The sequence below is a fragment of the Helianthus annuus genome, chromosome 14 (assembly GCF_002127325.2).
Source record: "Helianthus annuus cultivar XRQ/B chromosome 14, HanXRQr2.0-SUNRISE, whole genome shotgun sequence".
Taxonomy (NCBI): Eukaryota; Viridiplantae; Streptophyta; class Magnoliopsida; order Asterales; family Asteraceae; genus Helianthus; species Helianthus annuus.
The window spans coordinates 165,748,329-165,817,761 of NC_035446.2; the positions used below are offsets into that span (position 1 = coordinate 165,748,329).

At 39.1% G+C, this 69,433-nt stretch overlaps 10 protein-coding genes across 19 annotated transcripts in view; 9 read left to right on the forward strand and 1 right to left on the reverse strand.

The window, feature by feature from the left end:
* The first annotated feature begins 10,851 nt into the window (after window positions 1–10,851).
* On the forward strand, window positions 10,852–13,990 carry LOC110904791 (UDP-glycosyltransferase 76B1-like). The gene is made up of 2 exons (XM_022150653.2): window positions 10,852–11,425; window positions 13,032–13,990. The coding sequence occupies exons 1-2, from the start codon at window positions 10,921–10,923 to the stop codon at window positions 13,901–13,903; spliced, it is 1,377 nt and encodes a 458-aa protein (XP_022006345.1). The 5' UTR covers window positions 10,852–10,920; the 3' UTR covers window positions 13,904–13,990.
* Window positions 13,991–14,151: 161 nt separating this feature from the next.
* LOC110904788 (UDP-glycosyltransferase 76G1) lies at window positions 14,152–24,825 on the forward strand. Of its 4 annotated transcripts, none has more exons than XM_035983505.1 (4): window positions 14,152–14,472; window positions 20,425–20,695; window positions 20,916–21,423; window positions 23,683–24,825. In XM_035983505.1, exons 2-4 carry the CDS (start codon window positions 20,687–20,689, stop codon window positions 24,552–24,554), a joined length of 1,389 nt encoding a protein of 462 aa, XP_035839398.1. In that variant the 5' UTR covers window positions 14,152–14,472; window positions 20,425–20,686; the 3' UTR covers window positions 24,555–24,825. The 4 variants fall into 4 exon arrangements, with proteins under 4 accessions (XP_035839398.1, XP_035839396.1, XP_035839399.1 ...); XM_035983503.1 differs by having other exon boundaries at window positions 23,680–24,824; XM_035983506.1 differs by having other exon boundaries at window positions 20,988–21,423; window positions 23,680–24,824.
* On the forward strand, window positions 15,009–18,033 carry LOC118479238 (UDP-glycosyltransferase 76G1-like). The gene is made up of 2 exons (XM_022150647.2): window positions 15,009–15,659; window positions 16,988–18,033. Exons 1-2 carry the CDS (start codon window positions 15,155–15,157, stop codon window positions 17,860–17,862), a joined length of 1,380 nt encoding a protein of 459 aa, XP_022006339.1. The 5' UTR covers window positions 15,009–15,154; the 3' UTR covers window positions 17,863–18,033.
* Window positions 24,826–29,467: 4,642 nt separating the features above from the next.
* LOC118486601 (UDP-glycosyltransferase 76B1-like) lies at window positions 29,468–30,016 on the forward strand. The gene has a single exon (XM_035983158.1). The coding sequence runs from the start codon at window positions 29,468–29,470 to the stop codon at window positions 30,014–30,016; it is 549 nt and encodes a 182-aa protein (XP_035839051.1).
* Window positions 30,017–31,927: 1,911 nt separating this feature from the next.
* Window positions 31,928–37,961, forward strand: LOC110904789 (UDP-glycosyltransferase 76G1-like). 2 transcript variants are annotated; one of them, XM_035983507.1, is made up of 3 exons: window positions 31,928–33,055; window positions 34,371–35,167; window positions 37,808–37,961. In XM_035983507.1, the coding sequence occupies exons 1-3, from the start codon at window positions 32,551–32,553 to the stop codon at window positions 37,817–37,819; spliced, it is 1,314 nt and encodes a 437-aa protein (XP_035839400.1). In that variant the 5' UTR covers window positions 31,928–32,550; the 3' UTR covers window positions 37,820–37,961. The 2 variants fall into 2 exon arrangements, with proteins under 2 accessions (XP_035839400.1, XP_022006341.1); XM_022150649.2 differs by lacking the exon at window positions 37,808–37,961 and having other exon boundaries at window positions 34,371–35,416.
* LOC110904790 (UDP-glycosyltransferase 76B1) lies at window positions 37,935–43,490 on the forward strand. 3 transcript variants are annotated; one of them, XM_035983509.1, is made up of 3 exons: window positions 37,935–38,078; window positions 38,299–38,806; window positions 41,718–43,490. In XM_035983509.1, the coding sequence occupies exons 1-3, from the start codon at window positions 38,070–38,072 to the stop codon at window positions 42,548–42,550; spliced, it is 1,350 nt and encodes a 449-aa protein (XP_035839402.1). In that variant the 5' UTR covers window positions 37,935–38,069; the 3' UTR covers window positions 42,551–43,490. The 3 variants fall into 3 exon arrangements, with proteins under 3 accessions (XP_035839402.1, XP_035839403.1, XP_035839401.1); XM_035983510.1 differs by having other exon boundaries at window positions 38,371–38,806; window positions 41,715–43,490; XM_035983508.1 differs by having other exon boundaries at window positions 41,715–43,489.
* Window positions 43,491–50,164: 6,674 nt separating this feature from the next.
* On the reverse strand, window positions 50,165–51,395 carry LOC110907777 (serine/threonine-protein phosphatase 7 long form homolog). The gene is made up of 2 exons (XM_022152710.1): window positions 50,527–51,395; window positions 50,165–50,429 (listed from the first exon to the last, which is right to left on the reverse strand). Exons 1-2 carry the CDS (start codon window positions 51,393–51,395, stop codon window positions 50,165–50,167), a joined length of 1,134 nt encoding a protein of 377 aa, XP_022008402.1.
* A 584-nt stretch (window positions 51,396–51,979) lies between these two features.
* Window positions 51,980–55,096, forward strand: LOC110904786 (UDP-glycosyltransferase 76B1). Its single transcript, XM_022150643.2, has 2 exons — window positions 51,980–52,793; window positions 54,111–55,096. The coding sequence occupies exons 1-2, from the start codon at window positions 52,289–52,291 to the stop codon at window positions 54,983–54,985; spliced, it is 1,380 nt and encodes a 459-aa protein (XP_022006335.1). The 5' UTR covers window positions 51,980–52,288; the 3' UTR covers window positions 54,986–55,096.
* A 7,392-nt stretch (window positions 55,097–62,488) lies between these two features.
* On the forward strand, window positions 62,489–65,394 carry LOC110904785. Of its 4 annotated transcripts, XM_035983511.1 has the most exons (3): window positions 62,530–62,818; window positions 63,330–63,488; window positions 64,337–64,868. In XM_035983511.1, exons 1-3 carry the CDS (start codon window positions 62,791–62,793, stop codon window positions 64,540–64,542), a joined length of 393 nt encoding a protein of 130 aa, XP_035839404.1. In that variant the 5' UTR covers window positions 62,530–62,790; the 3' UTR covers window positions 64,543–64,868. The 4 variants fall into 4 exon arrangements, 1 of the variants encoding a protein (XP_035839404.1); XR_004879802.1 differs by lacking the exon at window positions 64,337–64,868 and adding an exon at window positions 64,889–65,394 and having other exon boundaries at window positions 62,489–63,488; XR_004879803.1 differs by having other exon boundaries at window positions 62,538–62,818; window positions 63,277–64,868.
* A 2,955-nt stretch (window positions 65,395–68,349) lies between these two features.
* The window catches only part of LOC110904784 (UDP-glycosyltransferase 76B1-like), a 1,524-nt gene continuing 440 nt past the window's right edge, over window positions 68,350–69,433 (forward strand). Inside the window, exon 1 of the mRNA XM_022150642.2 lies at window positions 68,350–69,433. This exon is cut by the window's right edge and continues 440 nt beyond it. Coding sequence (XP_022006334.1) covers window positions 68,409–69,433 — 1,025 coding nt within the window. The 5' untranslated portion in view covers window positions 68,350–68,408.

The following is a 69,433-nucleotide window of genomic DNA, read 5'->3' on the forward strand; positions in this document are numbered from 1 at the left end:
CATTTTTGAAATTCGTCGGCAGCGAAGTTGGTGCCGTTATCGGTGACAATGCACATTGGGAATCCGAAACGGCAGATGATGTGTTCCCAAATGAATTTTCTTGTTATCATAGCAGTGGTTGAGGCGAGTGGTTTTGCTTCTACCCATTTGGTGAAGTAATCAACCGCCACTATGATAAATTTAACCGCACCTGGAGCGTCAGGGAAAGGTCCCACAACGTCAATTGCCCATTTCTGAAAGGGCCATGCGGTTGTGACGGGGACTAAGTTGTTTTTTGGCCGCAAGGTTTTTGGAGCATGACGTTGACAGTCGATGCACTTGCGCAACTCTTTGACGGCGTCCAGGTGCATGCCGGGCCAGTAATACCCGGCATTCATGATTTTGGCCACTACCATGCGTGGTCCAGCGTGTATGCCACATATGCCCTCGTGTATCTCTCGGATGAGGTATGTGGCGTCCTGGGGGTTGACGCATCGTAGTAGTGGCCCGAGGTATGACTTGCGGTATAAGATACCGTCTCCCATCTGATAATGGCACGCTTTGTATTGTAGTTTGCGTGCTTCTGATTTGCTTTCGGGAGTCACACCGGATTGTAGATATGCGATAATAGGTGTCATCCATGATGTTGAACCGTATTGAATGACGTTGACTTGGCGCAGGGGTACCGAAGGATTTTGCAGGATTTCGATGCGTATCTCCTTTGCCAAGTGTTGGAAGCTGGTAGATGCAAGTTTTGATAGTGCATCTGCGGACTTGTTTTCGCTTCGATTAATATGGCGAATATTGAATGAAGCGAATTTGGATTTTAGTTGCAGGACTTGTTCGAGGTAGAGGATCATGATATCCCCTTTTGCGGCATAGTCGCCGCGTACTTGGCCTGCAACTAACAGAGAGTCGACGTGGGCTTCCAGATGTTGCACGCCGATTTTTATTGCTAAACGTAGCCCCGCTAACAGAGCCTCATATTCTGCCTCGTTGTTTGTGCTTTTGAATTCGAGGCGGATTGCATATGTAAGTTCTTGGCCGTCGGGGCTGACGAGTCGCAGACCTGCACCCGCCCCTTCGTCGTTGGAGGCACCATCTGTGAAGAGTGCCCATGTCGAGGAGGGCGGCGTTGGTGCAGGAGTTTGTGCTTCTTCGCATTCTTGGATGCGATTCACCGGTACTTCGGCGGCGAAATCAGCTAAGATCTGGCCTTTGATCGCGGGGCGCGGTTTATAATGTATCGTGTGTGCGCCCAGCTCGATGGCCCATTTCGCTAATCGCCCAGAGATGTCGGGTTTGGAGAGGATCGGACCGATCCTGTAATTGGTTAGCACTGTGATGACGTGGTTTACGAAGTAGCGTCGCAACCGTCTTGAAGCGTGCACTAGTGCTAGCACCAATTTTTCCATTATTGAGTACCTCGTCTCTGGGTCGTTGAGCATCTTGCTGATGTAATAGATAGGTGTTTGAACCCCCTTCCGCTCCACAATCAGTACCGCACCCACCGCGTTGTCCGCGGCGGATAGGTATAGTATGAGTGGCTCATCCTTGCGTGGTGCGGTTAAAGTTGGGAGTTGTATTAAACACTCCTTCATTTCCCGGAAGGCCTGTTCAGCCTCTGCGGTCCACTGGAATTGTTCTTTCTTTGAACAGCTCCGCAGTGTCTTGATGAACGGATAAGACTTAGCTGCGTGGTTGGCTAAGAATCTGTTGAGTGCCGCTAGCCTGCCGGCTAGCCGTTGCATATCCTTCATCGATGAAGGCGATGGCATGCGCTCGATCGCCTGGACCTTCTCCGGGTTTACCTTGAATCCATCTTTAGTCACGATGAACCCAAGGAATTTGCCTTCTTCCATTCCAAACGAGCATTTCCCTGGATTGAGCTTTATGTTAACGCTTCGCAGAGTTTGGAATGTTCTTTCGATATCTGTGAGCATGGTATCTTCTTCCATGCTCATGACGACCAGGTCGTCCATGTAGATTTCGACACTTTTGCTTATTTGGCCGCGGAAAGTGTCGTTCATCAACTTTTGGTAGGTTGAGCCCGCGTTGCGCAACCCAAACGGCATTTTTGTATAGCAGTAATTTCCGGTGGGAGTCCGGAATGCCGTTTTGTCTTCATCCTCGATTGCCATTTGTACTTGATGGTATCCTTTGTAGCAATCGAGGAAACACTTCCACCTGAATGGTGCGAGATTATCGACCTTTTCGTCGATTTCTGGAAGCGCGTAACAATCCTTGGGGCAGGCTTTGTTAAGGTCTTTGTAATCGACGCACATGCGCCAGCCCCCGGACGGTTTTTCTACCATGACTGGGTTGGACAACCAAGTCTGGTATTTAACTTCCCGCAGGATGCCTGCGGAGAGCAGTTCTTCGATCTGCTCTTGCATCGCCTGATTTTTAGCTGACCCAAGGTGGCGTTGGCCTTGGATCACTGGCTTGATACCTGGCATGGTATTCAAGTGATGTTGCGCAATATCACGTGGGACCCCGGTCATGTCTGCGGGTGTCCACGCGAAGATGTCTTGGTTCCTGAAGAGGAGCTGCTTCAGTTGCGCTTTGGTGGTCGGGGACAAGGCGTGACCCAACGTGACCTTTTGTTCTGGGTATCTCGCGTTGAGAACCCATTTTTCTGGCTGGTCATTGGGGGTGGGCCTTGCGACCTTGGTCGGACGTACTTCGTCCGACATCATGACGTCCCTGCGGGCATAGATTATCGCGACCCCCGATTCGGTTGGGAAACCAACCGCAGAGTGGGGGACCGACGTAATCATATTGAAATCTCCTTGGGATTCTCTCCCGAGGAGTACGTCATATTTGGAGGTGTGAGGTAAAACCATGAAGTTTACCTCTTCTGTCCTTGTGCGGTTTCCGCTGGAAAGACGCACAGGAAAAGTAATCTGGCCTAGGGGAAAGACAGTTTCCCCTGCGAACCCGGTTAACGGGTAATCTACTGCTTGCAACCGATCTTTGTCCTCCTGGTCGAACTGGTTGAAGCATTGTTCGTAGATTATATCGGATGTACTGCCCGGGTCGATGAATAGACGCTCGGTGCAGTAGTGTGCTAGTTGGCCTGAAATGACGACGGCGCGCCTGTCGCGCGGTCCGCCTCGGACTTTTGGAAAGACGACTTGCTCGTCCTTCCAGTCACATTCCGGCCTTCTTGCCGCTTTTCGCGGCCTGCCCTTGCCTCCGTGGATCATGTGGGTGGAAGCCACGTGCATGGTTCGCTTCCCGGAGGAGGTACCTTCGCCGTGAGGGGTAATGCGCTTGGTGGGTTTTTGCCCACCTGGCAAAAGATGTTGCAGTTTCCCCTCCTTCAAGGCGCGCTCAATCTCCAGTCGGAGACTGATGCAGCTGTTGGTGGTGTGGCCCGAGTCCTTGTGGTACTCACAGTAGAGTGTGAGGTCCTGATTTTTCTTGGACTTCATTGGTTGGGCCGGTCGCAAGAACTGTGGGTCCGCAAGGAGGACCTCACTTGGCGACATCGTGATCTCGGTCCAGTTGCGGTCCCGAGATTCTTTCTTGGACGCCCGATTGTCTCGGGCGGGGTTGTAGTTCTTTGGGTCGAACGTGTTGGTTTGCGGGAAGTATGGTTTGGAAATATCGCGATTTCCAACGTCCCGGTTGCGTTTATTGTTACGCTTGGACCCTTGTTGGGATGTTTCGGCTTGGGGTTTTGCCTTTGCCACATGCGGTTCGAGTGACCGCTGTGTCTGGGCGTATTTCTTGACCGCAGTCATGACATCTTCCCATTTTTTGGGCAAGCCCTCCTTGCCAGAGATGGTCATGATCATCTCTCTGTCTTTGACGGCCCGGATGAAGTGGTTTCGTGCCATCTGGTCTGCCACGTCACCTATCTCCAGGCACTCTTTATTATAACGGACGACGAATGCTTCGAGCGATTCGTCGTTCCTTCGCCAGATGTTCATGACGTCACACGAGTCTCGTTCGTGGCGTCGCTGCTGGCAAAAATGTGCGAGGAACTTGCTGCGCAAGTCCTCGAATGAATCCAGTGATCCCACTGGCAAAGAATCGAACCATGCCCTGGCCAGGCCCGTAAGGGTCTGGGGGAAAAAATTGCACCAAGTGGGTTCATCCCACTGGCCGTTGATGCCCGCGCCCATGAAGACGTTCATGTGGTCGTCCGGGTCGGTCGAACCATTGTATTTCCCAACGTTGAATGGGAATTTTGTCGTGGTGACATGGGCGTTGGCAATCCGCGTGCCGAACTTGGAATTTTCGGCCGCTGCCTTTGGCCTGTATGGTTCGTTTGCAGGGCGCTTTGCCGCCCTAAGGTATGTGTTGCGGGGGTGACTGGGAGGAACATAGTTGCGTCCTCCCGGTCTGCTACTGGTGTCGTGTGAATCACCGCGGTAGCTATGGTCGTCAGGGTCGGTATGACCGTACCCTTCGGTGTATGGTTGTGGGCCCAATCGGCTCTGAATGCCGGGGCCGCGTCTGGAGGTTGATCGCCTCCTGTCCTCGCCATGGGGGCCAAGGCGGGTGTGTACCGGTCCTCTGGTGTGGGACCCGTATGAGGAATCATCCTCGTTGAGGGTGTGGACCGAACAGTAAGACGATCCCCGTTCTTCACGCCGGCTTCTTGAAGCCGGGCGTGAATGGATCCTGCCGTCGTATTGTAAAATACGCTCAACAGGTGTGTGCGGTGCTGGGGGAAGCCCAGCTCGTATATTCGCTTCAGTACAAGCGCGGTTGTATGCTGCAGTCAGCGTAGCTGCCTGCTGCTCGTACCAGGCATGAATGGTCGTGCCTGGTGGGATCACAGATGGGAACTGTGATAAGTCATGTCCGAACATAAAGGAGGGGCTCCTTTGTGTGGACGTGCCAATGTGTCCGGGTTGGGAGGTCGAGGCATTGACCCCTACCGGGTTTGGATTTGGAGGATTTTGGTTATCCGCAGTATTGTTTTGGTGATCAGTCATGATCGTGAGAGAGGAAAAAGGGATGGATTAGAAAATGCTAAGAGTAGCGGTGGGCGCCAATGATGAAACAATGGTTAACCTGGCAGGGTTAACTCACAACTCTCTCACTACTACTACTATCTTACTTTGCTTCCCAAGCAAACTACTGATTCTCACGCCGGAGAGTGGTAACAAGGAGCACCCCCACCCCATCCTCCTTGTTACGAGTCACGGCTTGTTTCCTTGTGCAGGAGATCAACCACCGGTGATCCAGCCAGCGATCCTCGAGAGGAAGGGATTAACCCTTCTTGACGAGACCAGTGAGTTAACCCTGCCAGGTTAACCATTGTTTCATCAGGCTTGTTTTCAAATCAAAATAAGTGAGTATCTCACAGTTTATACGGTCAAACAGATGATAATCGGTATACTCACCGGTAAGATGAACCCTCGTGCATACCTTGATACGGGAATGTGTCGTGATGTGGATGAACACCGGTCGGTAAGTATAAATCATACCTTAACGTATCCCCTCGCCATGATTACATCTGATAAGTTGAGCTTAAGTGGACAACAATACCGATAATTGTTATAGGATGCTTATCTTAATGTTAACTAACTGAACAACAAGAGTGTTTTGGCATGACCGTACACTGATATGATTCTCTTACCCTCGAAACTCGCAAAAAGAATGTTTGTATATATTTATTTATTTACTGCTTAACTTTTATTGCTTTCTTTTAAACAGTTTCGTCGTTTGGTGCATATCAGCACGACATTAGCGGTGATGTCGTTTGATAACACTCAAAGGATTTTAAATTGTTGTCCTTTAATTTCAAAAATACCAAAAAGATTTTAGGCGTGTTTTAATATAAACTTTATAAAAGCCAAAAAGATTTTATTTCTTCTTTATTTTCGATCGTACGATGTTGGAGCTCGAGTCTTCGTTACCTGAAACCTGAACGAAAACCGAACTGACTAAATCTTCATAAACGGTCGAAATTTGCATGCTTGAAAGTTAAAGACTTAAAATTGACAAATTTATTCAACTTTCAAACTGTCGGACGGTGTTTGATTGTGACATGGTCATTCGTGTGTCATTTGTTTATACTATATTCCAAGCAGTTGTTCTCATTATGCGTTTAGATTTCTTGCATGTGCAGATTCTAAAGGCAAGGAGAACATGGTCGATGACAAGATTTGGAATGAAGACACGACGAGAAGGCGCTCAAAAGATGAAAATGATCGAGTAGCCGCTGACCATCATCAACTCCACAAGGATCTTACTTCATAAAGATCAAGTCATTCACGAGCAGCTCAAGGGGGAGCTTATGTTAAGGGGGAGTTTGTCAACACACTTCCCACATGATACGGGTAGTTTGTTGATACACTCTCTGCTTTCAAGACGTGAAGACTTTGAAGATCCTCCGACAATGAAGACTTGAAAGGACATCAGAGTTTTGGGAACTCGAAGACCAAAGACCGTCGAAGTTCGAGACGAGTCTACAACTATAGAAGATAAAGACAAAGCTACAGCCAAGGGGGAGTTTGTTGGTGCACTTGTGTCTGTACTTTGTCTGTATTCGGTCTGTATGTAAACGATGTCCTAAGTTAGTCTGTAAGTTGACCAAGTCAACTATCCTCCTAGTTTGACTTGGCCAATAAGTTGTAATATGTTTGTCTGTATCGAAGGATAGCCTCGAAGGATACTGTTGATCCTTCGAGGTGATCGAAAGATAGGCTTCGAACGATAGACCTCGAAAGGTGATCTTTCGAGGTCCTTGCTGATCCTTCGAAAGCACTATATCCGAAAGATGATCCTTCGGACCATCTATCGGATCCTTCGACCAGACATCATAGGCTGGGTATATATATACCCATGCAGTGTAGTGTGAAACAGGGATGCACACTTAGAGAGACAGACAAGAGTGGAGAGCATTCTGTCCGAAACATTCACACACACACTTTGAGAGTTTGCAAACTGATTGTAAACATTGTGCTTGTAACTGGAACCTTCATACGTATTAATACAGTGGTGTTAATCGGTGAATTCTTGTGTGTTTGTTTCTCTACTTGCATCATTCCGGTTTGCCTACTAGCTTGGATTCCGCACTTGCTAGTGGGTTAGTATAACAAGGTTTAGGTTCGTAATCCTCCGCGAAAAGGGACCTACAGTTAGTGACCTGCTTCTTAATCTGTTAATGTGTATTTTGTGTTTCTGGTCATGATACAAGCTTAATGTTGCATTGAATTTTTGGTCAACTTCTTTATCACTGATTTATTTAAAAGTTATATTGTAAGCCATTAGCACTCTCAGACCATGGGTAATGAGTATCATAGACGCGTGAATGAGTTTGAGAACATCCTCAAATCCCTTTATATGAAGAAATTCAAAATCTTCCCAATATGTGATTGGAATTCAATCATAATTATTGGAATCTTTGACTACTCAATGCCGCATCCACCACCAACCCCTACCCCCAATCTTTGACCAGAACTGATTACATAATATAATCACTATAGTTTAGACCATGTGTAGTGGTAATGTGAAGTACGAGCGTGTTCTTGTCACTTCAAGCCCCAAAACGCCGTGTACACCGCCCCTGTGGGCTTGATTCGTCCAAAATTTCGAATGGTGTGTTTGTAGAAACACCCGGATGATTTTTTTAGCCAATAGAATTGTTTGTTTTTGTTTTATTTTCTAAAAAATAACAATAATTGGCTAATCATTGTTGGGACATTATACTACTACATCTCTTTTTAACTTTAAGCCCCATAATGTCCCTTTGCTGGTTAGGACGCTACTTGTCGAACAATGCCCAAAGAAAGGGCTTGAACTTCAAGCCCCACTAGACATGGTCTTAGGCCACACAGGGTGGTACGTTATACTCGATCCATCACGCGTGAAACAATCACGCTACACCGCCGTCGGTTAATCTATCACGCGTGAAGTTTGTAATGCGTTGAATGTTTCACGCGTTGAACTTTTGATAATTTCGAACGTTTGATTTTTTTGACCGTTTTAAAACGGTAACAATCTTTAAAAAAAAAACCCTTTCAACCATTTATCTATTTATATCTCCATTTTAAACAATTTTACACACACCAATCTACATCTTTTAAACCCATTTCACACAATTTTTAAATCTTTCCCAAATGGAATTCCCTATGGATTCGACGTTTCCGATGTCTAGCGACAGCGATACCGAGTCGTTTTCCGACAACGAGACGCTAAAGTATTTTGTGTCGGTGTATAACGAGCTTGATGCCGAGTCGTCCCTCCCAAAGAAGAAGATGGTCGACCGTGATCGTATACGTGCCAACGAAGTTTTGATGAACGATTATTTTGTGGAAAATCCGCTCTACAATGCCGAAACCTTTAGAGATCGGTTTCGTTTACCCAAAGAATTATTTTTAAAGATTGTTGGAGACATCGAAGCAAGCAAGGAATGGTTTCAAGAAGGTTACGATGCGAGGGGCAAAGCAAGTTTCACGCCGATACAAAAATGCACGTCCGCCATTCGCCAACTAGCGACATGTAACCCTCCCGATCAATATGATGAATACCTAGCTATGTCGGAAAGAACTTCACGTGAATGTTTGCAATTTTTTTGCAACGCGGTCATTAAGTTGTATGCTAAAGAGTTTTTATGTAAACCGACGAGCCACGACATCTCACGTATTTACGCCGCACACGAGGCTAGATGGCATTTTCCCGGGATGCTCGGTAGCATCGATTGTACACATATCGAGTGGAAAAATTGTCCAAGAGAGTTGCGAGGGGCGTATGTTAGGGGAGACACCAAAAGACCAACTATCATACTAGAAGCGGTGGCGTCGAATGATTTATGGATTTGGCATTCGTATTTCGGTGTTCCAGGTTCAAACAACGACATTAATGTGTTGCACATGTCGCCGTTGTTCCAAAGCGTAACGGATGGTACCGCACCTTCCTCTCCTTTCTATGTTAACGGTCGACATTACAGACGAGGCTTTTATCTTGTGGATGGTATCTACCCATCTTGGTCTGTTTTTGTGAAAGCTCCCTCATTTCCTGTCGAGGCTAAAGAAAAGGTGTTCAAAACATTGCAAGAATCGGCAAGAAAAGATGTTGAGAGGGCATTTGGTGTTTTAAAGGGTAGATGGGGTATACTACACCGACCGGTTCGTGCGACGAGCAAGAAATCAGTACATAGCATAGTGTATGCATGTATCATATTAAACAATATGCTGATCAAAGAAGACAGACGTGCAATATCCCCGGATTGGGTGCCGGATCCTCCTACACAAGTTCAAGTTCCACAAGATATCCATCTACAATTGCGTAACGAAGAAACTCATTTTCGGTTAAGATTCGATTTAATCGAACTAGTAGGTTCTCTAGGTTTGGAGTTTGATTATTCGGACGAGGAGTAGGTTTTTTTTTTTTAAGTTGTATGTTTCTAGTATGTTAAATTGAAGTAGTATGTTTTAAATTTAATAAAATTTTTAATTTTAGTGTGTTATTGTTAATTTCTAATTTAAAATAAAAAATTAAAAAAATTAGTGAAATTTATAATTTTGTTTTAAAATAAAATTAAAAAATTCTAATTTTAAAATGAAAATTAAAAAATTTGGGAGTGATAGAATTTCATCACTAGTGATACCACCCCGCCTACATTTCTATCACTAGTAATAGAATATTGGGTAATGACATGACATGATTTGATTGGATAGTGGGAGTGATAGAAACTATCACTAGTGAACCACTCCTCCTCCCCTTAGACCATGTTTAGTGGTAAATTGTTATAATGCCCCCACCATGGGGCATTATCCGACACGTGTCATCCCAGTCAGCATGGGGTGTTATTGCAAAAGTGGCGTAGTGGGAATAATGCCTTATAATGCCCCTTCCAATCATTAAAAAAAATTAAAAAGGCAAATGGTTGTTGATTGATTGGCTAGTCAAAAAAGCAAACTGTCTCATTGCCACATGCAAAAATCCCATTGGCCACCTTTTGTTTGCATTTGACCACTTTGGCGTTTTAAAAAAAACGCCGGCTTGCAAAATGGAACAAAATAACGCCGGATCACGCCCTGTGTAGTGGGGGAGGGGCGTTTTGGGGCATTTTTTTTCAATTTTTTTTAAATCACGCCCCACTACGGATGGTCTTATAGTTTTTCTTCTTCTTTTTTGAAGGACTAAGAAGTAACTTATACATTCCAAAACAATCTATTAATACATAGATTTTAGACAACGAAAATTAAAGGTTAAACATCTTAATTCATAGTCTGCATAAATCCATTTTCTTCTTTTGCAATCATTAAACATACCAAAAACATAAGCATTGCCAGTTGTTTGCTCAACTAGGTTTTATAGTAGTTGTGCTATTAAAGAAAGAAAAATACGAAAGGCTATTTATCCCCATCTTTTCATAACCTATCCCCGACCCATTTTTTGCCCCTCATAACAATCGTTTCTAGGTCCCTGACTGCGGCCCCGTTTAGCCTATTTATCTAAATCATTTATCTTACATATTTTACATTGAAGGTGGCAAATACAGTGGCATGTGACGAAACTACAGAAGCAGTGGTCATGTGGCGCGTTCGGTGACTACATGGGACTATATGAAGAGAGAAGCAGTAAAGGAGACCCAGAGGGAGGGCCGGGGGGGGGGGGGGGGGGGGGGGGGAGAGAGAGAGATTCGGTTTAAAGCGGATGTCACAAGACTCGCAGAGGTGCAACAGGACTTTCGGCATGCGCTAAGTGCTAGCGTTAAAAAAAGGGAGACCCAACAGTAGGGGTGGGGGCCTGATGATGCTGGTAACTGTCTACATCATGTATATTAGTCATTGCATATTCTTTTCTTGACATGCATAGAGCAGCCATGCTATGTGTTCGGTTATCAAATTCAATTTGGATACTAGGACTTTCACATGTTACTAATAGTCCATGAAGGGACAAAATAAAGAATTTAAATTAGCATGTTTGAAAGCAATTCATTAAGCCTTCACGCTTTGAACTTTGCAGAACATGGAGACTCTTGGAAGCGTAAGCACTATCCGGAGCCGGAGAATAATATTGTTTCCGCTACCTTTTCAGGGTCATATCAATCCCATGCTTCAGCTAGCAAACATTCTTCACACCCGCGGTTTCAAAATTACCATTATACACGCTGAATACAACTCTCCTAATCCTTCCAACTATCCTCACTTCACCTTTAAGCCCATTAAGGACCACCTTTCCAAAGTTGCTCATGAGTATCCTACGAACCGAGACGGTACCTATTTTGTTAGGTACTTAAACAAAAGCTGTGTAGATCCATTTACGGATTGTCTGGCTGGGTTGTTGGCAGAACCCGGTGAAGAACGGGTTGCTTGTGTAATCACAGATGCGTGTTTCTACTTCACGCAGGCGGTGGCGGATGATATGAAGCTACCTCGGATAGTGCTCCGGACTAGTAGTCTCGGTTGCAACCTTGCTTATGAGGCTTTACCCTTTTACTCTAAAACGGGTAGTTTTTACCTTACAAAACAAGGTCAGTCAAATAATACTTTCCAAGTCATTCCACAAATCACTTAAAAACTGAAAATTATGAAAAATAGACATGTAATTTGACCTACGTTTTACAAAAAAAAAAAAAAAAAAAAAAAAAAAAAAAAAGATATCGACTTTGAAACATTTTAAAAGGGAAATGATCAAACTAGGCATTCTTTTTAAGAATTTCAAATTTATTTCAACCAATCATAAAGCGACTCCTAAGTCTAAGCCGGTGGCTATCTTGATTGATTTGGAAAAAGACAAAAAAAATCGTCTATTTTGGAAAAGTTAAAGTCAAAACATCTATTTGTACCAAGTTAGACATTCAAAACCAACCAAGTAACGCCGAATAAGCACCAACCAGCACAATTAAGAATGAAAAATTCAAAAAGACCACAAAAGAGCCAATCAAATCCATTTCTATGTAAAAGACCCGGCTAAATTTTATCCGGCGGCTAGGAGTTGGTCTCTGCCTTTTGACATTGGCTAAGGCTTAGCCTGCTTTTACACACCTTGCGTTTTGAATGGCTCACTTGTGGTCCCCCAATATGTACTTTACGTTGAGTTTCCATGTTTCCGCTACTACGTAATTCAAAACCAACCTATTAGGTAACACTAAACATGTATACTTTCCTAAATGCTTGATCGATGTTTCATATATAGAACTAGAAACTCGTGTATTACACGGTTTGAATAAATATAATTTTATATATTAAATAATAAAAAGTTATATTTTTATAAACCTCGTATATTGTACGTGTTAAATAAATGTATTATATATCAAATAATAAAAACCAGTTATATCTTTAAAAACCATGTGTATTACACAGATTAAATAAATGTAATTTTGTATACTAAATACTAAAAACGTCGTATCTTTAAAAACCTCGTGTATAATCGGGTTGAATAAATCTACCAAATAATAAAAATATTACATCCTTAAAAACCTCGTATATTACACGTGTTGAATAGATCTAAAAAAGAGTTATATCTTTAAAAACCATGTGTATTACACATATTAAATAAATGTAATTTTGTATATTAAATACTAAAAACGCCGTATCTTAAAAAAAACCCATGTATAGTCGGGTTGAAAAATCTACCAAATAATAAAAAAATTGTATCCATAAAAACCCCGTGTATTACACGTGTTGAATAAATCTAATTTTACATAGCAAATGATAAAAAGTTATATCTTTAAAAACTTCATGTATTACACGTGTTATATAAATGTAACTTTGTATAATGAATAATAAAAAAAGTAATATTTTTAAAAACCCCACGTTTTTACCAGTTGAATAAATATAATTTTGTATACTAATTAATAAAAAGAAGTTATATTTTTAATAAATTAAGATAACATTTAATATTAATTTATTATTTATATATTTAATATAAGATAAGTAGGAAAAAGAGGTATCTGTTTTAAAAATATATTAAATTAACAATTTAGATTTGATGATAATATTTTATTAAAGTATGATAAGATTTAATATTAATTTATTATTTATTTATTTAGTTAGTTAATATAAGATAAATATAGATTTGAGGATGACTTCTATGAATGACACGTGTCCAAAACTTGGTTTCTTTTATTAAAGTAGATAGATTTGAAGTATCAGTGCCGGAATATCCACTATTGAAATTTAAAGATATCGCAAAGATCGCAATCAACCCACAAGGTATGGGGGACTTAGCCACCAACATGCTTAACCAGATGAAGGCATCATCAGGGATTATATGGAACACCTTCAAAGAACTTGAAGAATCTGATCTAGAAACTCTCTCCCGAGATTTTCAAGTTCCAAGCTTCACTTTAGGTCCATTCCACAAGTATTTCCCAGCGTCTTCGAGCAGCCTGATTGAACAAGACCGAACTATTCTCTCATGGCTAGACAAACAACCTCCCAAGTCAGTAGTGTATGCTAGTTTTGGAAGCGTTGCACAAATAAACGAGTCAGAATTTCAAGAAGTGGCGCATGGGTTGGCTAATATCGGTTTGCCATTTTTGTGGGTGGTTCGACCAGGGATGGTTGTTGGTTCAGAATGGTTGGAGTCGTTGCCTGAAAATTTCCTAGAAAGAATGGGCGATAGGGGACGGATAGTGAAATGGTCTCCTCAACAAGACGTACTAGCTCATCCGGCAACAGGGTGTTTTTGGACTCATAATGGATGGAATTCAACATTGGAAAGCATATGCGAAGGTGTTCCCATGATTTGTTCCCCATGTTTGGGCGACCAACCAATAAATGCAAGATATGTGACTGAGGTTTGGAAGATTGGCGTTTTTTTAGAAGATGGGTTTGAAAGGGTGGGAATCGAGATGGCGATTAAACGAGTAATGATGGGTAAAGAAGGAGAAGAAATGCGTAAGAGAATAAGTTGTTTTAAGGAGAAGGTAAACCTCTCCCTTGCCGAAGGTGGCTCTTCTTGCCAGTCATTAAACAACTTAGTTGATTATATTTCATCCTTTTGACTTGCGGAAATCAATTATAGTTAATTCTTTAGTATATTTATTCTGAAAAAAAAAACACAAAAACTGATACATGTATGCAATATTTTTCTTTTTCATGTAATAAATGGAGAGACCTGTGAATTAGACTTTATCTTCAAAAGTGATATCAATCTTAAATAAAACATCTAGCAATTTCCTTCTGAATCTGTTAATGTGTTTCTGGTCGTGATAAAAGCTTAAGCTTGATGTTGCACTCAAGTCTTGGTCAAATTTACCATACTAATTTAAAAAAAAAATCCAAATAGAATTTAAGTACACATCCAATCGATATGTACATACAATCAACCCAAGAACATGCCCAATATGTTGAGATGTTGCTGAAAACACATGTCAACTTTTAGCCTCCTATTATTTGCATCCAGTCAACATTTGGTACGTTATTTAATTCAGATATCACACATTGGTCAGAGAAATTTTTTATTCAACAGGATCACTACTATGGACCATAGTTGTCAAAGGCGCAAGGCGCAAAGGATGAGCCTTGGGCTTCAATGCAAGACGCTTAGGGTGGAGGGAGTGGTCACCAAATGGTGAGTGTTTAACTTATTTTCTAACCAATAATGTCATGTCATGTCAAGTCCCTACTCCACTCCCCATTTTGCACTCAATCACTATCAATGGTCAAACACATGAAGAGTGGTAAACAATATAAGAAAAATTGTGATTGGTTGAAAGGGGTGGAGCCCACTATTAACCCTCTCTCTCCCACCTCTCTCTTCTTCACCGAGTCGATGAATACTCACCGCCCACACCACCTCTCTCCTCTTCCCCGATCCAACAGAGGGGGTGGGGTGGGGGCCTGGTGATGCTTGTTATCGTCTACATCATGTATGTAACATATTCCTATTTTGACATGCATACGGAAAATACTAATGAATAAAAAAACGAGCTGCTATGCTATGTGTTCGGTTCAGTGGTGGACCCAGAAATTATTTGCTGAGAGCGCGAATGAGGTGTTCAACCATATTTTCAAAGGGTGCGGTCGGGTTTTGTGCCTAAAATATACACTAAATTTTTTTTTCAAGGGGTGCGGCGGCCCACCCTGGCCAAAGGGTAGGTCCGCCCTGGCTCGGTTATCAATGATTCTTGGACTTGCACATGTTACCTACCAGTGGTCCATGAAGGGACGCAATAATGAATGAAATTTAGCATGTGTACAAGCAATTCATTAGGCCTACATTTTTATTGCACTGGCTTTGAACTTTGTAGAACATGGAGACTCTTGGAAGCGTTAGCACTCTCCGGAGCCGGAGAATAATATTGTTTCCGCTACCTTTTCAGGGTCATATCAATCCCATGCTTCAGCTAGCAAACATTCTTCACACCCGCGGTTTCAAAATTACCATTATACACGCTGAATACAACTCTCCTAATCCTTCTAACTATCCTCACTTCGCCTTTAAGCCCATCAAGGACCGCTTTTCTGAGATCGCTGACCAGTTGGCTACGAACCGAGACGGTACCTATTTTGCTAGGTACTTAAACAAAAGCTGTGTAGATTCGTTTATTGATTGTCTAGCTGAGTTGTTGGCAGAACCCGGTGAAGAACGGGTTGCTTGTGTAATCACAGATGCGTGTTTCTACTTCACGCAGGCGGTGGCAGATGACTTGAAGCTACCTCGGATAGTGCTCCGGACTAGCGGTCTCGGTTGCACCCTTGCCTGTGACGCTTTACCCTTTTGCTCTAAAAAAGCTTGCTTTTACCTTACCAAACAAGGTCAGTCAAATACTTTCGTATCATTCTATTATCTGACAAAGCACTTTTATGGGGTAGGGGTGGTTATCACTCATCACTAATTTATCATTCTCAACTTCCAATCAAGTTCCGCCACGTCATCGAGCTTTATTCCATCACTCACAACCTTTTAGAGTGGAAATGCTGATCACTCACCCAACCCTGAAAACCCAACAAAGCAATTAAATAAAACATGAAACAAGACCCAAATATAACGCGTTGTTTTTATAATGGGAATTAACTTCCACGCGTTGAATTATAGGGGTGGCGGTGGTGTTTTGCATATGTTCACGCGTGTTCAAATTCCATCACGTACAAACTTAGCACCACCCCGGGTGGCCTTACCTCTACCCGTAGGAATAGAGAGGCTGCTTCCAGTGAAACCCCCGGCTCGATTGTAGTTTTGCATCAAGTCTTAGACATAAGCAATTGAGACAAATGCCGATCAGTGCATGTACCCCTTGTCTTTCAGCTATCAACGTCACCACATGATGCATGATTAACCATCCGCCTCTTTTAACGTTATTTTTACGAAATTTGTAAAATTACGCTAGAATTAGTGCACTTTCACTTTTGCCCCCCGAACGTCCACACATATATACATTATATGCGCATACCGCAAGCGGGACCGTGACAAAACACTTTTATAAAAGGGAAAATTATGAAAGGGAAAATTATAAAAATAGACATTACATTGACGTATCTTTAAAAAGAAAGATATTAACTTTTAAGCATTTTAAATAGACATTCAAAAAAACCAAAAGTTCCAAGGGTCCACGGAAAGTACCAATCATATCAGTACATCTGTAAAAGATCGGCTAAAATTGATCCGACAGCTAAGACCGTGGGGCTTGGGTTGGGGCTTGGGTTGGGGCTTGGGTTGGGCATTGGTTGACACGTGGAATGGGAAAAAAAAACTCACGCCCATGGGGTATGGTGGGGCTTGGGTTGGGGGCATGAGTTGACACATGGCCATTGAGAGCCCGCCATGTCACCTTGCTAGCCCGCCCCACGCCCGGCTTCAATCCCACGCCAAAGGGGGCCACGCCCAAACTCAAGCCCCAACCCAAGCCCCCCGGGGTGGTGGCTTGGGCGTTTTCCCCCAACCCACACCCCAACCCAAGCCCCATACCACATGGCCTAAGGCTTGGTCCCTACTTTTACACATGTTGCATTTGATTGGTTCACTTGTGGTCCCCGGAAACCTGTTTTTCGTGTCTGCTAATTCCAAATCAACCAATTGGGTAACGCTAAACCTGTTTTCGTGTTTACCATGTATACCTTCCAAAATGTTGGATCTATGTTTCCAGATTCAGATTATGAAGCATCAGTGCCAGAATTTCCACTTTTGAAATTTAAAGACATCACAAATATCACAATCAACCCACAAGGTATGGGGGACTTAACCTCCAACATTCTTAACCAGATGAGGGCATCATCAGGGATTATATGGAACACATTCAAAGAACTCGAAGAATCTGATCTAGAAACTCTCTCCCAAGATTTTCAAGTTCCGAGCTTCACTTTAGGTCCATTCCACAAGTATTTCCCAGCATCTGGGAGTAGCTTGATCGAACAAGACCGCACTATTCTCTCATGGCTAGACAAACAACCACCCAAGTCAGTAGTATATGTTAGTTTTGGAAGCGTTGCACATATAACCAAGTCAGAATTTCAAGAAGTGGCGCATGGGTTGGCTAATATGGGTTTGCCATTTTTGTGGGTGGTTCGACCAGGGATGGTTGTTGGTTCAGAATGGTTGGAGGCATTGCCCGAAAAATTCCTAGAAAGAATGGGCGAGAGGGGACGCATAGTGAAATGGTCTCCTCAACAAGAAGTACTAGCTCATCCGGCAACAGGGTGTTTTTGGACTCATAATGGATGGAATTCAACATTAGAGAGCATATGTGAAGGTGTTCCCATGATTTGTTCCCCATGTTTGGCCGACCAACCAATAAATGCAAGATATGTGAGTGACGTTTGGAAGATTGGCGTATTGTTGGAAGATGGGTTTGAAAGGGTTGGAATCAAGATGGCGATTAAACGTGTAATGATGGATAAAGAAGGAGAAGAAATGCGTGAGAGAGTAAGTTCTCTTAAGGAGAAGGTAAACCTCTCCCTCACTGAAGGTGGCTCTTCTTGTCAGTCTTTAAACAACTTAGTTGATTATATTTCGTCGTTCTGACTACAAAAATATAAGTTACAACACTCCATATATGCAGGAAAAATTCACAAAGAACTGGTTATATCAAGTAATCCTTTTCTTTTTCATTTAATGGAGAGAGCTGTAACGAGAGACCTGTATCTTCAAATGATTTCAATTTCAAATAAAAGACCTCTAGTGACTTGCTTCTTACTTTGTTAGGCGCCCCCTTAATTAATTTGTTGGGCGCCCCCTTAAGGAGGGGGCTATATTGCCTTCTTCCAATAAAGGCCACAATATGGAATGGAGCCCCTTCCATCCTTACCTAATTTTTTTTTAGTTTTTTTTATATTTGTAACATTTTAATAAATAAATAAAAAACATTTAAATAAAATAAAAGTATAGAACATAAGATTTAAATAACTAAAAATCAAAAATAAAAACACATAACGTTTAAATAACTTAGAAATAATAAATTAACATAACACATAAATAAAGCGATAACAGTTAAATAAAGCAACCGTAAACTAAGGACGTGTCGCGCCAAGCCTCCCAATCCGGTCTCGCAAAATCCTCCAAGCCGCAATGTGATCAAACGGCCTTATGTGTTGTGCTTCAAACTCAGTACGTGCCTCGGCAAGCGTTTCATCCTCGGCTACACCCTCCTCACGGTTCAACGGAGTGTCGTAGCACCTCTCAAAATGTGTACACTTTATGCCTAGATGCATAAAATTTCATAGAATTTGTTCTCTTCCACGAAAATTCTCACCTAAACGTTGGTAGAATGTAGTCCTAACCGCTCCAACATTGAGGCGAATCAAAAGAGAATCCTAAATCGACCATATCCACCCGTGACTAACGTGATATCCTCAGCCTAGATCCAACGACGTGCCTTTGAATACAGAGATTGAGAGTATAAAAAGATTAAGAGTATGGAGAGGTTTGAGCGAAATAAAATAGAATAGTGTGTATATATAGAGTAGATATTAATTAAATTTAAAATTAATTTTTTTAAGAAAAAAAGTTACCGTTGATTCAATGGTCAAACACAAAGGCCCACCATCTTTCTCCCGTTGTTGGTCGCTATTGCTGTGGCGAAGCAAGAATAGCCTCCTCCCCCCCCCCCCCCCACAATGGCGCCGATAGTATGGGATAGGGGACGCTATGCACCCCATACCTGGTAGTTGTATTGCGTATTTTGTGTTAGTGACTTGCTTCTTAGTCTGTGAATGTGTATTTTGTGTTTCTGGTCATGATAAAAGCTTAATGTTGCATTGAATTTTTGGTCAACTTCATCAGCACTGATTTTTTTTAAAGTTATATTGTAAGCCATTAACCCTCTTAAAGCATGGGTAATGATTATTATAGGCGTGTGAATGAGTTGAAAACACCCTCAACATAGTCTATCTGGACGTTATAGGGGCATGAAGAAGGATGAGTGTTTGTAGTATAATGCCAAATAAGGTGAAAAAAGTGGAAGGTAATTACTGAAAGGGCATCACGGGCGTTAACCATTATACATTTTTAAAGGGGTGTTATAATGTTGATGTGATGGAAAATACCTCTTAAAGGACATTAAGTATTACTGATGGCCTTAGCCTCCTTTTTTTTAGCCATGAATATTGAATAAGGAGGCCTCTCACACCTAATTTTTCAATTCCTTATTTTCTAGTGCCACTAACGCTAGGGTGCTGTTGGTTTGCGAAATTAAGTGGAATTCAAATGAAACAGAATATGAATTCCATCTCTTGATATATTTGATACACTGGAATGATGGGAATTGAAATATATTAATTTTTAATGTGTTTGGTTGGGAAAATAATTGGAATTAGCATGGAAATTAATTCCCTCAAATTGGAAGAAATTCAAAATCTTCCCAATATGTTATTGAAATTCAATCAAAATTAATGGAATCTTTGACTTTGACTACTCAATCGTCGCATCCACCACCAACCCCCATCCCCAATCTTTGACCAGAACTAATTACATAATATAATCACTCTAGTTTAGACCATGTGTAGCGGCAATGTGAAGTACGAGCGTGTTCTTATCACTTCAAGCCCCAAAACGCCGTGTACACCGCCCCTGTGGGCTTGATACATCCAAAATTTCGAATGGCATGTTTATAGAAACGCCCGGATGATTTTGGTTTAGCCAATAGAATTGTTTGTTTTTGTTTTATTTTCTAAAAAAAATAATATTAATTGCCTAATCATTGTTAGGGCATTATACTATTTTTAACTTCCTCATAATACTCCTTTGCTGATTAGGACACTACATATCGAATAATGCCCAAAGGAAGGGCTTGAACTTCAAGCCCCACTACACATGATCATACAGTTTTTCTTCTTCTTCTTTTTTGAAAGACTAAGAAGTAACTTATATAATCCAAAACAATCTATTATTACATAGATTTTAGACAACTAAAATTAAAGGTTAAACATCTTAATTCATAGTCTGCATAAATCCATTTTCTTCTTTTGCAACCATTAAACATACCAAAACAATCTATCCCCGACCCATTTTTTGCCCCTCATAACAAAAGTTTCTAGGTCCCTGACTGCGACTCATTTAGCCTATTTATCTAAATCATTTATCTTACAGATTTTACATTGAAGGTGGCAAATACAGTGGCATGTGACGAAACTACAGAAGCAGTGGTCATGTGGCGCGTTCGGTGACTACATGGGACTATATGATGAGAGAAGCAGTAAAGGAGACCCGGAAGGAGGGCCGGGGGAGAGAGATAGAGAGATTCGGTTTAAAGCGGATGTCACAAGACTCGCAGAGGTGCAACAGGACTTTCGGCAGGCGCTAACTGCTAGCGTTAAAAAAAGGGAGACCCAACAGTAGGGGTGGGGGCCTGATGATGCTGGTAACTGTCTACATCATGTATATTAGTCATCACATATTCTTTTCTTGACATGCATAGAGCAGCCATGCTATGTGTTCGGTTATCAAATTCAATTTGGAGACTAGGACTTTCACATGTTACCAATAGTCCATTAAGGGACACAATAAAGAGTTTAAATTAGCATGTATGAAAGCAATTCATTAAGCCTTCACTTTTATTGCATTGGCTTTGAACTATGCAGAACATGGAGACTCTTGGAAGCGTTAGCACTCTCCAGAGCCGGAGAATAATATTATTTCCGCTACCTTTTCAGGGTCATATCAATCCCATGCTTCAGCTGGCAAACATTCTTCACACCCGCGGTTTCAAAATAACCATTATACACGCTGAATACAACTCTCCTAATCCTTCCAACTATCCTCACTTAACCTTTAAGCCCATTAAGGACCACCTTTCCAAAGTTGCTCACGAGTATCCTACGAACCGAGACGGTACCTATTTTGTTAGGTACTTAAACAAAAGCTGTGTAGATACGTTTACGGATTGTCTGGCTGGGTTGTTGGCAGAACCCGGTGAAGAACGGGTTGCTTGTGTAATCACAGATGCGTGTTTTTATGTCACGCAGGCGGTGGCGGATGATATGAAGCTACCTCGGATAGTGCTCCGGACTAGTAGTCTCGGTTGCAACCTTGCTTATGAGGCTTTACCCTTTTACTCTAAAACGGGTAGTTTTTACCTTACAAAACAAGGTCAGTCAAATAATACTTTCCAAGTCATTCCACAAATCACTTAAAAACTGAAAATTATGAAAAATAGACATGTAATTTGACCTACGTTTTACAAAAAAAAAAAAAAAAAAAAAAAAAAAAAAAGATATCGACTTTGAAACATTTTAAAAAGGGAAATGATCAAACTAGGCATTTTTTTTTAAGAATTTCAAATTTATTTCAGCCAATCATAAAGCGACTCCTAAGTCTCAGCCGGTGGCTAACTTGATTGATTTGGAAAAAGACAAAAAAAATCGTCTATTTTGGAAAAGTTAAAGTCAAAACATCTATTTGTATCAAATTAGACATTCAAAACCAACCAATCAAGTAACGCCGAATAAGCACCGTCGGCTGAGCCTTAGCCGGCACAATTAAGAATGAAAAGTTCAAAAAGACCACAAAAGAGCCAATCAAATCCATTTATATGTAAAAGACCCGGCTAAATTTTATCCGGCGGCTAGGGGTTGGTCTCTGCCTTTCGACATTGGCTAAGGCTTAGCCTGCTTTTACACACCTTGCATTTTGATTGGCTCACTTGTGGTCCCCCAATATGTACTTTACGTTGAGTTTCCATGTTTCCGCTAATTCAAATTTCAAACACCTATTAGACTATCTCCAATGCATATTTAAAATCATTGTTCTTAGAAATCCTTACATGTCCTTACCATTGGAGCAATGGTGTCATTTGAATCCTTTAACAATGAAGTCCTTAATTATGGATGCATGTTTGTATTGATTTTGGTGATAAGGTGGACCCATACTAAAAAAATAAAACCTTTTATTTAAGGATTGTGTGTAGTGAGTAGGTGATGAGATGGAAATTTAGAAGAGTAAGGATATTTGTAGGGTTGGAGATGAAATAAAGGTTTTTAAGGATTTATAAGGATATGATGTGGCAGCTAAGGATGCTTAAGGACACCCGTAGCGTTGGAGATAGTCTTAGAGCATTCACATAAGGAATTAAATTATGTGTGTGTTGTTTTTAAAATATAAAGAGTATAAAAAGTGGTTGTGAGTGGAGTAGAGAGAAAATGTTACTGTCCATCTGTATATTTGAGGGACACTGTTCACCCCCTATAATTTTTTAATATTTTTTGAAAGTTGTTGTGAGTGGAGGAGAGAGAAAATGTAATGATAAATGTATAAAAAATATTATTTAATTGAAAAGGAGATAGAAATATAGTGTTTTTAGTGTAATTTAGGATGAGAATATGATGGATTGAATGTGAATGCTCTTAGGTAACACTAAACATGTATACTTTCCTAAATGCTTGATCGATGTTTCATATATACAACTAGGTTAGAACCCCGTGTATTACACGGGTTGAATAAATATAATTTTATATATTAAATAATAAAAACTTATATTTTTATGAACCCCGTATATTGTACGGGTTAAATAAATGTAATTTTATATATCAAATAATAAAAAATAGTTATATCTTTAAAAACCATGTGTATTACACAGATTAAATAAATGTAATTTTGTATACTAAATACTAAAAACGTCGTATCTTTAAAAAACTCGTGTATACTCGGGTTGAATAAATCTACCAAATAATAAAAATATTACATCCTTAAAACCCCGTATATTACACGTGTTGAATAGATCTAAAAAAGAGTTATATCTTTAAAAACCATGTGTATTACACATATTAAATAAATGTAATTTTGTATATTAAATACTAAAAACGCTGTCTCTTTAAAAAACCCGTGTATAGTCAGGTTGAAAAATCTACCAAATAATAAAAAAAATTGTATCCTTAAAAACTCCGTGTATTACACGTGTTGAATAAATCTAATTTTACATAGCAAATGATAAAAAGTTATATCTTTAAAAACTTCGTGTATTACACGTGTTATATAAATGTAACTTTGTATAATAAATAATAAAAAAAGTAATATTTTTAAAAACCTCACGTTTTTACAAGTTGAATAAATATAATTTTGTATAGTAATTAATAAAAAGAAGTTATATTTTTAATAAATTGGGATATTATTTAATATTAATTTATTAATTATATATTTAATATAAGATAAGTATGAAAGAGAGGTATCTGTTTTAAAAATATATTAAATTAACAATTTAGATTTGAGGATAATATTTTATTAAAGTATGATAAGATTTAATATTAATTTATTATTTATTTATTTAGTTAGTTAATATAAGATAAATATAGATTTGATGATGACATCTATGAATGACACATGTCCAAAACTTGGTTTATTTTATTATAGTAGATAGATTTGAAGAATCAGTGCCGGAATATCCACTATTGAAATTTAAAGATATCGCAAAGATCACAATCAACCCACAAGGTATGGGGGACTTAGCCACCAACATGCTTAACCAGATGAAGGCATCATCAGGGATTATATGGAACACCTTCAAAGAACTTGAAGAATCTGATCTAGAAACTCTCTCCCGAGATATTCCAGTTCCAAGCTTCACTTTAGGTCCATTCCACAAGTATTTCCCAGCGTCTTCGAGCAGCCTGATTGAACAAGACCGAACTATTCTCTCATGGCTAGACAAACAACCTCCCAAGTCAGTAGTGTATGCTAGTTTTGGAAGCGTTGCACAAATAAACGAGTCAGAATTTCAAGAAGTGGCGCATGGGTTGGCTAATATCGGTTTGCCATTTTTGTGGGTGGTTCGACCAGGGATGGTTGTTGGTTCAGAATGGTTGGAGTCGTTGCCTGAAAATTTCCTAGAAAGAATGGGCGATAGGGGACGGATAGTGAAATGGTCTCCTCAACAAGAAGTACTAGCTCATCCGGCAACAGGGTGTTTTTGGACTCATAATGGATGGAATTCAACATTAGAGAGCATATGTGAAGGTGTTCCCATGATTTGTTCCCCATGTTTGGCCGACCAACCAATAAATGCAAGATATGTGAGTGACGTTTGGAAGATTGGCGTATTGTTGGAAGATGGGTTTGAAAGGGTGGGAATCAAGATGGCGATTAAACGTGTAATGATGGATAAAGAAGGAGAAGAAATGCGTGAGAGAGTAAGTTCTCTTAAGGAGAAGGTAAACCTCTCCCTCGCTGAAGGTGGCTCTTCTTGTCGGTCATTAAACAACTTAGTTGATTATATTTCGTCGTTCTGACTCAAAAATATAAGTTACAACACTCCATACAGGAAAAGATCACAAAGAACTGGTTATATCAAGTAATCCTTTTCTTTTTCATTTAATAATGGAGAGAGCTGTAAATGAGAGACATGTTTTTTTCAAATGATTTCAATTTCAAATAATAGACCTCTAGTGACTTGCTTCTTAATCTGTTAGGCGCCACCTCAAGCAGGAAGCTCTATTGCCTCCTGTCAATAAAGCCTACGATGTGGAATGGAGCCACTTCCATCATTACCTAATCTTTTTTATGTTTTTGTTTTTATATTTGTAACCATTTTAATAAATAAATAAACATTTAAATAAATTTAAAATAAAGAACATAAGATTTAAAGAACTAAAAAAATAAAAAAAAAAACATAGCATTTAAATAACTTAGAAATAATAAACATAACACATAAATAAAACGATAATATTTTACTATCGCAAAATCCTCCAAGCCGCAATGTGATCAAACGGCCTTACGTACTATGCTTCGAACTCAATACGTGCCTCGGCAAGCGCTTCATCCTCGGCTACACCCTCCTCGTGGTTCAACTCAAGCGTAGCACCTCTCAAAATGTGTACACTTTATGTTCAGATGCATAAACCTTCCTAGAATTTGTTCTCTTCCACGAAAGTTCTCACCTAAACTTTGGTAGTATGAGTCCTAATCCTGCTCCAACATTGAGGCGAATCAGAAGGGAATCCTAAATTGATCGTATCCACACAACTTGTGACTAACGCGATATCATCGGCTTCGGTCCAACGCCGTGCCATTGAAAATATAGAGATTGAGAGTATAAAAAGGTTAAGAGTATAAAAAGTTTGAGAGTATTGAGAGGTTTGAGCGAAATAAAATAGAAAAGTGTGTGTATATATAGAGTAGATATTAATTAAATATGATTGTTTTTAAAAGTTACCGTTGATTCAACGGTCGAACACAAGGGCCCACCATCTTTCTCAACAATAGTCCCCCTCCCTCCCCAATGGCGCCGACGGTATTGGGGAGGTGTCACTATTGATGAAAAATGGTTGAGGTGGCTTGGGTTTTGCGCCCCATACCTTGCAATTGTATTGTGTATTTTGTGTTACTGACTTGCTTCTTAATCTCTTATTGTGTATCATGTGTTTCTGGTCATGATAAAATCTTAATGTAGCATTGAATTTTGGTCAACTTCATCAACAATGATTTATTTAAAAGTTATATTGTAAGCCATTAGCCCTCTTAGAACATGGGTAATGGTATTATAGGGAAATGAATGAGTTTGAAAACACCTTCAATACTGTCCTCTGGGCGTTATTTGGGCATGAAAAGGGAGTAGCGTTTGTAGTATTATGCCAAATGAGGAGATAAAAATTGGAAAGTAATTCCTGAAAGGGCATTGGGCGTTAACCATTACATATCTTTTAAAGAGGCAGAAAATAGCCCTAAAGGGTCATTAACGATGGCCTTAACCTCCTTTTTTAGACATGAATATTGAATAGCCTCCTTTTTTAGACATGAATATTGAATAAGGAGGCCCCTCACACCTAATTTTTCAATTCCTTATTTCTAGTGCCACTAATGCTAGGGTGCTGTGGGTTTGCGAAATTAAGTGGAATTCAAATGAAAGAGAATATGAATTCCATCTCTTGATATGTTTAATACACTGGAATGATTGGAAATGAAATATATTTCATTTTTAATGTGTTTGGTTGGGAAAATAATTAGAATTTGCATGGAAATTAATTCCCTCAAATTCCTTTATATGAAGAAATTCAAAATCTTCCCAATATGTGATTGGAATTCAATCAAAATTATTGGAATCTTTGACTACTCAATCGTCCCATCCAGTGTTTTAAAAACCGGTAAATACCGGCCGGTTATACCGGTATTACCAATGTTTAAAAAACCGGTAAATACCGGCCAATTATACCGGTATTACCGTTTTCGGATGTAAATCCGGTCCGAAACACCGCGGTAAGTAGGAGAAACGGCATATAATTTGTACCACCGGTAAAATCCGGTATACTGGTTTGAACCGTTATACCAGTACCGTCTCAGGTATGTTTTTGGGTTAGGATTTTACTTTTTATCGTCCCAACTCCATGTTTACTCTTAGCTTTAACCTAAAAACTTTTAATATTTTATCTCCATGGATCAAAATTCAAAACTTGCTTCATCACTCCATCACTCGTGACTTGTTCCAGACTTCCATCACCCCATCGTTCGTTCCAGATTTCTATTTTAATCCAATTTTGGATTATTTTTTGAGTTAATGTTGTAATTTATGAAATTATACAATTAACTAGTCAACCCGGTTAAACCGCCCGACACAACCCGGTTCAACCGGTTAAACCATTTTTATGCCTAATCCGGTATGATTAAAAACCGGATTTTAAAACATTGGGTATTACCGTTTCCATATGTAAATCCGATACGAAACACCCCGGTAAATAAGTGAAACGGCATAAGGTTTGTACCGGCGGTAAAATCCAGTATAGCGGTTTGAAACTTAATACCAGTACCGGCCCAAGATTATTTTAGTTTGGGTTGTTACTTATTTTATTATATATGTTACTTATCTTACGTAATTTTTATATATTATAATTATTCGTAACTAAAACTTGTTATTTAATATTGTATGAAACGAAAATAGTTATCCTCTAGTTGATGAGGATAGCGATAATAGTGAATTTCATCTTTTATGCGATCATGAACTTGATGTATTAACACTCAAATGGCTTAAACATATTGTACACTTTATTTAAAAGAGCTTGTTAGAAAATTGAATGATTTTCAATTATCTTTTAGATTATTTTTTTTTATTATGGATTAGCTTTTGGATTATCTTTTAATATGTAATCATGTATTTTTTAATTAACTTTTGAGTTGATGTTGTAATTTATTAAATTATAGAGTTAACTAGTCAACCCGGTTGAACCATTCGGTACAACCTGGTTCAACCGGTTGAACCATTTTTTAGCCTAATCCGGTTTAATTTAAAAACCGGTTTTTAAAACATTGGTCCCATCCACCAGCAACCCCGCCCCCAATCTTTGACCAGAACTAATTACATAATATAATCACTATAGTTTTGACCATGTGTAGTGGCAATGTGAAGTACGAGCGTGTTCTTGTCACTTCAAGCCCCAAAACGCCGTGTACACTGCCCCTGTGGGCTTGATTCGTCCAAAATTTCGAATGACGTGTTTGTAGAAACGCCCAGATGATTTTGGTTTAGCCAATAGAATGGTTTGTTTTTGTTAATAATTGGCTAATCATTGTTGTGGCATTATACTACTACACCCCTTTTTAACTTTAAGCCCCATAATGCCCCTTTGATGATTAGGACGCTACATGTTCAAAGATGCTCAAAGAAGGAGTTTGAACTTCAAGCCCCACTACATGGTCTTATAGTTTTTCTTCTTCTTTCTTCTTTTTTGAAGGACTAAAGAGTAACTTATACAATCCAAAACAATCTATTATTACATAGATTTTAGACAACTAAAATTAAAGGTTAAACATCTTAATTCATAGTCTGCATAAATCCATTTTCTTCTTTTGCAACCATTAAACATACCAAAAACATAAGCATTGTCAGTTGTTTGCTCAACTAGGTTTTATAGTAGTTGTGCTATTAAAGAAAGAAAAATACGAAAGGCTATTTATCTTTTCATAACCTATCCCCGACCCATTTTTTGCCCCCCATAACAAAAGTCTCTAGGTCCCTGACTGCGACCCGTTTAGCCTATTTATCTAAATCATTTATGTTACAGATTTTACATTGAAGGTGGCAAATACAGTTGCATGTGACGAACTACAGAAGCAGTGGTCATGTGGCGCGTTTGGTGACCTATGCAGTCAATAGCGGTGCTATAGCACCGCTATAGCGTTTAGCAGACATACGACCTCATAGCGGTCCCTTATAGCGGTTCCGCTATTAGCGGTGCTAAAGACCGCTATTTAAACGCTATTCTAAACCCGTATAGCGGTCGTCGCACTGCTTTTAGCGATATTTTTTATTTCAGCCCAAAAAAACCATATTAATTAACTTTTTGTTTGAAATAAACCCAAAATTAAACCTAAAGCGAGGCCTAAAGTCTTCATTTGCTGCCTAAATCTAGAAATTGTTGGACTTCCACTTCCTAAATCCTAATTCGCTGGTGGTTCCTAATTCGTTGGTGGTTCCTACTAAAATTTTGCATGATTATGAATTTTGATATTACTATTAATATTTTCATATATATATATATATATATATATATATATATAAGGGTGAGAGTTGGCTACAAAGTCCATTTTTCCTACAAAGTGTAAGAAGTAATAAAACACCATAATGTCAATCATAAAACACACTAAAAACCCACAAATAACAAAGTGAAGAATACTAAAACGCCATGTTTGTGGGTTTTGTGTTGTGTTTTGGATGATAAGGCTTTAATTATCGAATGACTAACATTAGTGTGTTTTATGTTGATTATCATTTTGTGTTTTATATTCAGAGTTCTACAACGGTGACTACATGGAACTATATGATGAGAGAAGCAGTAAAGGAGACCCGGAGGGAGGGCCGGGGAGAGAGAGAGAGAGAGAGAGAGAGATTCGGTTTAAAGCGGATGTCACAAGACTCGCAGAGGTGCAACAGGACTTTCGGCAGACACTAAAGGGAGTTCGAACAGTGGGGGTGGGGGCCTGATGATGCTGGTAACTGTCTACATCATGTATATTAGTCATTACATATTCTTTTCTTGACATGCATAGAGCAGCCATGCTATGTGTTCGGTTATCAAATTCAATTTGGATACTAGGACTTTCACATGTCACCAATAGTCCATTAAGGGACACAATAAAGAGTTTAAATTAGCATGTATGAAAGCAATTCATTAAGCCTTCACTTTTATTGCATTGGCTTTGAACTTTGTAGAACATGGAGACTCTTGGAAGCATTAGCACTCTCCAGAGCCGGAGAATAATATTGTTTCCGCTACCTTTTCAGGGTCATATCAATCCCATGCTTCAGCTAGCAAACATTCTTCACACCCGCGGTTTCAAAATTACCATTATACACGCTGAATACAACTCTCCTAATCCTTCCAACTATCCTCACTTCACCTTTAAGCCCATTAAGGACCACCTTTCCAAAGTTGCTCACGAGTATCCTACGAACCGAGACGGTACCTATTTTGTTAGGTACTTAAACAAAAGCTGTGTAGATTCGTTTACTGATTGTCTAGCTGGGTTGTTGACGGAACCCGGTGAAGAACGGGTTGCTTGTGTAATCACAGATGCGTGTTTCTACTTCACTCAGGCGGTGGCGGATGATATGAAGCTACCTCGGATAGTGCTCCGGACTAGTAGTCTCGGTTGCAACCTTGCTTATGAGGCTTTACCCTTTTACTCTAAAACGGGTAGTTTTTACCTTACAAAACAAGGTCAGTCAAATAATACTTTCCAAGTCATTCCACAAATCACTTAAAAACTGAAAATTATGAAAAATAGACATGTAATTTGACCTACGTTTTACAAAAAAAAAAAAAAAAAAAAAAAAAAAAAAAAGATATCGACTTTGAAACATTTTAAAAAGGGAAATGATCAAACTAGGCATTCTTTTTAAGAATTTCAAATTTATTTCAACCAATCATAGCGACTCCTAAGTCTAAGCCGGTGGCTAACTTGATTGATTTGGAAAAAGACAAAAAAAAATCGTCTATTTTGGAAAAGTTAAAGTCAAAACATCTATTTGTACCAAGTTAGACATTCAAAACCAACCAAGTAACGCCGAATAAGCACCAGCCAGCACAATTAAGAATGAAAAATTCAAAAAGACCACAAAAGAGCCAATCAAATCCATTTCTATGTAAAAGACCCGGCTAAATTTTATCCGGCGGCTAGGAGTTGGTCTCTGCCTTTTGACATTGGCTAAGGCTTAGCCTGCTTTTACACACCTTGCGTTTTGAATGGCTCACTTGTGGTCCCCCAATATGTACTTTACGTTGAGTTTCCATGTTTCCGCTACTACGTAATTCAAAACCAACCTATTAGGTAACACTAAACATGTATACTTTCCTAAATGCTTGATCGATGTTTCATATATAGAACTAGAAACTCGTGTATTACACGGTTTGAATAAATATAATTTTATATATTAAATAATAAAAAGTTATATTTTTATAAACCTCGTATATTGTACGTGTTAAATAAATGTAATTTTATATATCAAATAATAAAAACCAGTTATATCTTTAAAAACCATGTGTATTACACAAATTAAATAAATGTAATTTTGTATACTAAATACTAAAAACGTCGTATCTTTAAAACCTCGTGTATAATCGGGTTGAATAAATCTACCAAATAATAAAAATATTACATCCTTAAAAACCTCGTATATTACACGTGTTGAATAGATCTAAAAAAGAGTTATATCTTTAAAAACCATGTGTATTACACATATTAAATAAATGTAATTTTGTATATTAAATACTAAAAACGCCGTATCTTAAAAAAAACCCGTGTATAGTCGGGTTGAAAAATCTACCAAATAATAAAAAAATTGTATCCATAAAAACCCCGTGTATTACACGTGTTGAATAAATCTAATTTTACATAGCAAATGATAAAAAGTTATATCTTTAAAAACTTCATGTATTACACGTGTTATATAAATGTAACTTTGTATAATGAATAATAAAAAAGGTAATATTTTTAAAAACCCCACGTTTTTACCAGTTGAATAAATATAATTTTGTATACTAATTAATAAAAAGAAGTTATATTTTTAATAAATTAAGATAACATTTAATATTAATTTATTATTTATATATTTAATATAAGATAAGTAGGAAAAAGAGGTATATGTTTTAAAAATATATTAAATTAACAATTTAGATTTGATGATAATATTTTATTAAAGTATGATAAGATTTAATATTAATTTATTATTTATTTATTTAGTTAGTTAATATAAGATAAATATAGATTTGAGGATGACTTCTATGAATGACACGTGTCCAAAACTTGGTTTCTTTTATTATAGTAGATAGATTTGAAGTATCAGTGCCGGAATACAATCAACCCAAGAACATGCCCAATATGTTGAGATGTTGCTGAAAACACATATCAACTTTTAGCCTCCTATTATTTGCATCCAGTCAACATTTGGTACGTTATTTAATTCAGATATCACACATTGGTCAGAGAAATTTTTTATTCAACAGGATCACTACTATGGACCATAGTTGTCAAAGGCGCAAGGCGCACTAAGGCGCAAAGTATGAGCCTTGGGCTTCAATGCAAGACGCTTAGGGTGGAGGGAGTGGTCACCAAATGGTGAGTGTTTAACTTATTTTCTAACCAATAATGTCATGTCATGTAAAGTCCCAACTCCACTCCTCATTTTGCACTCAATCACTAGCAATGGTCAAATACATGAAGAGTGGTAAATAATATAAAAAAAAAATTGTGATTGGTTGAAAGGGGTTGGAGCCCACCATTAACCCTCTCTCTCCCACCTCTCTCTTCTTCACCGAGTCGGTGAATACTCACCACCCACACCACCTCTCTCCTCTTCCCCGATCCAACAGAGGGGGTGGGGTGGGGGCCTGGTGATGCTTGTTATCGTCTACATCATGTATGTAACATATTCCTATTTTGACATGCATACGGAAAATACTAATGAATAAAAAAACGAGCTGCTATGCTATGTGTTCGGTTCAGTGGTGGACCCAGAAATTATTTGCTGAGAGCGCGGATGAGGTGTTCAACCATATTTTCAACGGGTGCGGTCGGGTTTTGTGCCTAAAATATACACTAAATTTTTTTTTTCAAGGGGTGCGGCGGCGGCCCACCCTGGCCAAAGGGTAGGTCCGCCCTGGCTCGGTTATCAATGATTCTCACATGTTACCTACCAGTGGTCCATGAAGGGACGCAATAATGAATGAAATTTAGCATGTGTACAAGCAATTCATTAGGCCTACATTTTTATTGCACTGGCTTTGAACTTTGTAGAACATGGAGACTCTTGGAAGCGTTAGCACTCTCCGGAGCCGGAGAATAATATTGTTTCCGCTACCTTTTCAGGGTCATATCAATCCCATGCTTCAGCTAGCAAACATTCTTCACACCCGCGGTTTCAAAATTACCATTATACACGCCGAATACAACTCTCCTAATCCTTCTAACTATCCTCACTTCGCCTTTAAGCCCATCAAGGACCGCTTTTCTGAGATCGCTGACCAGTTGGCTACGAACCGAGACGGTACCTATTTTGCTAGGTACTTAAACAAAAGCTGTGTAGATTCGTTTATTGATTGTCTAGCTGAGTTGTTGGCAGAACCCGGTGAAGAACGGGTTGCTTGTGTAATCACAGATGCGTGTTTCTACTTCACGCAGGCGGTGGCAGATGACTTGAAGCTACCTCGGATAGTGCTCCGGACTAGCGGTCTCGGTTGCACCCTTGCCTGTGACGCTTTACCCTTTTGCTCTAAAAAAGCTTGCTTTTACCTTACCAAACAAGGTCAGTCAAATACTTTCGTATCATTCTATTATCTGACAAAGCACTTTTATGGGGTAGGGGTGGTCATCACTCATCACTAATTTATCATTCTCAACTTCCAATCAAGTTCCGCCACGTCATCGAGCTTTATTCCATCACTCACAACCTTTTAGAGTGGAAATGCTGATCACTCACCCAACCCTGAAAACCCAACAAAGCAATTAAATAAAACATGAAACAAGACCCAAATATAACGCGTTGTTTTTATAATGGGAATTAACTTCCACGCGTTGAATTATAGGGGTGGCGGTGGTGTTTTGCATATGTTCACGCGTGTTCAAATTCCATCACGTACAAACTTAGCACCACCCCGGGTGGCCTTACCTCTACCCGTAGGAATAGAGAGGCTGCTTCCAGTGAAACCCCCGGCTCGATTGTAGTTTTGCATCAAGTCTTAGACATAAGCAATTGAGACAAATGCCGATCAGTGCATGTACCCCTTGTCTTTCAGCTATCAACGTCACCACATGATGCATGATTAACCATCCGCCTCTTTTAACGTTATTTTTACGAAATTTGTAAAATTACGCTAGAATTAGTGCACTTTCACTTTTGCCCCCCGAACGTCCACACATATATACATTATATGCGCATACCGCAAGCGGGACCGTGACAAAACACTTTTATAAAAGGGAAAATTATGAAAGGGAAAATTATAAAAATAGACATTACATTGACGTATCTTTAAAAAGAAAGATATTAACTTTTAAGCATTTTAAATAGACATTCAAAAAAACCAAAAGTTCCAAGGGTCCACGGAAAGTACCAATCATATCAGTACATCTGTAAAAGATCGGCTAAAATTGATCCGATAGCTAAGACCGTGGGGCTTGGGTTGGGGCTTGGGTTGGGCATTGGTTGACACGTGGAATGGGAAAAAAAACTCACGCCCATGGGGTATGGTGGGGCTTGGGTTAGGGGCATGAGTTGACACATGGCCATTGAGAGCCCGCCATGTCACCTTGCTAGCCCGCCCCACGCCCGGCTTCAATCCCACGCCAAAGGGGGCCACGCCCAAACTCAAGCCCCAACCCAAGCCCCCCGGGGTGGTGGCTTGGGCGTTTTCCCCCAACCCACACCCCAACCCAAGCCCCATACCACATGGCCTAAGGCTTGGTCCCTACTTTTACACATGTTGCATTTGATTGGTTCACTTGTGGTCCCCGGAAACCTGTTTTTCGTGTCTGCTAATTCCAAATCAACCAATTGGGTAACGCTAAACCTGTTTTCGTGTTTACCATGTATACCTTCCAAAATGTTGGATCTATGTTTCCAGATTCAGATTATGAAGCATCAGTGCCAGAATTTCCACTTTTGAAATTTAAAGACATCACAAATATCACAATCAACCCACAAGGTATGGGGGACTTAACCTCCAACATTCTTAACCAGATGAGGGCATCATCAGGGATTATATGGAACACATTCAAAGAACTCGAAGAATCTGATCTAGAAACTCTCTCCCAAGATTTTCAAGTTCCGAGCTTCACTTTAGGTCCATTCCACAAGTATTTCCCAGCATCTGGGAGTAGCTTGATCGAACAAGACCGCACTATTCTCTCATGGCTAGACAAACAACCACCCAAGTCAGTAGTATATGTTAGTTTTGGAAGCGTTGCACATATAACCAAGTCAGAATTTCAAGAAGTGGCGCATGGGTTGGCTAATATGGGTTTGCCATTTTTGTGGGTGGTTCGACCAGGGATGGTTGTTGGTTCAGAATGGTTGGAGGCATTGCCCGAAAAATTCCTAGAAAGAATGGGCGAGAGGGGACGCATAGTGAAATGGTCTCCTCAACAAGAAGTACTAGCTCATCCGGCAACAGGGTGTTTTTGGACTCATAATGGATGGAATTCAACATTAGAGAGCATATGTGAAGGTGTTCCCATGATTTGTTCCCCATGTTTGGCCGACCAACCAATAAATGCAAGATATGTGAGTGACGTTTGGAAGATTGGCGTATTGTTGGAAGATGGGTTTGAAAGGGTTGGAATCAAGATGGCGATTAAACGTGTAATGATGGATAAAGAAGGAGAAGAAATGCGTGAGAGAGTAAGTTCTCTTAAGGAGAAGGTAAACCTCTCCCTCACTGAAGGTGGCTCTTCTTGTCAGTCTTTAAACAACTTAGTTGATTATATTTCGTCGTTCTGACTACAAAAATATAAGTTACAACACTCCATATATGCAGGAAAAATTCACAAAGAACTGGTTATATCAAGTAATCCTTTTCTTTTTCATTTAATGGAGAGAGCTGTAACGAGAGACCTGTATCTTCAAATGATTTCAATTTCAAATAAAAGACCTCTAGTGACTTGCTTCTTACTTTGTTAGGCGCCCCCTTAATTAATTTGTTGGGCGCCCCCTTAAGGAGGGGGCTATATTGCCTTCTTCCAATAAAGGCCACAATATGGAATGGAGCCCCTTCCATCCTTACCTAATTTTTTTTTAGTTTTTTTTATATTTGTAACATTTTAATAAATAAATAAAAAACATTTAAATAAAATAAAAGTATAGAACATAAGATTTAAATAACTAAAAATCAAAAATAAAAACACATAACGTTTAAATAACTTAGAAATAATAAATTAACATAACACATAAATAAAGCGATAACAGTTAAATAAAGCAACCGTAAACTAAGGACGTGTCGCGCCAAGCCTCCCAATCCGGTCTCGCAAAATCCTCCAAGCCGCAATGTGATCAAACGGCCTTATGTGTTGTGCTTCAAACTCAGTACGTGCCTCGGCAAGCGTTTCATCCTCGGCTACACCCTCCTCACGGTTCAACGGAGTGTCGTAGCACCTCTCAAAATGTGTACACTTTATGCCTAGATGCATAAAATTTCATAGAATTTGTTCTCTTCCACGAAAATTCTCACCTAAACGTTGGTAGAATGTAGTCCTAACCGCTCCAACATTGAGGCGAATCAAAAGAGAATCCTAAATCGACCATATCCACCCGTGACTAACGTGATATCCTCAGCCTAGATCCAACGACGTGCCTTTGAATACAGAGATTGAGAGTATAAAAAGATTAAGAGTATGGAGAGGTTTGAGCGAAATAAAATAGAATAGTGTGTATATATAGAGTAGATATTAATTAAATTTAAAATTAATTTTTTTAAGAAAAAAAGTTACCGTTGATTCAATGGTCAAACACAAAGGCCCACCATCTTTCTCCCGTTGTTGGTCGCTATTGCTGTGGCGAAGCAAGAATAGCCTCCTCCCCCCCCCCCCCCCACAATGGCGCCGATAGTATGGGATAGGGGACGCTATGCACCCCATACCTGGTAGTTGTATTGCGTATTTTGTGTTAGTGACTTGCTTCTTAGTCTGTGAATGTGTATTTTGTGTTTCTGGTCATGATAAAAGCTTAATGTTGCATTGAATTTTTGGTCAACTTCATCAGCACTGATTTTTTTTAAAGTTATATTGTAAGCCATTAACCCTCTTAAAGCATGGGTAATGATTATTATAGGCGTGTGAATGAGTTGAAAACACCCTCAACATAGTCTATCTGGACGTTATAGGGGCATGAAGAAGGATGAGTGTTTGTAGTATAATGCCAAATAAGGTGAAAAAAGTGGAAGGTAATTACTGAAAGGGCATCACGGGCGTTAACCATTATACATTTTTAAAGGGGTGTTATAATGTTGATGTGATGGAAAATACCTCTTAAAGGACATTAAGTATTACTGATGGCCTTAGCCTCCTTTTTTTTAGCCATGAATATTGAATAAGGAGGCCTCTCACACCTAATTTTTCAATTCCTTATTTTCTAGTGCCACTAACGCTAGGGTGCTGTTGGTTTGCGAAATTAAGTGGAATTCAAATGAAACAGAATATGAATTCCATCTCTTGATATATTTGATACACTGGAATGATGGGAATTGAAATATATTAATTTTTAATGTGTTTGGTTGGGAAAATAATTGGAATTAGCATGGAAATTAATTCCCTCAAATTGGAAGAAATTCAAAATCTTCCCAATATGTTATTGAAATTCAATCAAAATTAATGGAATCTTTGACTTTGACTACTCAATCGTCGCATCCACCACCAACCCCCATCCCCAATCTTTGACCAGAACTAATTACATAATATAATCACTCTAGTTTAGACCATGTGTAGCGGCAATGTGAAGTACGAGCGTGTTCTTATCACTTCAAGCCCCAAAACGCCGTGTACACCGCCCCTGTGGGCTTGATACATCCAAAATTTCGAATGGCATGTTTATAGAAACGCCCGGATGATTTTGGTTTAGCCAATAGAATTGTTTGTTTTTGTTTTATTTTCTAAAAAAAATAATATTAATTGCCTAATCATTGTTAGGGCATTATACTATTTTTAACTTCCTCATAATACTCCTTTGCTGATTAGGACACTACATATCGAATAATGCCCAAAGGAAGGGCTTGAACTTCAAGCCCCACTACACATGATCATACAGTTTTTCTTCTTCTTCTTTTTTGAAAGACTAAGAAGTAACTTATATAATCCAAAACAATCTATTATTACATAGATTTTAGACAACTAAAATTAAAGGTTAAACATCTTAATTCATAGTCTGCATAAATCCATTTTCTTCTTTTGCAACCATTAAACATACCAAAACAATCTATCCCCGACCCATTTTTTGCCCCTCATAACAAAAGTTTCTAGGTCCCTGACTGCGACTCATTTAGCCTATTTATCTAAATCATTTATCTTACAGATTTTACATTGAAGGTGGCAAATACAGTGGCATGTGACGAAACTACAGAAGCAGTGGTCATGTGGCGCGTTCGGTGACTACATGGGACTATATGATGAGAGAAGCAGTAAAGGAGACCCGGAAGGAGGGCCGGGGGAGAGAGATAGAGAGATTCGGTTTAAAGCGGATGTCACAAGACTCGCAGAGGTGCAACAGGACTTTCGGCAGGCGCTAACTGCTAGCGTTAAAAAAAGGGAGACCCAACAGTAGGGGTGGGGGCCTGATGATGCTGGTAACTGTCTACATCATGTATATTAGTCATCACATATTCTTTTCTTGACATGCATAGAGCAGCCATGCTATGTGTTCGGTTATCAAATTCAATTTGGAGACTAGGACTTTCACATGTTACCAATAGTCCATTAAGGGACACAATAAAGAGTTTAAATTAGCATGTATGAAAGCAATTCATTAAGCCTTCACTTTTATTGCATTGGCTTTGAACTATGCAGAACATGGAGACTCTTGGAAGCGTTAGCACTCTCCAGAGCCGGAGAATAATATTATTTCCGCTACCTTTTCAGGGTCATATCAATCCCATGCTTCAGCTGGCAAACATTCTTCACACCCGCGGTTTCAAAATAACCATTATACACGCTGAATACAACTCTCCTAATCCTTCCAACTATCCTCACTTAACCTTTAAGCCCATTAAGGACCACCTTTCCAAAGTTGCTCACGAGTATCCTACGAACCGAGACGGTACCTATTTTGTTAGGTACTTAAACAAAAGCTGTGTAGATACGTTTACGGATTGTCTGGCTGGGTTGTTGGCAGAACCCGGTGAAGAACGGGTTGCTTGTGTAATCACAGATGCGTGTTTTTATGTCACGCAGGCGGTGGCGGATGATATGAAGCTACCTCGGATAGTGCTCCGGACTAGTAGTCTCGGTTGCAACCTTGCTTATGAGGCTTTACCCTTTTACTCTAAAACGGGTAGTTTTTACCTTACAAAACAAGGTCAGTCAAATAATACTTTCCAAGTCATTCCACAAATCACTTAAAAACTGAAAATTATGAAAAATAGACATGTAATTTGACCTACGTTTTACAAAAAAAAAAAAAAAAAAAAAAAAAAAAAAAAAAGATATCGACTTTGAAACATTTTAAAAAGGGAAATGATCAAACTAGGCATTTTTTTTTAAGAATTTCAAATTTATTTCAACCAATCATAAAGCGACTCCTAAGTCTCAGCCGGTGGCTAACTTGATTGATTTGGAAAAAGTCAAAAAAAAATCGTCTATTTTGGAAAAGTTAAAGTCAAAACATCTATTTGTACCAAATTAGGCATTCAAAACCAACCAATTAAGTAACGCCGAATAAGCTCCGTCGGCTGAGCCTTAGCCAGCACAATTAAGAATGAAAAGTTCAAAAAGACCACAAAAGAGCCAATCAAATCCATTTATATGTAAAAGACCCGGCTAAATTTTATCAGGCGGCTAGGGGTTGGTCTCTGCCTTTTGACATTGGCTAAGGCTTAGCCTGCTTTTTGTCACGGGGTTAGTTTTCGACCCCCGTGTGGCGTCCCCAAGTCCCCGGGGACAAGCCAATCCATCCCGCTTCTTTGTGTGGGTCACTGGTTTCGTCCTGCCTTGGACTCATCAGGAGAGCGGCGCCAGCTCTCGACAAGTGGTGCGTTCGTCGTTTGCACGACTAGGCACGTACACCTCTTCATTGACACTGACTCCGTGTCCCCTGATAAAGTCTAGGACTAGCCAGTAACCCAAGCGTTCAAGCACAGCCCACAGCATTGCGACCTTCAAATATTTGGCCCATGACATTTTACACACCTTGCATTTTGATTGGCTCACTTGTGGTCCCCCAATATGTACTTTACGTTGAGTTTCCATGTTTCCGCTAATTCAAATTTCAAAACACCTATTTAGAGCATTCATATCCAAGGAATTAAATTATGTGTGTGTTGTTTTTAAAATATAAAGAGTATAAAAAGTGGTTGTGAGTGGAGTAGAGAAAAAATGTTACTGTATATTTGAGGGGACACTGTTCACCCCCTATAACTTTTTAATATTTTTTGAAAGTGGTTGTGAGTGGAGGAGAGAGAAAAGATAATGATAAAGGTATAAAAAATATTATTTAATTGAAAAGAAGAGAGAAAATGTAGTGTTTTTTAGTGTAATTTAAGATGAGAATATGATGGATTGGATGTGAATGCTCTTAGGTAACACTAAACATATATACTTTCCTAAATGCTTGATCGATGTTTCATATATACAACTAGGTTAGAACCCCGTGTATTACACGGGTTGAATAAATATAATTTTATATATTAAATAATAAAAACTTATATTTTTATGAACCCCGTATATTATACGGGTTAAATAAATGTAATTTTATATATCAAATAATAAAAAATAGTTATATCTTTAAAAACCATGTGTATTACACAGATTAAATAAATGTAATTTTGTATACTAAATACTAAAAACGTCGTATCTTTAAAAAACTCGTGTATAATCGGGTTGAATAAATCTACCAAATAATAAAAATATTACATCCTTAAAACCCCGTATATTACACGTGTTGAATAGATCTAAAAAAGAGTTATATCTTTAAAAACCATGTGTATTACACATATTAAATAAATGTATTTTTGTATATTAAATACTAAAAACGCCGTATCTGTAAAAAAACCCGTGTATAGTCGGGTTGAAAAATCTACCAAATAATAAAAAAAAATTGTATCCTTAAAAACTCCGTATATTACACGTGTTGAATAAATCTAATTTTACATAGCAAATGATAAAAAGTTATATCTTTAAAAACTTCGTGTATTACACGTGTTATGTAAATGTAACTTTGTATAATAAATAATAAAAAAAATAATATTTTTAAAAACCTCACGTTTTTACGAGTTGAATAAATATAATTTTGTATACTAATTAATAAAAAGAAGTTATATTTTTTATGAATTGAGATGACATCTAATCTAACATATAATAAAAGACTCCAAATAATGCCACATGGCATTCTTTTCTTCAACCTCATAACTTTTATTTATATTTGTTTAATAAATTTCTTTTAATATTAATATTAATTAATAACCAATATATAGAAATCATTTATTTTTATCTTTACCTTTATCTAAAATTAATAAATAACTTCAATTTTGTAATTTAGACCCTTTGTTTTTACTTTTAACCCAAAGTTATTCATCTTTTGCAATTTAATCTCAACTCTTTTTTATTTTTAATTTTGGTCCACCATACTTTTCATCTTTCCCAAGTTTTTCATTTCGTTCTAAATTTTGTAAGTTAACGAACCGCACCGTGTGTGTGGGGTTCAACATTTTTTTCGTATATTTTTCCCGTTTGATTGGCACGTCGCGTCACATCTATTTTTCTGCGTTTGACAAGTTCGTCCAACATGTGGGTCCTGGATGGACGTAGTTATTTTTTTTTTCTATGTTTTACGTTTCGGTTTAATTTCTCAGCAACGAGCGTGCGTGACTCAAAGATTTTACGTCTGCTTTTCGCTCGACGTTATTTTTTTCCCGTTTTATTTATTTTGTTTTTACGAGTTTTTTTGGTGTTGTTGGTCGTTGACAATGGTATAGTATTGCTACTACTTAACACAGTTTTATGACAACCGCTGCAACGCAGGGGCTTAATACTAGTTTAATATTAATTTATTAATTATATATTTAATATAAGATAAGTAGGAAAGAGAGGTATCTGTTTTAAAAATATATTAAATTAACAATTTAGATTTGAGGATAATATTTTATTAAAGTATGATAAGATTTAATATTAATTTATTATTTATTTATTTAGTTAATATAAGATAAATATAGATTTGATGATGACTTCTATGAATGACACATGTCCAAAACTTGGTTTATTTTTTATAGTAGATAGATTTGAAGTATTAGTGCCGGAATATCCACTATTGAAATTTAAAGATATCGCAAAGATCACAATCAACCCACAAGGTATGGGGGACTTAGCCACCAACATGCTTAACCAGATGAAGGCATCATCAGGGATTATATGGAACACCTTCAAAGAACTTGAAGAATCTGATCTAGAAACTCTCTCCCGAGATTTTCCAGTTCCAAGCTTCACTTTAGGTCCATTCCACAAGTATTTCCCAGCGTCTTCGAGCAGCCTGATTGAACAAGACCGAACTATTCTCTCATGGCTAGACAAACAACCTCCCAAGTCGGTAGTGTATGCTAGTTTCGGAAGCGTTGCACAAATAAACGAGTCAGAATTTCAAGAAGTGGCGCATGGGTTGGCTAATATCGGTTTGCCATTTTTGTGGGTGGTTCGACCAGGGATGGTTGTTGGTTCAGAATGGTTGGAGTCGTTGCCTGAAAATTTCCTAGAAAGAATGGGCGATAGGGGACGGATAGTGAAATGGTCTCCTCAACAAGAAGTACTAGATCATCCGGCAACAGGGTGTTTTTGGACTCATAATGGATGGAATTCAACATTGGAGAGCATATGCGAAGGTGTTCCCATGATTTGTTCCCCATGTTTGGGCGACCAACCAATAAATGCAAGATATGTGAGTGACGTTTGGAAGATAGGCGTTTTTTTAGAAGATGGGTTTGAAAGGGTGGGAATCGAGATGGCGATTAAACGAGTAATGATGGGTAAAGAAGGAGGAGAAATGCGTAAGAGAATAAGTTGTTTTAAGGAGAAGGTAAACCCATGGTTGCAAAAGTCGCTAGGCGCTCCCTAGTCGGTCAACTGAGGAGTTGAGAGTACTCGGCCTAGGCGGAGAGTACACGGGGAGTACTCGAACATGCCAGATTATAAAGAAATTAGTTTTTGGGTATTAAATATATGTCAAATAACATAAATTTACTAATATTTATAACAATATACTTAAAATTGATATTCATTCTTTAATATTATACGCATAAAAATTATGGTTTATTTTATTTTAAGTCAAACTCAACCCGAGTTGACCTTCTAAATCCGATTTTGGCCGATGTTGACCGTATTTTATCGATTCCGAGTAATTAGTCGGAGTTGAAGAAAGTCGCCTCGGCAGCCTACCTTGTAGCGACTACTCGGGGAGTACTCGGCCTTGGAGACCTTGTTTTACAACCATGGGTAAACCTCTCCCTCGCCGAAGGTGGCTCTTCTTGCCGGTCATTAAACAACTTAGTTGATTATATTTCATCTTTTTGACTTGCGGAAATCAATTACAGTTAATTCTTTAGTATATTTATTCTGGAAAAAAAAAACACAAAAACTGATACATGTATGCAATATTTTTCTTTTTCATGTAATAAATGGAGAGACCTGTGAATTAGACTTGTATCTTCAAAAGTGATATCAATCTTAAATAAAACATCTAGCAATTTCCTTCTGAATCTGTTAATGTGTTTCTGGTCGTGATAAAAGCTTAAGCTTGATGTTGCACTCAAGTCTTGGTCAAATTTACCATACTGATTTTTTATTTTCTTCTATTATGGTGTAACAACCTAATTTTAAAAAAAATCCAAATAGAATTTTTTTACACATCCAATCGATATGTAGATACAATCAACCCAAGAACATGCCCAATATCTTGAGATGTTGCTGAAAACACATATCAACTTTTAGCCTCCTATTATTTGCATCCAGTCAACATTTGGTACGTTATTTAATTCACATATCACACATTGGTCAGAGAAATTTTTTATTCAACAGGATCACTACTATGGACCATAGTTGTCAAAGGCGCAAGGCGCACTAAGGCGAAAAGTATGAGCCTTGGGCTTCAAAGCAAGGCGCTTAGGGTGGAGGGAGTGGTCACCAAATGGTGAGTGTTTAACTTATTTTCTAACCAATAATGTCATGTCATGTAAAGTCCACACTCCACTCCCCATTTTACACTCAATCACTAGCAATGGTCAAATACACGAAGAGCGGTAAATAATATAAAAAAAATTGTGATTGGTTGAAAGAGGTTGGAGCCCACCATTAACCCTCTCTCTCCCACCTCTCTCCTCTTCCCCGATCCAACAGAGGGGGTGGGGTGGGGGCCTGGTGATGCTTGTTATCGTCTACATCATGTATATAACATATTCCTATTTTGACATGCATACGGAAAATACTAATGAATAAAAAACGAGCTGCTATGCTATGTGTTCGGTTCAGTGATGGACCCAGAAATTATTTGCTGAGAGCGCGGATGAGATGTTCAACCATATTTTCAAGGGGTGCGGTCGGGTTTTGTGCCTAAAATATACACTAAATTTTTTTTTTCAAGGGGTGCGGCGGCGGCCCACCCTGGCCAAAGGGTAGGTCCGCCCTAGCTCGGTTATCAATGATTCTCACATGTTACCTACCAGTGGTCCATGAAGGGACGCAATAATGAATGAAATTTAGCATGTGTACAAGCAATTCATTAGGCCTACATTTTTATTGCACTGGCTTTGAACTGAGTTTTTTACGGAAATAGTGCTATTATCAAACATTTAATCAAAAGTAATGCTGCTCATACAATTATTTCACAAATAATGCTAATGCCATTAGTAATGGCGATTTTTGTTGCTAGTTGTAGGCTTTTCAGCTTTTGCTGATAAACATGCAGGCTTTATAGGGAATTCGCAGGCACCAATCATTTGAAAGACCAAATCTTGCATTAACAGCCAATGGAAATGACGAAAAGGTACAAGTCTCCATTGGAAATGGCGAAAATGTACAAATCTCCAATATAAATGGCGAAATGTACAAGTAGCCATTTGAAATGGAGAAAAGGTACAAATTAGCCATTTGAAATGGCGAAAAGGTACAAAAGGTACAACTTAGCCATTATAAATGGCGAAAAGGTACACTCTAGCCATTGTAAATGGCGAATTGTACAATCTTTGCAGAAAGTGCCATTTGAAATGGCGAAAAGGTGGTCAATATGCAGAATTTTCTATTTGAAATGGCAAAATATTTATAAATGCCTCATATATGAAGCAGGGTGAGTCGATATATTCTGGAAAACCACATTTCACTACCATAAATTTCAACCTTATGTAAAACCAAATTTCCCTATGAAAAATAGATATGCTCACACAAACCTGGATTCTCCACATTCTGTAAAACCAAATTTCCCACTCTCAAAATTTCCAGATTACGCCATTCAGAATGGCAAGACGACATTTTTCTAAGCTTTAAAGTTTGTATACCTTTTGAGAAGACCGTATGTGGAGGGGAACACTCGTTTTTTCCACCACCTACTCAATTATGGTATACAATAAAAACGGCACCCCAAATGTTTTGTGGTGTCTCCTTCTGCTTGATAGATGCTTCCACCTGCTTTATGACGTGTTCCGAAGAAGCAGGATACGAGGAAATTTATTTAGTTTCTGTTTGGCACCTTCAATCTCCATTAGAAGCGCTTCGTTAAAATTACGAAGCGTTTGGTGGATCCTATAGTAATGTTGTGTATATTGTTGAATTACATAAATAAAAAGTTTGTTATATTACGAAAAGGAAAGTTGTGTTGTATTGTTTTCTTTCTGTAACAATTAATTGGTGTAGATGAAAAATCTTATATTATGGTTTTGGTTTATAAGAAATATAAATTAAAACAGTGTCAAAAAGTTCATAATACGTCCATCATAAGACAACACCTTCCAATTTATTTAATAACACATTCATCATGCTACAACAAACATCAAACAACCAACCACACACAAACTACCTCAACAGCCTATTTCCAATGACGGTCTCCTCGCGATGATAGGTCTGAATCTGAATCTTCCCCTGAATATGGGTTGTGCCAAACACAGGACCAATCTTCTTCTTCTTCTTCATAGTTCCATGCATCCTTCAAGACTTCCGGGTCGTAATCCTCCTCTGGGTTAGGGTTGAAACCAAGTTCTTCCTTAGTGGCTTCACGACCCTTGTTAAGAACAGGATTCACTTCAGCTGGCTTGTGCTTCCCATCTACATCTTTATCTTTCTGTTTGGCAACCTCCCGACTAACAACAACAGTGGTAGAGGAACTTCCTTCACCGGCAGGTTTCGATTTGTTTCGTTCACGAGAATCGTGTAGCTTTGAGGCATGCTCTATACAAGCTTCGATGTCTTCCTTTGACATTACACCGTTTTGAAAATAGGAGAACGGAGGTAAACGCTTCTTACCCCGGTCATCCATTTCCACACTTGTGGAGTATTGGTGAGTTGCTTTGGTATTTATAGATGTAAAGTTGGCTAACTCCATTTTTTTAATTAAAAAATTAATTGTTTGTATTTACATTTTATATAATTGTGTGTAGTATACTATTTTATTGTTTTCTAATAAAAGCGATCAAATTCATCCAATGTTAGCATTTTACTTGATTGTTTTGGAAACAAAACATAACTTCATAGTACAAGTTAAATCCCAACAAACATAGCCGAATGACAAGCAGACAAATGATACAGATAACAAATTATTAAAACAAGGAACCTGCACTAGTTTCGATTAAACAAACCAGTGGTATAGCGGAATGTTACATATATCATGGAAAATATTTATTTTTTTATTACACATTTCCCGGTGTAAAACGGGCTGCGTAAAACTCATCTGCCATATGTCGTCTATACTTTGCACAAGCCTCTTCAAGATCTTTCTCAACGCTGACTTGCTCGTCCTTCACGAGGTTTGTTAGTAACATACAAACTAAAACCCCTGAATTAGCGCCTGGGTTTTCCTTACACTGCTGGCAAACTTCAGTATGTGTAACCATTGTTTTTTCGACGAATGGGCGTCCTGAATGTTCCCAGTATGAAATTTGGTCCAAAAACGATTTGAATAGTGCTTCAAATTTTACTAGGGTTGGGTAAACCCTAACTTGAATCAAGTTTGATCCATCAGAAGAAGAACTGGTTGAACCGGACGTTCCAGTGAAGTACAATGTAAGGTGAAGTGTCCGCATATCAACACGAATAATGAACCAGTCTTGTAGCTCGACACATATTGGAATATAAACCTAAGATACGAAGTTGTTAATTGAAATATTTACGCCTAACATTTGCTTCCAAAAAATATATATATTAATTACGGTGTTACCGTATCAATGTCCCAAAAAGGAGGGTAGTGTTCCTTCAATCCAATGGCAAAAGGTAAGGCACCGTGGTTTGGTTTCTCGCACAAAAGGTCCAGAAATTGTGAGGGGAGAATGGTCCATGGATACAACTGCTCTGGTTTTTTAGACTTTTTTATTAAAATCCACCGGAACCTCATCATTCTGGTGACCCAACCATCGACATGCTATAGGGTGGACAGTTATATAATACAGGAATTAAAGGATATTTGTTACAAAAGTTAAAGTCAAAATACGTACCAGTGGTGACAAGTAACCGTGGTTTTCATATCCAAGCAGGGCCCCCCAAAATTCCGAGCCGAGTTTTTTTCTTCCAAGAAATCCGCAAAAGTTAAAGTCCAATACATTTTTTGACCAGTACTTTGACTCTTCGGTTGGGTGATAATACCATCGTTTCTTTTTGGGTATTTTTTCAGGGGGTGTGTCGGGAACTACCTCAAACTCTAGTAACGAATCTTCATGGTCATCCATTATATGTGGTAAATGTGCTTGGCGATTGTTTTGGTGCAAACTTAAAGAGGTTTATGTATCCATATTTATAGTGGTGCGGTGATCACTAAATCACAGAAATCGCCATTGTGAATGGAGTGTGTACTAAATGACAGAAATCGCCATTGTGAATGGAGTGTGTACTATAGGCCACATGCTGTGGATGGAGTGTCTATCTCAAGTCCCCTTATATATACCCCCTCCATCACACCCATATACTTGCATACCTTCACTTCTCTAGTTTTTTTGTCAAATGGCAGATCATGATAATGAACTCCACATTCACTTCCATTTGCACATACACGATGCGGAACCAAACCCTGCAAACACTGACCCACACCCTAACCGTAGCTCAGTTGTACGACAACAAAACTATAACTCTCTCGAACCACAAACCATACGTCACTTTGTTGTTCCACAACCCAATGACAACACTGTTTTGCCATTCAGTGCACAACACGCAAGCCATCCCGACCCTGCACCCCTGCACCAACATCCATACCCACCCCGAGATGTTCAACACGAACCTCAAATTCGTACCTCCTTCATGCAACGACCACAGGGTCCCTCAATCGTACGAAACCCTAACCGTACGTCGTCAAGTGTTTCACAACCACGCCTCCCGATATGTAGGTATGGATGCATCTTCAGAGATCTGTGCAAGCACCAATACGACAGCGATCGTGACTCTAATGCATTATCGGACGATGCTGTCGTTAGTGATGACCCATGGGAAAATTATTACAAGACTGATAGCGATTCTGATTCATCCTTTTGATTCCAGAGCAGATCATGAATGAAATAAAATGCAAGGTTGTGTTTTGGTAGATGTATTTTGTGTTGTGTAATTTTCAGAAATTTTAAATAAAACTGCCTAATGTTAGTTGTTCTTAATTATGTTTTTTCGGTCATGTGTTTTCCTGTTCAATCCCCTGAGGTTAACATATGCTGGCCTTCATGCCGGCCGAGGGGGTTGCACGGGCGAGTTACGGCACCCCAAAAGTCCCATTTCGGTCATTTTTGAAAACGGTGAAAAATGGTGATTTGGGGTTCTCGGGTGGGTTTTTCTGTAAGGAAAACACCATCCGACGACACAAACCTATGTGTTTTCCTGTTCAATCCCCTGAGGTTAACATATACTGGCCTTCGTGCCGGCCGAGGGGGTTGCACAGGCGAGTTACGGCACCCCAAAAGTCCCATTTCGGTCATTTTTTAAAACGGTGAAAAATGGTGATTTGGGGTTCTTGGGTGGGTTTTTCTGTAAGGAAAACACCATCCGACGACACAAACCTATGTGTTTTCCTGTTCAATCCCCTGAGTTTAACATATGCTAGCCTTCGTGCCGGCCGAGGGGGTTGCACAGGCGAGTTACGACACCCCAAAAGTCCCTTTTCGGTCATATTTGAAAACGGTGAAAAATGGTGATTTGGGGTTCTTGGGTGGGACCATTATATTAATACAAGGAAAATACACCGCTACGGCGTACATGCTTACATTAATATGAAACCAGTACAAATGGTAAACTAAACATAACGTTAATACAAGGAAATACGTTAATGATAAGTAGAAGACAATAAAACACACTGCTAATCACTGGTGATGGCTTGTACATGCATTCCTCTTGTGACCTCTTTGATGGCAAATTCCACATCTATACTTTGTTGTGTGCTCGGGCCAATCCATCTCGCTGTGAATACGCCTTGACTTCCTTCTACCACGTTTAGTGGTTATTCTTGACGTGTTTGGTTTTATTTTCCAAGCTGGTTCTACCCATGTTTTTGGGTCGTCCAATGGAAAAAACTCACCTGCGTACTGCGCCTTGTAAGCAGCATTATAGTATATCTTATTAATGGTGTTGTGCGGTGAGTCCCCTCTGTTTTGGCTGACTGCGATAGCATGCGAGCAAGGAAACCTCTGCATTTGCCACTTACCACACGTGCACGTTTCTTTGTAGTACTCAACGGTGTAATCGTTGCCTCCGCATTCATTTGTCTGTATCTTTGATATAACTCGGTACCTTCCGCTAACATAACTGTACTCTTGTAATCGATGGTGTCTCGAATTTTGGTAACGAATTTGATACCACTCGTACCTATACGGAGCTAACCGGGTTCTACAATTGTGGGCAACCTGGTTGTTCATTAGAAAATGCTCCACCGTCTTGTCGAAAGTACGCTCAATGATGGCCTTTATCGGCATCATCCTAATCCCCTTCAGCGCATGGTTAAAGCTCTCCGATATGTTAGTCGTTAGTGTTCCCCAACGGCGATTGTTTCTATCGTGTACAAGAGTCCACCTATCCTCGCCTATCTCCTCCAAATACTCCCACGCCTCTGGCTTGATGCCCTTCATCAAATCGACTGAATGATCGTACTTCCTTTGTTGTGTGGTGCTACCAATATCCCAACAAAGCTCCTTTAGCTCTTTTATCTTAAACTTCTGCACACGGAAAAAAATATTTTTAAAATCTATTATAAATTATTTTATAGTTTAATATATGTTGACCTACCAACATTTGCACCCTCCCACCATCATTGGGAAAACCTTGTCCTTGTGGCACTTCGTTCCTTGGGTTACCAATAAATAAAAGACCATGCGAAGAATACCACCGCATATATTGCTCACTGGCAATGATGGAATCAGATGCTGGTTGGGCAACAACGTTTTGATGACGAGACGACCACGAGTCAATGTACAGATGGTGTTCATCGCGCCAGTTACGATTTTTTCCCTCAACACGTCCAGGAATGTGAAGAGCCTCATAAGTGTCCTGCGTCATAAGACTATTATCAGGGATCAGGGATCGGTTGAAACATGTGAAACTGCCTCAACACCCGACTTGGAGCATGTAGTTCCACAACATTCCAACAAATAAGGTGGGTCTCGCTCCTCCAGCAACCTTCACCACTTCGACACATTTCTGGTAATCTTGAAAGAATCGCGTCATACGGGGTCCAAATGAAGTTGGTCTCTGACAAGGAATTAAATTGAGACCGGTATGCCTTCAACACGTGTGATGTTGTATCCGTATGACTCAACTTAAACTCTTGCCACCTGTAACATATATATGAAAACGTGTAAGTTTAAAAGTAAACTAGTAAAAATGATAACTAATTAGACAAATAATATTACGTTGTTTAAATGCAATTACCTAGCACCATACGATCTATTCCAGTTTATGTTTCTGTCCAACTTGGGTTTTGTGCAAGGCAGTCTTTCCCATGCCCATAATTGTAACAGAAACACCGCACCACTAATCTCATGGGTTCTAATACTTGTGGCCCGGGTTAGTTGATTATACAAATAGGCCAAAACCGCACCTCCCCAACTGTACACCCCACATACGGACAAATCTTCTAAGAAGCCTATATATCTAATATCGACCCACTGAGACCCACAACTAGGGAATAAATGAGAACCAATTAGAAGATAAATAATCGTCCGGGCGCGTTGAAGACATTCGTGATCAGTTGGATTTTCGGGAAAAACTATTGACTTTAAAGCATTTAAAACATATGGCATGTTAATTTTTCTATTGTTTAAAATAGCTTTATCCTCCAAAAAAATTCCAGTTAAACTATAAATTTTTTCCTGAATCTCAGATATTGTATAACTCTCATCAGTGCCACAAACCTCCTGGCCGTCAACTTTTAAACCCCACAAGACTTCCACATCCTGTAGGGTTATTGTTACCTCTCCGAATGGCATATGAAATGTGCTCGTTTCAGGCCGCCATCTTTCTACTAAGGTGGATATCAACCCGTTATCAATCCTTCGGTTATCAACCATGATAACTCCAGCAAAACCAGCCAAAGTTATATATTCAGCAACTTTGGGTGGAAAGGGTTTTTCCCGCCGAATAAAATTCCATAGCTTCTCGTTTCCTCTTCTAACTCGTAATAACCCATCGTCTGCCAATGCCGTAGGATCCGAAAAAATGTAATTGGCTCTGTGGTCTCCTGTACCACTAAGAAACAACAACTCCCTGTTTAGGGGACCACCACTATAACGAATCGCCATTACAAATGGAGAACTGATAAAAAAATGATTAAGATACTTTTTCTAAAACTTAGAAAATGTGGTGGGAAAGTGAGATTGAACAATGGTCCCCTAGAATGAGACGGGTGAAAATTTTCGGAGTTTTTAGTGGCAAAATTACAATACTTTTCAGCAAGTGCAGAACTTTTTCAGGTTTTTTAACTTTTCGCCAATAACATTGGCGAATTATCTACTTTTCGCCAATTGAAATGGAAATTGTACAGAAAAGTTTATACTTTACGCCATTTAAATTGACAATTGTACAGAAAAGTATACTTTACGCCATTTAAAATGGCAATTCTGCAGAAAAGTATTACTTTTCGCCAATACAAACAGCTTTGGATCTCTTTTCGCCATTTAAAATGGACATTTGTGCAGAAAAGTATGACTTTTCGCCATTTAAAATGGCATTTCTGCAGTAAAGTATGACTTTTCGCCATTTAAAATGGCATTTCTGCAGTAAAATGAATTTTCGCCAATACAAACAGCTTTGGTTTCACTTTTCGCCATTTAAAATGGACATTTGTGCAGAAAAGTATGACTTTTCGCCATTAAAAATGGCATTTCTGCAGTAAAATGGCTGACATGTGCAGAATTCGCCAATTATAGTGGAAAATGTGCAGAATACGCCAATTCAATTGGCTTTTATGCAGTAAATGGCAGAAATATGCAGGAACTGTACCATTTACCCATGTCTCTTACAGTTCTGAGATTCCTTACACAATTCTTACACAAAGCCTATAGACCCATAAATTTCGCCATTCTCAATGGCAAAAGCATTATTTGTGAAATATTTTGGAATGCAACATTACTTTTGATTAAGTTTTCAATATCAGCAGTAGTTCGGCAAAAAACTCCTTTGAACTTTGTAGAACATGGAGACTCTTGGAAGCGTTAGCACTCTCCGGAGCCGGAGAATAATATTGTTTCCGCTACCTTTTCAGGGTCATATCAATCCCATGCTTCAGCTAGCAAACATTCTTCACACCCGCGGTTTCAAAATTACCATTATACACGCTGAATACAACTCTCCTAATCCTTCCAACTATCCTCACTTCGCCTTTAAGCCCATCAAGGACCGCTTTTCTGAGATCGCTGACCAGTTGGCTACGAACCGAGACGGTACCTATTTTGCTAGGTACTTAAACAAAAGCTGTGTAGATTCGTTTACTGATTGTCTAGCTGAGTTGTTGGTAGAACCCGGTGAAGAACGGGTTGCTTGTGTAATCACAGATGCGTGTTTCTACTTCACGCAGGCGGTGGCAGATGACTTGAAGCTACCTCGGATAGTGCTCCGGACTAGCGGTCTCGGTTGCACCCTTGCTTGTGACGCTTTACCCTTTTGCTCTAAAAAAGCTTGCTTTTACCTTACAAAACAAGGTTAGTCAAATACTTTCATATCATTCTATTATCTGACAAAGCACTTTTAGGGGGTAGGGGTGGTCATCACTCACCACCAATTTATCATTCTCAACTTCCAATCAAGTTCCGCCACGTCATCGAGCTTTATTCCATCACTCACAACCTTTTAGAGTGGAAATGCTCATCACTCACCCAACCCTGAAAACCCAACAAAGCAATTAAATAAAACATGAAACAAGACCCAAATATAACGCGTTGTTTTTATAACGGGAATTAACTTCCACGCGTTGAATTATAGGGGTGGCGGTGGTGTTTTGCATATGTTCACGCGTGTTCAAATTCCATCACGTACAAACTTAGCACCACCCCGGGTGGCCTTACCTCTACCCGTAGGAATAGAGAGGCTGCTTCCAGTGAAACCCCTGGCTCGATTGTAGTTTTGCATCAAGTCTTAGACATAAGCAATTGAGACAAATGCCGATTAGTGCATGTACCCCTTGTCTTTCAGCTATCAACGTCACCACATGATGCATGATTAACCATCCGCCTCTTTTAACGTTATTTTTACGAAATTTGTAAAATTACGCTAGAATTAGTGCACTTTCACTTTTGCCCCCCGAACGTCCACACATATATACATTATATGCGCATACCGCAAGCGGGACCGTGACAAAACACTTTTATAAAAGGGAAAATTATGAAAGGGAAAATTATAAAAATAGACATTACATTGACGTATCTTTAAAAAGAAAGATATCAACTTTTAAGCATTTTAAATAGACATTCAAAAAAAACCAAAAGTTCCAAGGGTCCACGGAAAGTACCAATCATATCAGTACATCTGTAAAAGATCGGCTAAAATTGATCCGACAGCTAAGACCGTGGGGCTTGGGTTGGGGCTTGGGTTGGGCATTGGTTGACACGTGGAATGGGAAAAAAAAACTCACGCCCATGGGGTATGGTGGGGTTTGGGTTGGGGGCATGAGTTGACACATGGCCATTGAGAGCCCGCCATGTCACCTTGCTAGCCCGCCCCACGCCCGGCTTCAATCCCACGCCAAAGGGGGCCACGCCCAAACTCAAGCCACAACCCAAGCCCCCCGGGGTGGTGGCTTGGGCGTTTTCCCCCAACCCACGCCCCAACCCAAGCCCCATACCCCATGGCCTAAGGCTTGGTCCCTACTTTTACACATGTTGCATTTGATTGGTTCACTTGTGGTCCCCGGAAACCTGTTTTTCGTGTCTGCTAATTCCAAATCAACCAATTGGGTAACGCTAAACCTGTTTTCGTGTTTACCATGTATACTTCCCAAAATGTTGGATCTATGTTTCCAGATTCAGATTATGAAGCATCAGTGCCAGAATTTCCACTTTTGAAATTTAAAGACATCGCAAATATCACAATCAACCCACAAGGTATGGGGGACTTAACCTCCAACATTCTTAACCAGATGAGGGCATCAGCAGGGATCATATGGAACACCTTCAAAGAACTCGAAGAATCTGATCTAGAAACTCTCTCCCAAGATTTTCAAGTTCCGAGCTTCACTTTAGGTCCATTCCACAAGTATTTCCCAGCATCTGGGAGTAGCTTGATCGAACAAGACCGCACTATTCTCTCATGGCTAGACAAACAACCACCCAAGTCAGTAGTATATGTTAGTTTTGGAAGCGTTGCACATATAACCAAGTCAGAATTTCAAGAAGTGGCGCATGGGTTGGCTAATATCGGTTTGCCATTTTTGTGGGTGGTTCGACCAGGGATGGTTGTTGGTTCAGAATGGTTGGAGTCGTTGCCTGAAAATTTCCTAGAAAGAATGGGCGATAGGGGACGGATAGTGAAATGGTCTCCTCAACAAGAAGTACTAGCTCATCCGGCAACAGGGTGTTTTTGGACTCATAATGGATGGAATTCAACATTGGAGAGCATATGCGAAGGTGTTCCCATGATTTGTTCCCCATGTTTGGGCGACCAACCAATAAATGCAAGATATGTGAGTGACGTTTGGAAGATTGGCGTATTGTTGGAAGATGGGTTTGAAAGGGTGGGAATCAAGATGGCGATTAAACGTGTAATGATGGATAAAGAAGGAGAAGAAATGCGTGAGAGAGTAAGTTGTCTTAAGGAGAAGGTGAACCTCTCCCTCGCTGAAGGTGGCTCTTCTTGTCGGTCATTAAACAACTTAGTTGATTATATTTTGTCGTTCTGACTTAAAAAATATAAGTTACAACACTCCATGTATGCAGGAAAAAATCACAAAGAACTGGTTATATCAAGTAATCCTTTTTTTTGTCATTTAATGAAGAGAGTTGTAATGAGAGACTAGTATCTTCAAATGATTTCAATTTCAAATAATAGACCTCCAGTGACTTGCTTCTTAATCTATTAGGCGCAGCAAGGAGCTATATTGCCTTCTACCAATAAAGGTCACCATATGGAATGGAGCCCCTTTCATCATTACCTATTTTTTTTTTATTTGTAACATTTTAATAACTAAATAAAAAACATTTCAATAAATTAAAAGTAAAGAACATAAGATTTAAATAACTAAAAAAATAAATAAAAAGCATAACATTTAAATAACTTAGAAATTATAAACATAACACATAAATAAAGCGAAAACATTTAAATAAAGCAAACGCAAACTAAGGACATCTCGCGCCAAGCCTCCCAATACGGTCTCGCAAAATCCTCCAAGCCACAACGTGATCAAAGGGCCTTACGTACTATGCTTTGAACTCAGTACGTGCCTCGGCAAGCGCTTCATCCTCGGCTACACCCTCCTCGAGGTTCAACGGAGTGTCATAGCACCTCTCAAAATGTGTACACTTTATGCCTAGATGCATAAACTTTCCTAGAATTTGTTCTCTTCCACAAAAATTCCCACCTAAACGTTGGTAGAATATAGTCCTAATCCTGCTCCAACATTGAGGCGAATCAAAAGTGAATCCTAAATCGACCGTATCCACCCGTGACTAACACGATATCCTCGGCCTAGGTCCAACGACGTGCCTTTGAAAATATAGAGATTGAGAGTATAAAAAGGTTAAGAGTATGGAGAGGTTTGAGCGAAATAAAATAGAAGAGTGTGCATATATAGAGTAGATACTAATTAAATTTGAAATTACTTTTTTTAAGAAAAAAATTACTGTTGATTCAACGGTCAAACACAAGGGCCATCTTTCTCCCGTTGTTGGTTGCTATTGCAGTGGCGAAGCAAGAATACCCCCCCCCCCCAATGGCGCCGACGGTATGGGGGAGGGGACGCTATTGATGAAAAATGGCTGAGGTGGCTTGGGTTTTGCGCCCCATACCTCGTAGTTGGATTGCGTATTTTGTGTTAGTGACTTGCCCTAAGTGTATAATTATTCTCCTCTAATCTTCCTCTTCTTAGATTAAGGTAAATGTTTGTTGATTTATTCTTTTGTTCGTATGATGTTTGTCTAAGATTAATCTTAAATTGAGTTTCTTTTCATTTGATTTCCCCCTTATAGAACTATATACTTCAAACTTATAATCTGAACTCTACATCCTAAAAGAAGGTTTTGAATTTGTTTATCAATCTCCAACTGAGTCAGGTTTAGGCCTTTTATGATGAATTTTAGGATCAACTGATGTATGCAACTTATTGTTTTGATTTATGATTAGTGGAGTTCGACACTTTGTCCAGTTTTGATTTAGGATCAACTGATGTATGCAAATAGAGTTCGACACTGTTTTGATTTATGATTAGTGGAGTTCGACACTGTTTTGATTTATGATTAGTGGAGTTCGAACTTACTGTTTTGATTTAGGATCAACTGATGTATGCAAATAGCGTTCGAACTTACTGTTTTGATTTAACAATATTCTATGCGAGTAAATAGGATTTAAGTTTCGCAATATATAAAACAGTGACTAGTTATAAACTATAGATCCCAGGAGACCATGAATTCAACCCATCAATCAAGAACAAAATAATAATCGAACAAAGAACAAGAAGAGACAGATTAACCCTAATATGCAATTGTGTTAATAAACAGAATAATAGAACCTGATTGTTACAAGATGCAAGATGCAAAATGTTCCAGATTACAATAACAAATGAAAATCCTAAACTATTTATAGACTTCAATGGGTGCGAGTGTAGAGTTGTGTCCTTTCACGAATAGCCACGTCTCTAGAATATGTGGATGAGAATGAAACTTGAAGAGGTGTGTCTTTACATCCACAAGTCGCATCCCTTGATCCCTTGTATGCAGCCAATCGCGAACAAACATGTCCTCAGGGACATACCCTTTCGATTAGAGGAGAAGTTGCCAACTTCCAGATTGTCAACTTTAGTCCCCATATTTTATAACTTCCTTGTAACCGCCATCTAAATAACTTTAAACTAATGCATAATCAACCCTTGCACTTCTATCAAACTTTGATCACACAATTAAGGCCAATATTCACCCCCCTAATTGTTGATCCAAGTTTGATTCTTGAACTTTGCATGCTTCTTCCTGGGCAAACTATAATCCTGGTGTATGCGTCACACACTACACCAAAAACTTTGCGGCCTCATCCATGTCTACATATGACTGTGCAAACCATTATGTTCCCGCTATGATTCCATCAACAATCTTCAACCCTGCAAGTCCTTAGGGAATTCCGACACGAACACCGTCTCTTGCGATTGATCTTTGTGATGGCATCCTCTCTTCCTTCTGATCAACTTCTTGGGAGACTTGTTAATTGGTGATTCCCATGAACGAAGGATGGCTTCCCCTGTGCGTACTTACTCGACCCTTCCGCTGCTCGGCCGTACTTTCCTCCATTCAGACCCGTACCAACATGCTCGGTTTGCCCGACGATTTCCTACCTTCCCTCAGATGATTCTTCCGAACCGCGAAACCCTTGCCTTGATTGAAGAATTGAACCCATGATCTTGATTCTTTGAGCCTTGGCTCTGATACCAATATAGATCCCAGGAGACCATGAATTCAACCCATCAATCAAGAACAAAATAATAATCGAACAAAGAACAAGAAGAGAGGGATTAACCCTAATATGAAATTGTGTTAATAAACAGAATAATAGAACCTGATTGTTACAAGATGCAAAATGTTCCAGATTACAATAACAAATGAAAATCCTAAACTGTTTATAGACTTCAATGGGTGCGAGTGTAGAGTCGTGTCCTTTCATGAATAGTCACGTCTCTAGAATATGTGGATGAGAATGAAACTTGAAGAGGCGTGTCTTTACATCCACAAGTCGCATCCCTTGATCCCTTGTATGCAGCCATTCGCGAACAAACATGTCCTCAGGGACATACCCTTTCGATTAGAGGAGAAGTTGCCAACTTCCAGATTGTCAACTTTAGTCCCCATATTTTATAACTACCTTGTAACCGCCATCTAAATAACTTTAAACTAATGCATAATCAACCCTTGCACTTCTATCAAACTTTAATCACACAATTAAGGCCAACATAAACTGCTGAATGTTGTAAACTGAATGTTGATTTATGTTGTAAACTGTATGCATTCGGATGAATTAGGATTACTTACTGTTTTGATAAGCATTCAGGTAAAAATTGATCAGTGTTTCAGTCTCTTTATGTAAAGTACTCCACCGCATTTCACATGGCTAGGGCTTCTAAGAACAACATGATGAGCACATCATCCGGGCCCCAGACGTTCGTGATAGACTTGAAGATGATTTTTATGCTTTTCTTAAGTCTAGATCAGTTGAAAATACACAAAAAAGTGAAGTTGAGGTGTACTTAGAGGAGCCTAATTATATAGTTTTAGAAAACAAAGAATTTGATGTGTTAAGCTGGTGGAGTCAAAATTCCAGCAAGTTTCCAGTTTTAAGCAAAATGGCTCGTAACATTTTTAGCACTCCAATTACAACGGTTGCCTCGGAATCGGCATTTAGTGCCGGAGGACGTATACTAGATGACTACCGAAGCTCTCTCACAAAAGATATAGTCGAGCTTCTAGTTTGTGGAGGCGATTGTTTAAAGGCCACATCAAAAACAACTATTCAAACATTACAAGTAAGTTTATATTTATATTTATCGTTCATCTTTAATTTATAATTTTATTACCAACATTATTAATTTATTTAAGCGTAGCAATTGGCATCGGAAGAAGAAAATTTAGAAGTTCCAATCCCGACAAGTGACGATGCATTTAATTGAAGTGAACTTGGTTGTTTTCTGTTTTGGTATTATGTTTTGAACTTAGTTGTTTCCTGTTTTGGAATTATGTTTTTAACTCGGTTGTTTCCTTTTTTACTTTGGTTGTTTATGTTTTGAACTTGGTTGTAACCAGTTTTTGGTATTATATTCTTGCATTACTGATACAATTTTTGAGTTATTTTTTGGTTGTAACCTGCATTTATATTATGTTCCTGTTTCAATGAGTGATTTTTTCAAGTTTCTGTTCCAGCATTAAAACTATTATCCAGGTATAAAAGTTAGTTTTTGAACATTTTTTTTTAAACCGAGCTGGCTCGTCGAGCCGCGTGCTGGCTCGAACTTTTTTCGAACCGAACTCGAGCCCTTATTTCCGGCTCGCTATAATTATCGAACCGAGCCCGAGCCGGCTCGTTTAGCTTCGAGCCCGAGCCCACACTGGCTCGGCTCGGCTCGTTTACACCCCTAGTGGGAATCGAGATGGCGATTAAACGAGTAATGATGGATAAAGGAGGAGAAGAAATGCGTAAGAGAATAAGTTGTTTTAAGGAGAAGGTAAACCTCTCCCTTCCCGAAGGTGGCTCTTCTTGCTGGTCATTAAACAACTTAGTTGATTATATTTCATCCTTTTGACTTGCGAAAATCAATTACAGTTAATTCTGTATGTTTATTCTGAAAAAAAAAAAAAAAAACACAAAAACTGACGCATCATACATGTATGCAATATTTTTCTTTTTCATGTAATAAACGGAGAGACCTGTGAATTAGACTTGTATCTTCAAAAGTGATATCAATCTTAAATAAAACATCTAGTAATTCCTTCTTAATATGTTAATTAATGTGTTTCTGGTCGTGATAAAAGCTTAAGCTTGATGTTGCACTGAATTCTTGGTCAAACTTACCACACTGATTTTTTATTTTCTTCTATTATGGTGTAACAACCTAATTTAAAAAAAAAAAAAAAATCCAAATAGAATTTAATTACACATCCAATCGATATGTAGATACAATCAACCCAAGAACATGCCCAATATCTTGAGATGTTGCTGAAAACACAAATCAACTTTTAGCCTCCTATTATTTGCATCCAGTCAACATTTGGTACGTTATTTAATTCACATATCACACATTGGTCAGACAAATTTTTTTATTCAACAGGATCAGTACTATGGACCATAGTTGTCAAAGGCGCAAGGCGCACTCAAGGCGTAAATGGTGAGCCTTCAAGACGCTTTAAAAACGAGGGTTGTTTAGACGTATAAAACCACACTTTTTAGGGATATCAGCAGTGTTGTAAAAATCGCGACTAGGCGGCTTAGTCGGCCAGTAACTAAGTAATTTTTTGTTAATCAGTCCCTTAATCGCTAGTCGGGCCTAGTCGGCTAGCCAAAAATCGGCGATTCCGGCCAGATTCCAGCAAAAAACCGTTTATTACGGCCAAAACCTCTAAATTCCAACCAGCTTCCAACCAAACCATGTGAATTCCAACAATTAATCTTGCATATTTGAAAAAATGAGTTGAGTAAGAGTTAAAACCTAGCTACTTAAAATATTTACCTATAAAAAGATGTATATGTATACATAAAACTGGAAATTACATATAAAAACCCGCTCCGATTAATCCCAGGTAATCCCTAGTAGTCACAAGTCCCCACCTTACCGGCCGACTAACGAGTTCTCCAACCTTGGATATTAGACATGTATTAGGCTTCTTTAGGGCTAGATTAAGTTGTTTCCAGGCTTGTTTAGGGTTCTTATAATTGTTTCAAACATGTTCAAACGATTTTTGTCCGGAATTTCGTTAGAATTTGGTCTGAAAATACGTCTGAGGGCCTAAAAGTGGTGTTAAAGCGAGAATGTTGTGTCGGGTCTGAAAAGTGGGCCTAGATGCACATCTGGGTGTTTTAACAAGAGAGCTATGGACAAATACTCACAAGATTTATTATTCAATTTATATGGACAACAAGAAACGACTTGGTATTTAACAACAAACACATATTGAGTATGAAGGTGATGAACGATATCAAAACAAACATTTATCTTTGGATAAGAAATCGATCAAAACTTCACTCATTAGATTGATCTATATGGTTGAAGGGGTATGGTCCCAGATCTCGCGTCAGCATCGACCGCGAGTGACCATTACCCTTATCAAAACCCCCACCAATTAACAACCTACTTGTGCCCATGCGAGAACGCATTGACACAAGGGGTGAATCCAATCTATCTAGTAACGAAGGAGGACTTACATGGAACATGAGAACGGTAGAGTGATGCGACATAGCATCACATCTGGTGTATGAAAACGGAAGTATTCACAGCGATGCGGCCTCGCACCGCGTCCAGTGAACACTTCTATCAATACAAGGAAGCTGGAGAACAGCAACAGTCACCACATGCGACGATGCGGCCAGCACCGCATCTCGCGTATTTCTTGATCACTAGCAAGAGACACGATAACATCAGATGTTACCGCAGACAGCGATGCGGCTAGCACCGCATCCTATACGCTCAACAAGTGGGACTGACACCACAGTGCAAGTGGAACCAATGGCAGTCACCTGTCAGATCTACGGAAGCGACAGACTGACGTGGCGTCGTCTCAACGGCCGACATGTCTGACACACCTAAAAGGTGCAGCATGCCGTCGGTCTATCCATCCACCACCTCCTTCACTCCTCGGCTATAAATACCAACCCCAAACCAGGTTTGAGGTATCTCTTCACAACTCTCTCACTACTACTACTATCTTACTTTGCTTCCCAAGCAAACTACTGATTCTCACGCCGGAGAGTGGTAACAAGGAGCACCCCCCACCCCATCCTCCTTGTTACGAGTCACGGTTTGTTTCCTTGTGCAGGAGATCAACCCACCGGTGATCCAGCCAGCGATCCTCGAGAGGAAGGGATTAACCCTTCTTGACGAGACCAGTGAGTTAACCCTGCCCGGTTAACCATTGTTTCATCATTGGCGCCCACCGTGGTACCTTTGTTTTATCAAAACAAACATTTATCTTTGGATAAGAAATCGATCAAAACTTCACTCATTAGATTATATGGTTTAGCTTTAGCTTCTCCAATTTCCTAACCGTTCGCATTTATCACATCTTGCTAGTTTAATTATTATAAATATACCTGTGCCGTTATAATTTGACTAGACCATTAGATGTTATTTTAATTATTTTGTGAAATATAGTTTAAGAAGAGCTAATTCGTATGCATCTTTTTTTTTTTAAATTACACAAATATCTTTCAAAATAAGATCACCCAAAAATTTCTTACAATAAAAGTTTTAAGTTGCCGCTAAAAAGTTTAAAGTTTTTATTAATATAATAATAAAATAGGGTAAATTACACTTTTGGTCCTTTATGTTTGTATCAGATTACAATGGATGCCCTTTAACTTCAACAATTATAGTTACAGTCCTTTATTTGTAAAACTCATTACACCATACGTCCTTTAACACTAACAAGGTTAAAAACTTAAGTTAAGTTTGATCATGTGGAAGGCACATGAGGGTAATTTTGTAAATTTACCTATTTATTTAAAAATATCTTTATAAAAAACAAGATAATATAATATTTACTATAACCAAAATACCTTCTCTCTCTTTGACACACTTTCTTTTTCTCCATCTGTAAGCTGTAAACCCACCTACACCACCCACTGTAACCTAATCAATCCTTACCCCCACCACAATTCATCGCTTTGGCGACAGATTAACCACCTCACCACCACTGTTCCGGCCACCACCTAAACCCTTCACCGACACCACTCTGGCAACCGACACTAGAACCACCCTCGCCATTTTGGCGGCAGATCCATGAAAACCGTCCCAACAAGAAGATGACGGTCTTCTTTCTGAAACGAAAAGGTAATCTTCTGATTAAAACGCATAGTTCTTCCTGCACGAATAATTTTGTCCTCTATCTCGCTTTTAAGTGATAATGACAGATGTGTGTATTCGAGCTTCAAACACTGGTTCACCTGAAAACGCACAGGTAGCCGTCATCATCTAATAAACTTACTGCCGATAAAACCCTTACGACGCCTCTATCCTCAGATCTGGTCTCGTAAAAAACCCTTATTTTCACATCAAAACCCTTTCAACCCCTGTTTTCTCAGCCAATAAAACCCCCAGTTGCAGATCTGTTTGTTTTTGCGATTGAACATCATAGACCAAACTGTGAAACAATTTGGTACATAATGTAAATTGGATCGGAGATGAAGTTGTTGCGTGACGGTTACAGAGAAAAATAATAGGTTGTGGCTGATATATTGAAAATGCATTAGGGTTTTTGTTTGAAGTGGTTTTGTTTTGTAAATTTTCAGAATTTTTATCAGTAGTGATAGGAAAATGGAAGTGGTGGTGATGGTAATTGCAGATAAAGGGAGAGAGAGAAGTAGATTAAGAGCAAACGTTATGGGGCGGCATGTGAGGGCGGTATGCTCAATAGCGCCGCATAGCGCCGGTGAACACCGAAACGCACGGCGTTATGGGCCAAAAAAGAAGATCCGGCGCGATATGGATAGCGGCGTGATGTGTGAGTTGTTTGAATTTTTTTTTTTTTTTTCTGGTTTTCCCCCAATCAAATTTAAGCAATGTTTTTTATATTAATTAATAAAATAGAAAATTATTAAATAGGTAATGATTAGGCGAGGGCTTTATGACTACGGGCTCTAGTGTTATAACGCCCCATAAAGCCCTTGTGTGACGTGGCACGACACGTGTCGCATAACGCCCCACAAGGGGCTTTATGACTACGGATGGCCAAGAGAGGGTGTGTCTCAGCGTGTTTGAGAGAAAGAGGAGTGTGTGGTTTATTTGTTTAAATATGTTTTAAATAAATGAGTAAAATTACCATCATACCCTCATGTGCAAGGCATATGTTATACTTAACTGAAAATTTTAACCTTGTTTGTGTTAAAGGACGTATGGTGTAATGAGTTTTACAAATAAAGGACTGTGACTGTAATTATTGAAGTTAAAGGGTATCAATTGTAATCTGATACAAACATAAAGGACCAAAAGTGTAATTTACCCAATAAAATATTTACACTATAGAAACTGTAGAAATAGGTGAGACATTAATTTTTCCAACAGGAACTTATTTCAGTTAGTTAATGTACCTTGGGATCGAATAAAACTTGAAATTTCCAATATTCCGACTTTCGAGGCTAGTTATAACTTAGACCATGTGTAGTCATAAAGCCCCCAAAGGGGCGTTATGCGCCATGTGGCATGCCACGTCACCCCGGGGCTTTATGGGGCTTGAGGCCGTAGTCATAAAGCCCTACCTCATCATAACCAAAGTGTAAAATGCAGGGACCAAAGGTGTAAAATGCAGGGGACCAAAGTGTTTTAATGCAGGGACCAAATTGTAAAATGCAGGGACCAAAGTGGAAAATGGAGAACAAATCCCCTTCTTCCTCCTTCTTCCTCGCGCCGCTATGTCCTTCACGCCTTTCTTTTTTTTTTTCTCAAAGCGCCCCGGGGGGCGGTGTAATCGGCGCCATACCGGCGCTATGTTCTTCTTCGCGCCCCATTACATGTGGCCTTATAACTTGCTATGCGGTATGGTGATGATCTTCCCTTAAAGGATGATTCGTCACGTAGGCATCACGTAGGATGGGTGTGAGGATAAGGCAAAGAGGATGAAGGTATGGAAATGGGGGGATGAACCTAAAATGTATATGTATATATTGTATGTATAGGTGTGTGAGAGAGAGGAGGGTTGTTTTTGTCTTGTTGTGGCCCGTCGGACACGTCCACCTGCGGACGGTGCGCCGCTTGGGGTGGGCAACATGGAAAGAGGACTGGCACCGGTGGGGGACGGTCTAAAGCCGATCCCCATACCGAGCAGCCTAAGATCATGTGTAATGGACATTACAGGGTCGTAAAAGAATTGATAACGCTTTCAACACTGTCCCCGTGTCATTATAGGATCATGAAGGGAAGCGGCTAGAAACAAGGGTAGATGGGTCTCATATTAAACAAAGTGTTGTACAAACGGTGATTCTCTTGGCTTGTTGGTTAATATTGCGGACTAGAAACAAGGTCATTTTCAAATCAAAAGAGCTGGTTGTTGGTAATATTTTGGACGAGCTAAGATAGCACACTTGGAATTTTATGGGTGAAAAACCAATCGAAGATAGTATAGCTAGAATGGGAGCAATGGTAAAATTTTGATTTTTGTAGCTAGATGTAAATAATGGTTAAGCCTACTTGGTATGTTGGCTTGTATGTGTTTTTTGGGTTTAATAAAATTAGCCTTGCAAAAAAAAAAATAATAATAAATAAGAGGGTGCACGTTTCTCGTATAACGTCAATTGAGGAGAAAAAAATTGAAAATTAATGATTGAAAGAACATTAAGGAGCGTAAACCAATACAATTGGCCTTAGACCATGCGTAGTAGGCAAGATACTAGGCGTTTTTCCCCCAATCACGCCTGAAAACGCCCTCCCCCACCCCTCCAGCGTGATCCGACGTTTTTTTGCAAAAAAAAAAAAAAAAAAAAAAAAAAAAAAAAAAAAAAAAAAAACCCTATCAGATGGGACCATGTGTGTTTAAAGAGATGGAGATAGCCGAAATTTTTACCGGATTCGAGTGGGTTTGAGCTTTGTGGTCTGCCGGATTTTGTTGCTGGTCAAATGAAGAAGAAGAGTGGGAGGTTGTGGTTTTTATTTTTTAAGTTTAAAAATGGCAAATTAGGCCCCTGTGGTTTTATTTTAAGTTTAAAAATGACAAATTAGGCCCCTGTGGTTTTTATTTGTTTTTTTATTTCTAGTTTTTTTTTAAGTTTAGTCGGGTTTTTTTTTTATTTCCAGTTTTTTTTTTTAAGTTTAGTCGGTTTTTATTTTTTTTATTTCTAGTATTGTAATTTTTTATTAATTTAATGAAGTATTTTAAGTTTTTAATTTAAAAAAAAATAAACAATTGTGTAATGATTGGATGGGGTGTTATTGGACAATATTCCACTACGCCACTTTTGAAAAACGCCCAATAATGCCCTCATGCTGACTGGACTGTCACATGGCAGAAAACGCCTCAGGGTGGGGGCATTATTCATCAAACCACTACGCATGATCTTAGACTATAGAATATGGTCCCCTTTCCCCCACCTCCACATCACCATCTTCTTCCTTCCTCCCCCCCCCCCCCCCACACACACACACACACACACATACACACACCCCACATCAAAAAAGAAATGGTATCCCCATCTATCCCTTCCAATAATATTAAGAGAGAGAGAAGCATTTCGGGGAGGACGCGAGGGGGGGAGGGGGTTCCCCGACGGGGAAGGAGGCCATGTCGGCTCCCCGACCTCCTCCCAGCTCCCACACCCCACCGTCTTATGATGCTGATATAAGGAAAATGCCCCTTACGCATGGTCTAATAGTGTATTTAACTCGTTAGCTATGTTGTGATTAATATATAATTAGGATCAATACGGGTCATATGCAGGGTGGGAGATCGCGCACTCTCCCGAGTTCCAAAATTTTTAACTTTATATATAAAAACAAAAAACTCATAAATAATAAATTTAAAACCTAACTAACAAAAGTAAAAGAAATAGTTCCCATTTTCTACTTGCACAGACCTCCAAGTGCCCTGAATTCTAAGAGACGACCTAATTACAATAGTGTGTAAAAGTCGTCCATATCTAACGCCTTGACATCCATAAGTGGTGCATTTACATCCAAATCACTACAACAATGTTCCAGGAAAAAAATAACTTAAAAGACATACTCCCACTTATAAAATCATGTGTAGCATTCCACACAAAAAGTACACATTTTTTTAACTGCAAGTGGATAACTAAGTTAGGTTGAACGTAGTGGGGCGGTATAGCCCACCATAGCGCCGCTATGGCGCCGGGCACACCACCCCCTGGGCGCTATGGCCCAAAAAATTCTCGCGCCGCTATAAATTTCGCGGCGTTGTGCGATGTTTGGTTTAATATTTTGACTTGTTTGGTCCCTGCAAAATGGAAAGGAAGCAGCAATTGGTCCCTGCAAGTCCGCCGGAAAATCGGCCGGAAACCTGCCGGAGAATTGGAGAAGAAGACACAGGCGATTTGATTTTGAAATTTTTTTGGGTTTAACATATTTGGTCCCTGCATTTTTCAAATATCTAAAATTTGTTTTTAAAACTTGGTTTTTAACATAATTGGTCCCTGCATTTATAAAAACTTATTTTATTTAATGTTTTTTATTTAATGTAATGGTTTTTTAATTTAAAAAAGTTAGAAATTAATTAAAAAAATTGAAAATTAATTAATTGAGTAATGATTACACAGGGGCTTTATGACTACGGCCTCAAATTGCATAACGCCCCATAAAGCCCCTTGCTGACGTGGCATGCCACATGTCGCATAACGCCCCTTTGAGGGCTTTATGACTACACATGGCCTTAATGTAAGTCTTAAGAATCCATTTCCTAAAGCATAACCAAGTTATTGTAAGTCTTAAGAGTCCATTTCCTGAAGTCATGTGTTGCACTCCACACAAAAATTGTGTTGCAACTTCCATTCCACTTCCTAAAATCATATGTATATTTCAAATTTACTTCTATCTGTTCCCATTTAATTTCATATATTTTTAGATTATGAATTATTTTTAGTAATTTTTATTAGTTTAAGATTAAAAAAATTATTTTTACTGTCGATTCCTATGATTTGTAATTTTCTCACGTAATTTATTGCTGGTTTGCCGTTAAAAAAAATATTGCTGATTGAAAATAAATTCACTCTCGTTTGGTGTAATGTACTAGATCTACGTAAACAAATTTGGTACCACTTCGCTTGAATCAATAAACAAAACATTTAGGACCATCTCCCAACTTTCGAGAGGGGTTTTAAACGTGATCTCAACTCGTTGATAGTTTCAACTCCATTTTTTAGCCCTATTTTCGTAAATCTCTAAATATGAAAATCTTGCGATTAGGCTTGTTTATTTGTAAGCTTGAGTTCAGCTTAATTTGAGCTTCGCTTAAAAACACTTTTGACTCGTTTGCTTGTTTACACCTTGTTTAGTCTTTCAAAATTATTTACTATTTTTTTATAATTATTTTATTTGTCTATATTCAAACAACTGATTTCACGTAAACCACCAACATTTTACACACATTTATATACATTCACCTCTTATCTCTACCTCCGATTTTCGTTTATCAAACTAAAAAAATTATTACCAGTCGCATTTTCATATTTAATTCTTATAATTGTTTTTTTTAGATTTTTAGTTATTACAACCTTTTTTATTCCAGTTATTTGTAGTTTTTTAAAAAGGTAGGTGATTCAATGCCTGATTGAACAGAACATTCATGATTTGCTTCTTTTATATATAAAAATTGATGGCATTGAATATGAATCGATATTTAGGACCATTTCCAAACTAGCAAGTATACGTGTGTTTTATATAAACAACACTAACAAAGGCAAAGCTAACCAAGATAGCCATGAATAATCACGAACCGGCGGCAACTGTCGAATCACGGTCAAACAACCGCCGGCTCGTGCTTTTTCCTATACCATTTCAAGGCCACATAAACCCCATGCTTCAGTTAGCAAACATTCTCTATACTAAAGGCTTCAAGATTACCATCATTCACACCGATTTCAATTCTCCAAATCAATCAAACTACCCACACTTCACCTTCAAGTCAATCACCGACGGCTTGTTCAAGTCCGAAAACAGGAGTTTGAATCTAGATACTAGTAACTATGTCATCAACTTCTTGAACGAAAGCTGCATCGAGCCATTCACGGTCTGCATGGCTAAGTTGCTAGAACTGGAGCCTGTGACATGCTTGATCTCAGACGCACTATGGCATTTCACTCAGTCGGTTGCAGACAGTTTGAAACTTAAAAGAATTGTGTTACGAACAAGCAGTATGTCATGCATCCCTGTTTACGCAGCTTTTGTTCTTGGTGAGACGAGCTACTTCAATACCACCGTTAAAGAAGAGCTTGCGTTGATGACGGAAAACGACATAGAAAAGATTCACAAAGATCGGTCAGAGAAGGGGAACGAGGAGGTGATATGTAGCATGATCAAAGAGACAAAGGCGTCTTCGGGGATCATATTCAACACTTTCAAAGAACTAGAAGAGCCGGCTTTTTCAGCCTTATCGCAAGATTTTCATATTCCGATATTCCCAATCGGTCCTTTTCATAAATATTTTCCGGCTTCATCTAGCAGTTTATTAGAACAAGACCGAAGCTCTATTTCGTGGTTAGACCACCAACCGGTCAACTCTGTAGTGTATGTGAGTTTTGGGAGTATTGCTCAGATGGGTGAAGCTAAATTTACCGATATGGCTTGGGGGTTAGCGAACAGCAAGCAGCGGTTTCTGTGGGTGGTTCGACCTGGTTCGGTCCACGGCTCTCAATGGCTCGAGTCATTACCTAAAGGGTTCATGGAAGACGTAGGTGAAAGAGGACGTATTGTCAAGTGGGCTCCTCAACAAGAAGTACTTGCTCA

Excerpts from the sequence above, each read along its gene's own strand:
- LOC110904791 (XM_022150653.2), top strand. The coding sequence starts at position 10,921 with ATGGAGACTCTTGGAAGCGTAAGCACTATCCGGAGCCGGAGAATAATA. Across the intron at positions 11,426-13,031 it reads TTTTTACCTTACAAAACAAG|ATAGATTTGAAGTATCAGTG; the intron begins GTCAGTCAAATA and ends TTATTAAAGTAG.
- LOC118479238 (XM_022150647.2), top strand. The coding sequence starts at position 15,155 with ATGGAGACTCTTGGAAGCGTTAGCACTCTCCGGAGCCGGAGAATAATA. Across the intron at positions 15,660-16,987 it reads CTTTTACCTTACCAAACAAG|ATTCAGATTATGAAGCATCA; the intron begins GTCAGTCAAATA and ends CTATGTTTCCAG.
- LOC110904788 (XM_035983503.1), top strand. Across the intron at positions 21,424-23,679 it reads TTTTTACCTTACAAAACAAG|TAGATAGATTTGAAGAATCA; the intron begins GTCAGTCAAATA and ends ATTTTATTATAG.
- LOC118486601 (XM_035983158.1), top strand. The coding sequence starts at position 29,468 with ATGGAGACTCTTGGAAGCATTAGCACTCTCCAGAGCCGGAGAATAATA.
- LOC110904789 (XM_022150649.2), top strand. The coding sequence starts at position 32,551 with ATGGAGACTCTTGGAAGCGTTAGCACTCTCCGGAGCCGGAGAATAATA. Across the intron at positions 33,056-34,370 it reads CTTTTACCTTACCAAACAAG|ATTCAGATTATGAAGCATCA; the intron begins GTCAGTCAAATA and ends CTATGTTTCCAG.
- LOC110904790 (XM_035983508.1), top strand. Across the intron at positions 38,807-41,714 it reads TTTTTACCTTACAAAACAAG|TAGATAGATTTGAAGTATTA; the intron begins GTCAGTCAAATA and ends TATTTTTTATAG.
- LOC110907777 (XM_022152710.1), bottom strand. The coding sequence starts at position 51,395 with ATGGCGATTCGTTATAGTGGTGGTCCCCTAAACAGGGAGTTGTTGTTT. Across the intron at positions 50,430-50,526 it reads AATAGATCGTATGGTGCTAG|GTGGCAAGAGTTTAAGTTGA; the intron begins GTAATTGCATTT and ends TATATGTTACAG.
- LOC110904786 (XM_022150643.2), top strand. The coding sequence starts at position 52,289 with ATGGAGACTCTTGGAAGCGTTAGCACTCTCCGGAGCCGGAGAATAATA. Across the intron at positions 52,794-54,110 it reads CTTTTACCTTACAAAACAAG|ATTCAGATTATGAAGCATCA; the intron begins GTTAGTCAAATA and ends CTATGTTTCCAG.
- LOC110904785 (XM_035983511.1), top strand. The coding sequence starts at position 62,791 with ATGACGGTCTTCTTTCTGAAACGAAAAG. Across the intron at positions 62,819-63,329 it reads CTTCTTTCTGAAACGAAAAG|ATAAAGGGAGAGAGAGAAGT; the intron begins GTAATCTTCTGA and ends TGGTAATTGCAG. Across the intron at positions 63,489-64,336 it reads TATGGATAGCGGCGTGATGT|GGACCAAAGTGGAAAATGGA; the intron begins GTGAGTTGTTTG and ends TGTAAAATGCAG.